General features: G+C 40.8%; 2 protein-coding genes across 2 annotated transcripts; one reads left to right on the forward strand and one right to left on the reverse strand.

The window, feature by feature from the left end:
* Nucleotides 1-5,717: 5,717 nt before the first annotated feature.
* Nucleotides 5,718-41,240, forward strand: vash1 (vasohibin 1). Its single transcript, XM_052145429.1, has 7 exons — nt 5,718-6,800; nt 8,323-8,411; nt 12,464-12,520; nt 13,281-13,355; nt 14,736-15,117; nt 37,832-37,935; nt 38,712-41,240. Exons 1-7 carry the CDS (start codon nt 6,447-6,449, stop codon nt 38,782-38,784), a joined length of 1,134 nt encoding a protein of 377 aa, XP_052001389.1. The 5' UTR covers nt 5,718-6,446; the 3' UTR covers nt 38,785-41,240.
* Nucleotides 41,241-42,027: 787 nt separating this feature from the next.
* Nucleotides 42,028-55,913, reverse strand: angel1 (angel homolog 1 (Drosophila)). Its single transcript, XM_052144962.1, has 9 exons — nt 55,717-55,913; nt 53,439-53,656; nt 53,076-53,145; nt 49,233-49,663; nt 48,127-48,259; nt 45,857-45,967; nt 45,708-45,738; nt 44,330-44,493; nt 42,028-42,164 (listed from the first exon to the last, which is right to left on the reverse strand). The coding sequence occupies exons 1-9, from the start codon at nt 55,844-55,846 to the stop codon at nt 42,028-42,030; spliced, it is 1,425 nt and encodes a 474-aa protein (XP_052000922.1). The 5' UTR covers nt 55,847-55,913.
* Between the last annotated feature and the right edge of the window lie 16,176 nt (nt 55,914-72,089).

A 72,089-nucleotide genomic window follows, 5' to 3' on the forward strand; every position in this document is an offset into this window, starting at 1 on the left:
TACATTAGTTACACAAACCCAGAGCCTCATACACACAGTCTGACACGTTAACATTATGAGTGAGTCAGTAAATAAGACCGAGAATGATAATCTTGGGATTTTTATGAGAGCTTCACGCAACAATAGGTTCATTTTGCGCATGCGCAGCTAACAGGGATTCTAGAGCGTCAAGCGCTTCTTCCGCGTCTGGGAAGCCCGAATCATTTTAACCAATCGGTTCGTTCGGACAGTTTAATGAACCGATTCACAACCGAGTCTTCAATGAAAAGTGTCCCCAGAAGTTCCCGTGAGGAATTGATTGAATACATGTAACGGGATTAGAAATATTAGTAACTGTATTCCACTACAGTAACAATTTAAATAGGTGATAATCAGAGTATAGTTACATTCAAAACGTGTTTTGAGAACTTACGAGATTGCTTTACATTTATTGTCATTTGGTATATTTAATATTTAGCCTATTCAATTGGAAAACATTTCTACATATAAATGATGCGATCTGAGCAGTGTTTAAACAGCAATGAAGGACTTCATGTGAATCTTTTTATTGTAGATCAATACACATACAAATCACAGTTAAGAGTAGGAGAGAGTGAAGAGACACCAGTTCAAATACTCATTCCCCAATTATATTCAAATGAAAAAGTATATTTAGATTTTGTATTATTAATACATTTAAGAGACTCAATAAACAAAAAGTTATAAAAACCTTAAATATTTAGGCCTTTTTTCAGAGAATGTAATTTTAATATAAATGTATTACTGACTTACTGTACTTGTAGACAGTGGCGGACTGGCCATCGGAAGCACCGGGCATTTTACCGGTGGGCCACTGGGTAATTTGGCCATATAGGCAGCCACCCTGTGCTCCAACATGCCCACGCGGACCCCTTAAACCTGCACTATGTACTTTGTGCTTTATACCAACAGTTGTGGTTAAAATTGCGAGCAATTTGCGGAAGAACACATTACGTTAGTTGTGTTTCGACACTGCTGCTTTGGCGGATGAATCTCCCAATTTGAGTTTACCTGGACATTGCCTCTGTGTGATCATAACTGGCTATTTTTATATTGATAATATGTGATATGATTAAACATTTGAAACAGAAATATTACTTGCTTTGATGAAGATAAACAACACTCTTATTCACATATTTGAATGAATTTACACTCAAAGCTCTTTTACATAGAGAACAGCAGTCTCAGTCAGTACCAGTATATCTTAACATGATTATTCAAGTGTTCTGTTTGTATTAATGTTTGCATTGGGGTACACTTGTCAATTTAAGAGGTGAAACTGGTGTTATGGATGATACATGTTCAATAGAAGACATTATTGTTCTAGTATATTGTACAGCCACAGTTGATAATGCAAGTGAACTGTAATACTACAATAGTATGTCTATGCAATGCACACAACAACACTACCATATCTGAGCATTATAGCAGATAAACAACTTCACCTAACAGATAACAGATGAACATCCTGAACTGTGTGAGTGTGACTGACTGAACTGGATGTAGTTTCTCCAGTCGGAATGCAGAAAATAAGTCATGAAAAATATTACTAAGTGGATATTTGAGTCTTTGAGGCTTTCTTTGTAAACATGCAATATAAACATTTACACATAGTTATTTGAGTAATTGTAATGACATTTTAAGTCATCAGTGTCATCAGTGTGACACTTTCTTCATCAATCTATTTTAAACATCATTTTATGATCTTTTTTAACTATATATACATAGTATTATTATACTTGTTGTTTCCACATACTCAAATTAACAAAGACTGAAAGAATGTGTTTATTTGCACTTCTAAAAGTTGAAAGGTGATTAAGATCTTTAAATACAGCACCTAAAATCATTAAAATATGTGTATTGTAAATAATATGATATATTCTTAAAATAATTGTTTAAGAAATAAAATAATACAAATGCAAATGGGGCAACAACAAAAAAAAACTTGGTGTCCCCTTCAAAAATTGCTCTTGAGAATTGTTATGTTTATTTTTTCATTACATTTTCGCCCCTGCCTAAAATACACACTTTCCCTTGTACTTTCATGTACATTTTAACCTAATATCTGAATGTTGGGAAAAAACATTTTGGGCATGTTATTTGTCTGAGCTACAAAGTGCTTATTTTAGTGCTTTCTATTAAAAATTCACTTGTAAAGGGATCAATGGAAAGGAGGAGACTAGAATATATAAATAATAGTTACACACATTATAATAAAACACACAAAGGTGTCTGACAGCTGTCTCTCTCTCTCTCTGTCCCGCTGCAGCTTCAGTCGGCCTTTATCCCTCTCTGAGGCTTGATCAGCCTGATTAGGGGACGGGTGTGCAGAATCACGACCCAGCCCCGCCCTCCACCCTGCCACACCACACCACATCACATTTACAGTGGTTTTATATGTTTTAAAGTTATGACAATTTTTGCACTTTGGGGCCTGTTGTCATAACTACCAAATATAGAAATGTATTTTTTTCAAAACAAAAATGTGAAATTGAACTGAAAAAATAAATAAATGAGCCGGTGTGTTATGGAGTGATTTGTTGCAGGCTGGGTTTAGTGGGCCGCTCTGTGCAAGAAAGTTTAGGGCCATTTTTAGTCCCAGACCACCCCTACTTGCAGATATTTTTCACTTGTTATTAACATGTTCATAGTCAAAACAAGCGAAAAGAATATGTGCTGAAGAAGAAACCCAAAGTATTTAGACTACGGAATACATTACATATTACAGTTGAAGTCAGAAGTTTACATACACTAATTTTTACCACTCCACACATTTAATATTAGCAAACTATAGTTTTGACAAGTTGTTTTGGAAATCTACTGTGTGCATGACACAAGTCATTTTCCAACAGTTGTTTACAGACAGATTGTTTCACTTTTTAATTGACTATATCACAATTCCAGTGGGTCAGATGTTTACAAACACTAAGTTAACTGTGCCTTTAAGCAGCTTGGAAAATTCCAGAAAATGATGTCAAATCTTTAGACAATTATCTTCTGATAGGAGGTGTACTGAATTGGAGGTGTGCCTGTGGATGCATTTTAAGACCTACCTGCAAACTCAGTGCCTTTTGCTTGACATCATGGGGAAATCAGAAGACCATGTATAAACACCATGTGACCACACAGCCATCACACCGCTCAGGAAGGAGACGCATTCTGTCTCCAAGAGATGAACGTAGTTTAGTGCAAAAGTGCAAATCAATCCCAGAACAACAGCAAAGAACCTTGTGAAGATGCTGGAGGAAACGGGTAGACAAGTATCTATATCTACAGCAAAATGAGTCCTGTATGAACATAACCTGGAATGCTGCTCAGCAAGGAAAAAGCCACTGCTCCAAAACCAAAAGCCCGATTACAGTTTGCAAGTGCACATGGGGACAAAGATCTTACTTTTTGGAGAAATGTACTCTGGTCTGATGAAACAAAAGTGTAACCGTTTGCCCATAATGACCATCGTTATGTTTGGAGGAAAAAGGGTGAGACTTGCAAGCTGAAGAACACCATCCCAACTGTGAAGCATGGGGGTGCAGCATCATGTTGTGGGGGTGCTTTGCTGCAGGAGGGACTGGTGCACTTCACAAAATAGATGGCATTATGAGGAAGGAAAATTATGTGGATATATTGATGCAACATCTCAAGACATCAGACAGACGGCATTCCGGGCCGCGTCATCAGAGCGTGCGCAAACCACCTGGCTGGTGTTTTTAAGGACATTTTCAACCTGTCCCTCTCCTTGTCTGTAGTCCCCACATGCTTCAAAACGTCCACCATTGTGCCTGTACAAAAGCAATCAAAAATAACTTGTTTAAATGACTGGCGTCCTGTTGCTTTGACCCCCTTCATAAGCAAATGTTTTGAGAGGCTAATCAGAGATTACATCTGCTCTGTGCTGCCCACCTCACTGGACTCATTGCAGTTTGCCTACCACAACAACCGCTCCACCGATGACACCATAGTGCCCTCCAAGCTTGATGAGAAACTCCGGGCTCTGGGCTTAAACAGCTCACTGTGCAGCTGGATCCTGGACTTCCTGTCAGGCAGACATCAGGTGGTTAGAATGGGCAGCAACATCTCCTCATCACTGACCCTCAACACTGGAGCCCTGCAGGGCTGTGTTCTCAGCCCACTCCTGTATTCCCTGTACACACATGTCTGTGTGGCAACACAGCTCCAATGCCATCATTAAGTTTGCTGACGATACGACGGTGATAGGTCTGATCACTGACAATGATGAAACAGCCTACAGAGAGGAGGTGCACACTCTGACATGCTGGTGTCAGGAGCACAACCTCTCCCTCAATGTCAGTAAGGCCAAGGAGCTTGTAGTGGACTTCTGGAAGAAAGACAGAGAACACAACCCCATCACCATTAATGGAGCACCGGTGGAGAGAGTCAGCAGTTTCAAGTTCCTCGGTGTCCACATTACTGAGGAACTCACATGGTCCGCTTCCCTCCCTCCAGGACATCTATACCAGGCGCTGTGTGAAAAAAGCTCGGAGGATCATCAGAGACTCCAGTCACCCGAGTCATGGTCTGTTCTCACTGCTACCATCAGGCAGGCGGTATCGCAGCATCAGGACCCGCACCAGCCGACTACATGACAGCTTCTGTAGCAATCAGACTTTTGAACACTTGATCTCTCACGATCAATATACATCAGCAATGCACTTTATTAATCTATTATCTCACACTGGACTGTCAAATATATTCTCCTCAATACAACTACTGTATATATATTTTTTATATACTCTTTATTTTTTATTTTTATTGTTTGTGTGTTTTGTTTACTGTACATTGTATATTATTGTGTTGTATAATTATGTGTACATTTGATATGTAAATTGTGTAAATATGTTGTTTATTGTAATTGGTATATGTCTCATCACTGTCATGACTGCTATGTTGCTCGGAACTGCACACAAGACTTTCACCTACTGTTGCACTTGTGTATATGGTCGTGTGACAATAAAGTGATTTGATTTGACAGGAAGTTAAAGCTCAGTTGCAAATGGGTCTTCCAAATGGACAATGACCCCAAGCATACCTCCAAGTTTGTGGCAAAATGGCTTAAGGACAACAAAGTCAAGATATTGGAGTGGCCATCACAAAGTCCTGACCCCGATAGATCATTTGTGGGCCGAACTGAAAAAGCATGTGCGAGCAAGGAGGCCTACAAACCTGACTCAGTTACAGCAGTTCTGTCTGGAGGAATGGGACACAATTCCAGCAACTTATTGTGAGAAGATTGTGGAAGGATCCCCAAAACATTTGACCCAAGTTAATCAATGTAAAGGCAATGCTACCAAATACTAACAAAGTGTGTGTCAACTTCTGACCCACTGGGAATGTGATGAAAGAAATAAAAGCTGAAATATTATTCTGATATTTCACATTCTATATATAGTTGTGATCCTAACTGACATAAGACAGGGAATGTTTTCTGCCATTAAATATAAGGAATTGTGAAAAACTGAGGTGTATGTAAACTTCTGACTTCAACTGTACATTTTATAGCATGTATTCTGTAATCTGTCATGGATTACATTTAAAAGTAACCCTCCCAACTCTGGATCCAGTTGACTCATTTACTAACGCCTTGCGATTCGGTTAGGCCGAATCATTCAAAGGAATCGGTTCACACAAACGATTTGTTCTCCATCCGGACAACACAATCAGCGTCATATAACGGATCTGTGAGTGTGTGATCAGACTGGGCGATGGCTCGGACCAACAACCAACACAATGGATCTGTATCTGGAAAACGAATGTATGGCGTTTTGTTGCATTTAACTACATGCGCGTAAAAGACATTAACCGGCACGTACGCGTTCGACAGCGGCATGCTGACGTCAGAGGAGCGTTCATTTGGGCGTCTTGATCCTCCCCAGATCCCTCGATTTAACGCGTCTCCGTGAGCGGATACTACATTGACATCTCTAGTGGAAGATGAAACGCTGTTTGTAATGTAGCAAGCAGAATTCGTTTGATACTGTAATGCTCCAAAGACCCTGATACTTTAGATATGCCATTTAGATTTTTGTGTTGAGTAAAAAAAGATTCGAATTTGAGAAAATACATTTTATTTTTCTGTTTTATATTTTGCATACTGTTCAATCTAGTATGGTGGTTTATATATGTTGACAGAGTTTTGGCTGGGGGCCAGTTTGTGTTTGGACACCCCAGCCACTCTCACTGTGTGTTGACATTTACATTTCATTCATTTGGAAGACACACTTTTATTTATACAGCTTATTGTACAATGATTTATTTATTTATTTTTTGCAATCAGAATGTGTTCCCTGGGAGTCCAATCCATGACCTTGGTTTGCCAGCATCATGCTGAGCTACAGGAACCCCTGTGAGAGTTTGTTTTGACCCATTGACTGTGTGTGTGTGTGTGTGTGTGTGTGTGTGTTTACGTTTCCATGCCAATGTCCTGCTGTGGGACGTCTTTCCATCATGGTTCCTCTTCTCCGAGGAGAATCATCCAGATTTCAGGCATCAGGACTTGTCTGAATCAGCCATGTGCCAGTTCATCATCTGTAGGTTTCAGGATGCTGCAGACAGCTGTGAGTTTGGAGGGAGTGGAGGAGAGAGATGAGGAACCGGAGGATGAAGGTGAAGATCTGAGGGATGGTGGGATTCCCTTCATCATTAATCGGGGTGGTCTGCCTGTGAACCAGGAGACATGGGAGCAGATGTGGAGGCATGTCGCCCGGATTCATCCAGATGGAGAGAAAGTGGGAAAGAGGATACGGGGAACCAGTGAGCTTCCCAAAGTATGACTACTGAGTTCTGCCTTTAACCCCTTTGTTTGAAGGAATAATTCACAAAAATCTTTTATAATATACTTTCATTTATTAGCCATTGCAAACCTTAAGACTTCTCAAAAAGGGGAAGGTGTGAAGCCTCTTCATGCAGCTCTTTTCCATACAATAACAATGCATAGTGACCATGTCTATCAAGCTCCAGAAAGCACAGAGTAACGCCATAAAAGTTCCATGTCATGCTCTGTTCCATGTCTTCTGTAGTCATACAACAGCTTTGTGTGAGAATCAGACCTAAATTTAACTTGTTATTCACTAAAAACGTCTTCCCGTCAAAGGTCTCGGTATCATTTATGGTCATTTTCAATACAAATATGGCTTTTAACGCATTGCACCAGCTTTGACGCCAAACGACATCAGTTTTTGTGTGTTGCAACCAAACGTGGAGTGCCTGTTCAGATATGTGGAATGGAGAATAAGATCTGAGCTGCAAATCAACTTCAATTTCTGTTCCTCACACTAAGTTATCATAGGACTTCAGGAGACTTGGGATATAGCACACGAGTTATACAGAGTACTTTAATGACACTTTTATGGGGTTTTTTGTTGTTGATGTTAGTCATCCATGATGTGTAGCATTTCATTTATTATTTTAAATAATTAAAAAGTGTTTTTAATCATTTATTGTTTATTATTATTTTTATAAAAAATATTGATTAAATTATTTGATAGATTTTTTATTCATTAGCATTTCATATATTATTTTAAATAATTACTAACGTTTATTAATAATCAGTCATATTTATTATTTATAATTTAAAAAATATATATTTATTACATTGTTTGATTGATTTTTTTATTCATTAGCATTTCATATATTATATTAAATAATTACTAATGTTTATTAATAATCAGTCATATTTATTATTTATTGTTTTTATAAAAATAATTTATCTTTACTTATTCATTAACATATTATGTATTATTTAAATAAATAAGGGGACAAGATATATTGATTTTAGTTGGGAATATATTATGAATTGCGTTGAAAATGACCATCTAACTGCTCATTATACCACTTATTACAAGACTACTTGCCAAATAAATAAATAAGGGGACATGAAATATTGATTTAAGTTGAAATGATTTTATTCACTTATTTTATGAACAAGATGCAAAGTAGGAAGGATGCCTCGCAATACCTGGATGACCAGTGAAGTATAACCATTAGATGCTTGATTGACCAATCAGAATCTAGTATTCTGAAGAGCCATGTAGTAAGAACAGTTGTTGTATAGAAAAGAGCTGGATAAAGATTATTTTTGTGTTTCAAAGAAAACATAACAGCTTACAGGTTTGGAACAGAATGAGGGTTAGTACATAATGACAGAATTTGTATTTTTGGTTGAACTATTCCTTTAAGAAAACATTTTTATATTGTGCACTGAAGAGGAACTATATGTATATAAATCTGAAAGTCTGCTGATGAATTGTCCTGGCTGTGCATCAGTCTAACTCTTCTTGAACTCCACAGATTTCAATACCAAGTGTGCCTACATTCCAGCCAAATGCCAGTATTGCCCAGCGCCTGGAAGCTATACAGAGATACATCAGGGACTTGCAGTATCCTTTTACACTGATCATGTGCTGCGGTTTCTGCACATGCTCAGTATACACACAGTTACAGTCTGATGGAAGTTGCACATTGTTATTATTGCATCCTAAGTAAACATTAAAGAGGTTAAACGAGACACAATGCAGTAGACTCACATGGACACTGCGGTCTGTGATAAAGCCTTCTAAATTCATCCCCTTAAAGGAATAGTTCATCCAAAAATGACCGCTTTGTCATTGTTTACTCATTTAATTCCACTTTGACCCACTGAAAAAACTGTCAAAACTCCATAAAAGACAGCAAGTAAAACCTGTCATCATACACAAACAACTACAACATTTGGTACATTTGGGTCTACTATTGATTTATTACCAAAATTGCTCTGGCTTATAGAAATAATGCTCACAGGGCAAGTCAACATGTAAGTGTTAACAATTGTGCCTCATCTTTGAATAGGTAGTCCCATTATATAATTACAAAATGTAAGGTATTGTTACAATAAATGAAACAGACATTTTTTAAATTTTGATTATATTTATCCTATTTTCTTAGAATTTAGAATGCCCAATTCCCACTACTTAGTAGGTCCTCGTGGTGGTGCGGTTACGCACCTCAATCGGGTGGCGGAGGACAAGTCTCAGTTGCCTCCACGTCTGAGACCGTCAATCCGCGCATCTTATCACGTGGAGACTCACAGCATGTGGAGGGTCATGCTATACTGCACAATCCACACACAACTCACCACACGCCCCATTGAGAGTGAGAACCACTAATCACCACCACGAGGAGGTTACCCCAAGTGACACTACCATCCCTAACAACCGGGCCAGTTTGGTTGCTTAGGAGACATGGCTGGAGTCACTCAGCACGCCCTGTATTCAAACTCACGACTCCAGGTGTGATAGTCAGCATCGATACTCGCTGAGATACACAGACCCTTGACTGATAAACATTTTAATCCAAACACTTATGCTTGAATAATTGAAACATGTTTTGTTGACAAATAAAAACTGTGCCTAAATTTAAAGTCATTTGTTTTAAGTAAATGTTTTTTAAATGAGTAAATTGGAACAGATAGTTAAGTAATCTAGACAAATAAGGTAAAATATAAGAGAGTTTTAATTTGTTTAGCCAGACTACCATTTGTCTTAGTTCATACTCATCATCATTGTTTTGATGACTTTAATATTATTCTAAAATGTGGACAATAGTAATAAAGAATGAGAAGGTATGTCTAAACTTCTGACTGGTAGTATATTGTTTCTGGGATTCCCCTTCTGTCACTCACTCGAAGTTGTGTCGATGTAGTGACACTAGGGGTCTCTCTTGAGAGCCTCGGTTACCTCATATCTTTGAGAAAAGGCCAGTGAGAATTGGCGAACAGAATTTGCATGCCCCTCCCCCAGACAGACAGGTATAAAAGGAGGGAAGCGTGTGTCTGTTCAGACAGATTTTTTCTTCGGAGCCGAGCGGTTGTGTTTCAGCGAGCTGAGTAAAGCCACTGCTGTTCCACTTACCTCTATAGAGCATACGCTTTTGGAGATACGGCGCATTTTCCACTGCTTTTCTGTTCTTCTGCACGCTAGTGCAAACAATGCCCCTGGGCACTTCGACAGCCCTTCTAAAAGAGTTTATACATCTGAAAGAATATATTTCTCTAAAAGAGTACACACATTGACGTTGAAAGTCTTTTTAAAGACGCATCTTTCTCAAGATGCCCTTCCGTCTTTGATGGCCCTTCCGTCTTTGACGGCCTCTTCTGACGGCCATGGCCGCTGCCTCACATGTCTGGGCAGCGATCACACTGAGGCAGCATTTGTGCATAGTTCATGTCATCACTGCGAGAACATGATTATGGCAACATTGCTGTCGCGTTTTCCTTTTTCCAGGGGAAAGCCACTCTAGCCACCCCCCATGTAGGTGGGTCCACCAGGCCAAGTTGTTAAAAGATCTGCACCTGGGTAGTCCTGATCCTGATGTTATTTATAAAAAATGTTTTGTGCAATTGGCAGACGCTTTTATCCAAAGCGACTTACAGTGCACTTATTGCAGGGACAATTCCCCCGGAGCAACCTGGAGTTAAGTGCCTTACTCAAGGACACAATGGTGGTGGCTGTGGGGATCGAACCAACAACCTTCTGCTTACCAGTTCAGTGCTTCAGCCCACTACACCACCACCACTCCTATCGTAATGTGCTGCAGGAATGCGCTCAGTGACCGACCTCACCCTCCATGCACTCGGAGAGGCGATGGCCACCCTAGTGGTCCAGGAACGCCACCTGTGGCTGAATCTGGTCGAGATGGGGGACTTCGACAAGGCTTGCTTTCTCAAAGCCCCCATCTCCCAGATCGGCCTATTCGGCGACACCGTTGAGGACTTTGCTCAACAGTTCTTGGCGGTGAAGAAACAGACTGAGGCCATCCAACACATCTTGCCCAGCCACGGCTCAAGATACCGCACCCCGTCTGCTCGAGGCGGGCATCCCCCTGTGGCGGTGAAACCACAGGCAGCTCTGCCCCAGCCCGGACCAAAACGGCTGAGGTGCCTGAGCACCAGGTCCCTGTGTGCACAAAGCAACTGTCGAGAGTGTGCTAGGATTAGCAAGTCATCGAGGTATTTGAGTATGCAAATGCCCACTTCCCTTAATGGGGCAAGATCTGCCTCTGCGACTAGTGAACCTGCAAGCGCTGCCCCAGGAGGAGGTAGACCCAGCCTTAGCGGATTGCATGCAGAGCTTTAGACGCTCTGAGCAGCACGTTTTGCCTGCCAGACCCAGGCCGTGCCCGCCCCCTTGCGGGTTCGAGCACACTCTACGAGGAGTGTGGCATCCTCGTGGGCACTGGCCAATTTTACAATCTACAGGTTGAGCTGGTCTCGTCCCATGTTTTGTCAGGTCCGAACAAGTAGAATTCGGTAATACGGAACAGCTGGCCAGGTTTATCACTTGCACATAGCGCCTTTTCCCTCTTCTGTGGCGAAGACGTGTGCTCTACTCCCCCAGTCAAGTTCACAAGTCATGGACCCTGGATGTCTTCCTCCCTAGCCCTCTGGTTCCGAATTCAGCAGAGTTCGCAGCCAGACCCACTGCAGGCTGTGCCCTGTAATGGAACAGGTGCTCCACAGGTAATGATTACTCCAGTAACCCCCTGTGATGTATTTTCTATGGTACGGTCCCCCTGCCGGTGGACCCGTGTCTCCCTTGAGTTCCCTCTGCCCCATATTGTAAGCCCATATTTGCCACATTTTAACCTCCCCTGCTTGGCAGGATGTGGTCTACGCCAGGTCTTTTCCCCCTGAAAGAATAGAATAGGAAAAGAACACCTTCCCTGATGCGTGTTATAGCGTTAGATGGTCCAAGCCGCATCTAACACTCTATAGAGAGAAAACAAAGAGAGAGAAAAGGCAGCGCCCATGCTAGTTATGTCGCTTCCCCCCCTCAGGGATGTGGGAAATTACATGATGTCTTTTGGGGTGTTGAGGAAGGTTACATGCGGTCTGATGCACCTGATATTTTTGCACGCAGCAGCTTGCTTGCACCTGCATCGGCAGTCCACGTAACACGGTTCAATTTTGTGGCGTTTTTAGATAGGGACACCTAGTGTCACTACATCAACACAACTTTGAGTGAGTGACAGAAGGAGAATGTCTTGGTTACTGTCGTAACCTCCGTTCCCTGAATAAAGGGAATGAGACATTGTGTCCCTCTTGCCACAACACTGTACTAGCCGCTGAAATGGCCGGGACCTCACTCTCGGCTCCTCAGCTCAAAACCTGTCTGAACAGATGCACGCTTCCCTCCTTTTATAACCGCATGTCCGGGGGAGGGGCATGCAAATTCTGTTCGCCAATTCTCATTGGCCTTTTCTCAAAGATAAGAGGTAACCGAGTCTCTCAAGAGAGTCCCCTAGTGTCACTACATCGACAAAACGTCTCGTTCCCTCCATCAGGGAATGGAGGTTACGACTGTAACCAAGACGTTTTTTTTCATTCATAGTTTAGTGTAGTTATTGATGTTGTGTTGTACATTATTTGTGTTGTGTACTTAACAGTATTTCTCAGATACAATCACACTGGAACACAGTTTTTTGAGATAAAGAAAACCAGGCCACTCACAGCGTAAGACCAAGTTTATCTTAAACTTTCACACTTGCATCAAAAGCTAAGCAATGTCACTGGCCAGTCGCAGAATGATGCTGTTTCCTGTGAATGGTATTTGGAAACAAAAGAAAACACTGAGCAGATGACACAGGAGACAGCAGAGGATGATGTCAATTTAATCATGACATCATATTTCATCTCAAGCATGCTCTTCACTCACACTTATGTCCACTTGATTAACAAGTACACTAACTTTTGAACAAACTTTATTAGGGGTGAAATTGTTTGGTGAGGTGGAAATGATGCTACAACTGCAATTATTGAAAAATGTATAAAATAATTTTCTCTCAATAAATATTGAAATATTTTTTTTATTTCTCTCTTTGTTTAGATGATCACAGTTCTAAAAATGTAATGTGTATATTTATAATGTATTTTCATAGTTTAATATTGAAAGTCTGGGTCTTAGACTAAAACAGTCAAATCTACATAAAACACATCTGAAAAGTGCCAAAAAATAAATGATGAAGGCCTGCTGAAAATTTTCCAAGTCAGTTTCAATGAAACCTTCTTATAACAAAAAGTAACATATTTAAAATCTGTTAATAAATAAATCAACCCCTTGGACATGAAAGTGCCTGAAGTTGAAGAACCCCCCATAAATGTTCTGCTGAAATGATTACAAATCTGTGAGAACAGTTATATAATTATCAGCACATACAGTATTCCATATACTATATTTCTTCACTCAATTCATTTCCTCCAATTTGTTCTTCAGATTAATGGACATTGCCAAGGAAATGACGAGAGAATCTCTACCAATCAAATGTTTGGAAGCTGTAATCCTCGGAATGTATCCTTCACTTCAGAGATCCTGATTTTAAAGTGTTAATCTTGAATAATGGATTTGTCACGAATGTAAGTTTTGTGTATGTTGTTGATGGTGCTCAAATCAAATTCAGAATCCATTTCAGTTTCAGGAATATTCTAGTGATGTTTGTGTAACTGTGGATGTCCTGGTGAAGTCCAGTATAAAGGGCTCAGACAGATCTGTGAAGCGTATTGACTGTTGTGTTCAGAGTTTCTCTGTGGTTGACTAGACATCAATCTGGTGTAGTCACCATTAATGTCCTGTGTCCCGACAGACTTAAAGTGAAGATGACTTATTCTGATAATTAGTCATATGTTTAGATTGATTCCTGTAAATGAAGGAACTGTCATCATTTTGATGCAGACACATTGTAGCTCTCACAGACCCATTAATAGAACAGAAAGAACTGTACCTAATTGTACAAATGCATTGAAAATGTACATAATTGTACAAATGACAGAACAAAGAGTGTTTTGTTGTTGTTGTTCTAATAAATATATGCTCTTATTTTATTGACTGCATCTGACAAAGTGATTTAAATGAATAGCTTACAAAAATAAATCTACTCACTTTTTTGGTGAAATCTGACAAATGGATTTCAAATTTCAGAATCATTCACTCATGATTTTCATTCTGTAATCTGACATATTTCCAAGGATATTAAGCGAAGAAATGTAGTAAAGGACATTTTATCCATTAGGAATTGTTTAGCTGGTCTCATGAAGACAGCACCTTACAAACGTGAGTTGAATGCTTTACCATCACCCAAAGCTGTGTGAATATGTATGTTGTTTGTGATACAAGTGTTGAACTGAGGTTGGCTAATGTGCTAAAGCTAATGGCAACACATCGCATGTGTTTGAAACGTCACTTCCATCAGCTGTTAAATGGCAAACACTTCTGTGTAAAAACATTTCGTGTTCCATTTAGGACGATATTACTCTTTGAAAATTCGTACTCTATGACTGAGTGCATATATTATAATTGACTATAGACTCTAGTGCATCATTTAGGACTCATCTCTGGTGCGGTAGGTAGTGAAAAGTGGAGTTGAAATAAAAGAGGTATTCGTGACATCAGCTAAAAAGGAAAGTTGTCTCCGAGGTGGAGCAAGTTAATACAGTACACAAAGATTATGTAACTATTTTTTCTTTAGAACAGAGAGCATATACTATGAAAGAAAATAGGGTAAATGTTGTTGACTTTGTAGGTGAAAAGTGCCATTTTTGTTTTCAAACTGTTTTCAGAACACTCCCCCATTATTCAATGGTTGGACAACTAGATGGACATACCGGTTGTCCTCCACCAAACACATATCACTGACAATATGACTGTTGACCCTTAACCCCATTAACTGGTCAGTTACCTCACCAACAGCATGCCGACTGTGGAGCGTTTTCCTCTCAGCTTTAAGACGCAGTTCTCAGGGAGTCATTTCCGTCACATTGTGCTGGGCGTTCACAGCGGCGGGCGCTTCGGCGCTCTCGGAATCAGTCGCCGTGAGGACCTGATGTTCAAACCGCCGGAGTACAAAACGCTGTCTGACCTCTTGCAGGAGTTCCACGTGGCCTATCAGGGCTACTGGCACACACTGAGCAAGGTGAAGATCGGTCATTATGTGTCACATGACCCTCACAGTGTGGAGCAGATCGAGTGGAAGCATTCAGTGCTGGACGTGGACAAACTGTCCAGAGAACAGCTGAAGAAAGAGCTGGAGAGACACACTCGCGATATGAGACTGAAGGTAACGCATGAGATGCTTACAATAACAAAACATGCTTTGTTTTGTCAAGTGTTGGGTGTCATTTCATTCCAAAGTAATTTGTTACTGTAATCTAATTTCATTTTTAGTCAAAAGTTAAACACATTACATTTTAAATTCTTGAAATCAGATTACAGTTACTGAATATCACTTTTTTTTACCAACCTGGTCTCATAGAATCTCTCATAGACATCAGTGATGTCTGGCTAGCACCGGCTGTAGTTTGTTGTCATCCCTCTGTGACATGTAGCAGTGGAGTCCGACACCAAGAAGGAACAGAGCTGGATCTGGCCGGCTCTGGTAACCTCAGGATATGAATCTGGATGAGACAGGGACACAAATAGAATAATATTAGCGTAGATGCCATTCAATTTATTGCAAAGTTACAGATTATGTGAAATGTTTCTGAGAAATGTTTCTGGTTCCGGCACACCTAACTAAAGCAGCCTAATTGTGCTTTAAATATTTTTGAGGAAATAATGTTTATGAATGGTTTTTGAAAAAACTAAATTTTTAAGTCATTGAAATAAGGTAATATAACACATAATAAATATTTGTCCACAAGACTTTTTAGAACTGGATCTTGTAGCCTAGAGTTTTTGCTACAAAATGATGTGAAAACATCCTGATCACAAAACAATATAGTAATTGAACTTTTGTAAGACACGTTTAGTGTTGAAAGGTCATATGCGAGGAGGTGTGAACGATCATGAATATTGAGGTAATTTTCACCTGAAGAGACAAAAGACGCCTCCCCTGGGCCTATCAATGAGGAATGTGACAGAAAGAGAATGAATGTGAGGAGACTTAATGATCAAAATCAAGTTTTAAGTTAAAATAAGTAATCTGACTATATATTTTCTTTACATAAAGACTTTACTTAATTTTATACCTACCCTACCATTTAAAAGAAGTCTCTTCTGCTCACCAAGACTGGATTTATTTGATTCAAAATACAGTAAAAACATTGATATTCTGATGCTTTTTACAATTTAAAAGAACCGTTTTCAAATGTAACTAAAACTTGCTTATTAGGATATATTTCAAATGTCAATACTCTGAATCCTGGCTGGCAAGTCTGGAAACAGTCCCACTAGTAAAATATGTACATGTTTATATAAAATAGCATGTCAACTAATGAAAACGTCTCGGGTTATGACTATAACCCTTGTTCCCTGAGAAGGGAACGAGACACTGCGTCGTTGAAAACGACTCTTTGGGGAACGCTCCTTAGCGTGCGCCTCTGAAGTATGAATGAAACTATTCCAATCTTGATTGGTGTTGCGTCATGACGTAACATGTGACGGCATAACCGGATGCATAAAAGTGACGCCGCACACATACACATTAGCCTAGCGATGAAGCAAGCCGCTCTCAGGCCTTGAGGGCGTGGCAGGACGACGCAGTGTCTCGCTCCCTTCAGGGAACAAGGGTTATAGTCATAACCCGAGACGCTCCTTCCGAGGAACTCGCGACTGCGCCGTTGAAAACGACTCTTTGGGGAACGAATGCCCACTAGGCCACGCACCGAAAAAAGGCCTGCCCTAGAGTGAAACTGAACTCAGGCACTCAGCTAGGACGAGAGCACACGTGTGCCAGGCGTACTAGGGAGGTGCAGACTGTAAAACCTGATGAAAGTGTGCGGGGTAGCCCAACCGGCTGCCTCACAGATCTCCTGGAGGGGTACTCCCGATAAGAGAGCCCTAGAGGACGCCATGCCTCTAGTTGAATGAGCCCTCACGGCCAAAGGTGAAGGCAAATTGTGCACCTTGTAGGCCGAGATAATAGCCTGAACAATCCAATTACTAATGGTTTGTTTCGAGGCAGGGAGCCCCTTCTTAGGTGACCCAAAACACACTAACAGTTGGTCCGACCTCCTCCAAGAAGAGGACCTCTCGAGGTAAGCGCCAAAGCTCTGACAGGGCAGAGCAAATGGAGCCTCTCTTCTTCTGCCGACACATGAGGTGGAGGATGAAAAGCCTGCAGGACCGTAGACCGTGCCGTGTTAGACGGCACCTTAGGCACATAGCCAGGTCTCGGGTGTAAAATGGCTTTAACTCCACCAGGGGCAAACTCCAAGCAAGCTGGCGTCACTGCCAGGGCTTGAAGATCACCCACCCTCTTTAGAGAGGTAATAGCTAAGAGAAAAGCCATCTTGAACGTCAGGTCCTTGGGTGAAGCCGACTGAAGGGGTTCGAAGGAGGCCAGGGATAACCCTTCGAGAACCACCGCCAGGTCCCAGGCAGGAACCCTGGACCTGGTTGTCGGTCTCATCCTCCATGTACCACGGAGAAAACGAATGACCAGCTGGTGCCTCCCCAGAGGCCCATCACTCAGTGGTGCATGGAACGTCGAAATGGCAGCCACGTACACCTTAAGTGTGGAAGGGAGAGACCCACAGAGAAACGATCTTGAAGAAACTCCAGAACTGAAGCCACCGGGCAGTTAACTGGATCTACTTCATGTTCTCTACACCAAGTGGAGAACACATTCCACTTGAGGCCATATAATCTCCTAGTAGACGGAGCCCTAGAGCTAAGTATGGTTTCAACCACCCCGCTGATAGACCAGCATTTAGGTACTGAACCCCCTCAGGGGCCAGACCCACAGTTTCCACAACTCTGGACGAGGGTGGAAGACTGTGCCCCCGCCTGAGACAACAGATCCCTCCTCAGAGGAATCTGCCATGGCGGAGCTATCAGGAGTGAAATTATGTCTGAGAACCATACTGGGCCGGCCACATGGGGGCAACCAGAAGTAGACTGATGCCCTCTTGGCGGACCCTTTCCAGGACTCCCGGAGCAGAGCGATCAGGGGAAACGCATACAGGCGAAGCCTCGGCCAAGCCTGTACCATGGCGCCCAACCCCAGTGGGGCTGGATGTGAGAGGGAGAACCAAAGTGGACAGTGGGACGCCTCGAGACGCTAACAGATCCACTTCTGATGGTCCAAATTTGTCCCATATCAACTTCACCACCTCTGGATGAAGTCTCCATTCCCCGGCCTCAGCCCCTGCCTCGACAGGATGTCTGCTCCCTGATTCTGAACCCCGGAATATACATTGCTCTGATAGACAGTATTTTCCCTTGGGACCAAAGAATTATCTGATGCGCCAGTCTGCACAGAGGGCGCGATCTGAGTCCTCCTTGTCGGTTCAGATAAGCTACCACTGATGTATTGTCCGAACGCACTAGGACATGGTAACCTTTGATGTCTGGAAGGAAGCTCCTCAGAGCCCTGAACACAGCCAACATCTCTAGACAGTTTATGTGCCAAGAATGATGATGGTCCTGCCACAGACCCCTGGCAAAGCTGCCGTCCATGACCAGGCTCCAGCCAGTGAGGGAGGCGTCTGTCGAAACGGTTTTCCGGCGACATGACGCTCCCAACACTGGCCCTTGGGACAGGAACCAAGGTTTCTTCCATATTAGCAGAGAACGAAGGCACCTGCGCGCTACTCTGATTATACTGAAATGGATTCCCGCTGGGGAAAACCCCTTGGCTTTCAGCCACCACTGGAGGGGCCTCATGTGTAGAAGGCCCAACGGTACAATGTTGGATGCCGCTGCCATGAGGCCCAGCAGTCTTTGAAATTGCTTTACAGTGATGGCCTGGCCTAGCTTTAACCCGGACACCATCGCAATAAGGGACTCGATACGTGCAGGAGACATGCGTGCCTGCATCGTAACAGAGTTCCACACAACGCCCAGAAACGTTGTGCACTGGGATGGTTGTAACACACTCTTTTTTGTGTTGAGTCTCAACCCCAAACTTCGAATGTGGCCAAGAACGACATCTCGATGCTGAACCGCCATTTCTCGAGACTGGGCCAGAATGAGCCAGTCGTCGATAAAATTCAGTATGCGGATGCCCTGAAGTCTCAGAGGAGCAGGAGCTGCATCCATACATTTGGTGAATGTGCGGGAGAGAGTGCTAGGCCGAACGGAAGAACCCGATATTGGTAAGCTTCACCAAAGCTGAACCTCAGGAACCTCCTGTGACATGGAAGGATGGGTACATAAAAATAGGCGTCTTTTAGATCTATCGTGACAAACCAGTCCTCAGATCTGATCTGACTCACGATGACAGGAATGGTAAGCATTTTGAACCTGAACCTCCTCAAAGGCCGGTTCAAAACTCTGAGATCTAAAATCGGCCTCAACCCCCCATCCTTTTTTTTTTTTTTTTTTGGAACTATAATGTACCGGCTGTAAAGACCGGACTCCCTGTCTGAATGAGGAACACGCTCTATGGCCTCCTTCAACAGCAGAGATTGCACTTCTTGTTCCATCACCTGAGCCTGCTCCGAACCACTGTAGTCTGCACCACCCCAGAGAATTTGGGGGCGGTGCCCGAACTGCAGTTTGTACCCTGATTTTATTATATGCAGGACCCATGCAGATATGTTGGGAAGATGATTCCATGCCTCTACAAAATCTACTACGGGAACCAGCCTCTCGAGGCTGGTCTCGGTGTTTTTCGAGCACTGTTCTCGACTTCCTGAAGCGAGATACCGGCAGGATTTAGTCGATACAGTCCTTGTGACCACAATTGATGTGTGTTTTTATTTTTTGACGCGAACGGCACGGTATGCGTTCGCTGGAAATTGATGTGGCCCGAGCGTCAGAGACGGCGGAACCGACACCGATTTCCTGAGGACTCCGCTGCAGAGCAACCTCGGTTGCTCTGCAGCGGGGACAGCCCTCCGAGGTTCTACCACCTCGGTAGGACCTCTTCCCCGAAGCTTCCACTAAGGGAACCAGCCTCTCGAGGCTGGTCTCGGGTGTTTTTCAAGCACTGTTCTCGACTTCCTGAAGCGAAAGACCGGCAGGATTTAGTCGATACGGTTTCTGTGACCACCATTGATGCTTGTTTTTTATTTTTTGACAAGAACGGCACGGTGTGCGTTCGCTGGAAATTGATGTGGCCCGAAGCGTCAGAGACGGCGGGAACCGACACCGATTGTGTGCGGCCATGTAAGCCCTACTTATTAAAGCAGATGTATCTCTGCAGGGCTTACTAGGCAGCGCCGGGGTTTTAGCCCATATACCGTGCCCCCAAAACGTAATCAAACACTGGGGCTGGAGATACGGGACGAATGCGGTTTACCCCACGATCTCGTTTTAGATATCTTTGTGGAGATCGGGAAAAAACGGCAAACCCCGGCGCTGAGTTTGTGATCTGTGCCGCAGGAAACGCACGTCTAATTTGCTTTCAACTTGCGTTCCCTGCTCATTTTGTGGCCAGCTGATATTCAGTCTGGCCACGGCACGCCACAACCTCAATCAGCTCCTCATAAGCTTGGCCAAAAACTGGCGTGCTTGGCTCACGGTCGTCCGCGATCGATGCTGAGCATATCCACTTCCTCGGAAGCAGTGAGCTCAAGCAAGGGGACCTGATCATGGGCAGAAGAAGCCGCGATGCGGGCTTCTGCACCACTCACAGTAGGCTCGGGATCCTCAAACGAAGAATGAGAACGTGCCGCAGCAGTCTCATTCTCATCTGCAAAATCCGCTGCGAACCCCGCGATTTCAATCGCCGCTGCCTCAACAGACGCGGGACCAAAACCGTGGGGAACGCGAGCCTGACCGTGCTCATCGAAGCACGCCAACCGGAGCGCAGCACTCTCATGGGTAGTGCTTCACAACTTTCACAGGCAGATCCCTCGAGAGCTGCCTGTGCGTGCTGTGCTCCCAAACAGTTCACACATAAAGCGTGCGTGTCCCTACCCGTAATGAAACGAGGGCAGGGGTGCACGCACTTCTTGAACTGTTCGGTGGCCATAATATTTTTAAATCAGACAAACAACACCAAATAAGACAAACAATTTCAACATAGAGCTTTGCTGAAGAGCGAAAGCTAATGTGTATGTGTGCCGGCGTCACTTTTATGCATCCGGTTATGCCGTCACATGTTACGTCATGACGCAACACCAATCAAGATTGGAATAGTTTCATTCATACTTCAGAGGCGCACGCTAAGGAGCGTTCCCCAAAGAGTCGTTTTCAACGACGCAGTGCGAGTTCCCTCGGAAGGGAACTAAATGACTTACTCGTCCGAAATTTTATCCTCGGCTGGATCAAGTCTCTCTTCAAAATACAAACGTTCATCAGAGTCCCGCTCATCTTCTGAGGAAAATGTTAAATCTTCCATAATATCCAGGAGATTCCTCGAATGTATATCGTTACAAACACGCAGAAAAGTTGAATTGTGTTGTGTTTACATTAAACCTCACAGTCAGGGGCGTGTACATTTGCATTGATTGTCTCAGCACATTAGCGTATGAATGGCACACTCTGCTGGTGGGTGTGATCACATTACCTATAGTGAGCTGATCCTGTTAAAAATGTACATCGCTTTGTTTCATACAGATTACATTGCAGGAGAATATTTGTTTTAAATTTGAATTGTTTTATTTAAAAGTAGACATTTTAAGCTTTCTTTAGACATATGTTTCATGTTTGTGTGATAAGTATTCGTGGAGTTTAAGTTCATTTTTGTGACGTGTTTCTGAAATATGCTTGTGAACCCAGAGACTGCTGAAAGCTCACCCTCTTTATTTCCTTTATTTTACAAAAGCACAATGTTTTGTTGTTATTGTGAGTGTACACAAATAAAAGTAGACCCTTTATAGTCTCTAATGATGTCTTACACTTATCTGTATACCCAAAAATGATGGAGTATTTTAAATTGTTTCTGCTGTAATGACGAAAATATCCAGCAGGATGCGCCAGTGCGTCCGTCGACCCCAGAGGGTTAAACGGAGTGTGTATGCGTCCGGAACAGTGTTAGGGAAACTATTCCATAGTTTAGGAGCCAAATATGAAAAGGATCTTCCTCCTTTTGTGGATTTTGATATTCTAGGAACTATTAACAGGCCAGAATTTTGCGATCGTAATAAACGTGATGGAATATAGCATGGTAGAAGATCACTTAAGTACTGCGGAGACCATTCAAAGCTTTGTATGTAATTAACAGAATTTTACAATTAATAAGAAATTTAACAGGTAGCCAATGTAACGATGATAAAATGGGACTAGTATGATCATATTTCTTGGTTCTCGTCAGCACTCTGGCTGCTGCATTTTGAACCATTTGAAGTTTATTTATTGATCTTGCTGGACATCCTCCCAGTAATGCATTACAATAATCTAGTCTTGAGGTCATGAACGCATTAATTAGTTTTTCAGCATCAGCAACAGAGTGCATGTTTCGTAACTTAGCAATATTTCTGAGGTTGAAGAATGCTGTTCTACAAACATTGGTAATTTGATTTTCAAAGGACAGATTGGTATCAAATATAACACCAGAGTTCTTCACTGTTGAAGATGATGTAACAGTACATCCATCGAGAGTCAAATTATATTTTAGTGGCTTATTTTTAGAGTTTTTTGGTCCAATAATTAGTACCTCTGTTTTGTCAGAACTCTGGCCAGCCAATCTTTGATTTCATTAATATACTCTGCTAATTTGGAGAATTGTGAAATTTCGTCAGGTTTAGAAGAGTTTAAGAAAAAGTTGTGTATTGTCGGCATAACAGTGGAAACTTATTCCTCGATTCCTTATATTTCCCAGAGAAAGCATATATAAGGAGAAAAGCAGAGGCCCTAAAACTGATCCCTGTGGCACTCCATATTTTACTTTTATTTGGTTTGACACTTACTCATTTACAAGTCCACTAATGCCCAACATAATTCTGTAGCCTTTTCAAGAGAATGTCATGATCTGTGGTATCAAAGGCAGCACTAAGATCTAAAAGCACTAGAATTGCAGCCGCAATGAGTTGATAAGAGCAAGTCATTTGTAACTGTTCAGTCTCTGTACTGAGCTGGGGCCTATATCCTGATTGAAATTGTTCATATATATACGATTTCACTGTAGAAATGAAAATATTTGGGAGGACACTACATTTCTAGTATTTTCAACATTAATGGGAGATTTGAAATCGGTCTATTATTAGCCCTCATGATCAATCTGTGGGTTCTCAGTTATCAAATAAGCGATTTGATAACTGCCATTTTGAAGTTTCTTGGGACATGTCCTAAGGATATTGAGGAGTTAAAAATATTAAGAAGAGGTTCTGAGATTACAGGGGATACCTCTTTTAAGCTAAGTTGGTATTGGATATAACAAACATGTTGTGGCTTTTGATTTTTCGATAAGTTTTGTTAGTTCTTCATGACCTATGACAGCAAAGGATTGAAGTTACTTGTGAGGAAAATTATGAGAAACTGTTTTCTGAAGTGCTGTAACAGACAATTGCATTATTCCAATTTTATATCTGATGATTTCTATTTTATCAGTAAAGAAATTCATGAAGTCATTACAATTGTGCTGTGACGGAATATCTGGAATATCGAGGCTTTATTCCTAACCTATTTATCCACAGTACTGAATAAACTCCTAGGATTATTGTGGTTCTTTTCTATAAGTTTGCTCAAATATGCTGGCCTGTCAGTTTTTAGTGCCTTTCTGTAGCTACAGACACTATCTTTCCATACACTGCAAAATACTTCTAATTTTGTATTCCTCAACTTGTGCTCCAGAGATGTTTTCTATAATTTGTTTTAATCGAAGGTGGGTGACACTATCAAGAGTGCTAGAGAAGACTGTATTTATATTTTCTGTTATTATATCAAGTTCTTCTAGATTTTTTGGCTTATGTGAGACAATTCTAGAAAAGCTATTTATAGTAATCAAAAGAATAGATCTACCTGAATGGGATTAAATGCTAATCCCAATGTGTAATTTTCATTATCTATGTGAATGTTGAAGTCACCAACAATTAAAGCTCCATCTACAGTAACTACTAGATCTGATTTTTTACAGTATTTGCAAATTCATCAAGGAAATCAGAATACAGCCTGGGTTATGTATATACTGTAGCAAGGGCAAGAGATGACAGAGATTTTTACTTATATCTGATGGTGTCATATTAAGCATTATTACTTCAAAATACTTAAACTTATATCCTGTCCTCTGAGTAAAATCAAAAACTTCACTGTAAATTGTAGCAACACCTCCTCCTCGACCCTTTATGAAGATGGTACCATGTATGGCAGCCACGGTGTGGAGTCCTCCAATTCTTTTGTTGTTTTTGCTTGTTTGTCCTGTGTTTAGCAATCTTTTTCCAATCAGTTTTACCAGGGACGAACTGCTGAACATTTGGCAGCACATACAAGACAAACTTTTCCCAGATTTTGACTATTCGGACACTTTGCTGGACATTTTCAGAGGCGCAGCTGTGTTGTTTAAGAGACATAGACGAGGGGGGTGGCTGGGTAGCTAATTGGTAAAGATGCTGGCTACCACCCCTGCAGTTCGCTAGTTGGAATCCCAGGGCGTGCTTAGTGACTCCAGCTGGGTCTCCTAAGTAACCAAATTGGCCCAGTTGCTTGGGAGGGTAGAGTCTCATGGGGTTCATCCTCATGATCACCATAATGTGGTTCACTCTCGGTGGGGCGCATGGTGAGTTGTGGGTTGATGCTGCGGTGGATGGCGTGAAGCCTCCACATGCGCTATGTCTTCACGGTTACGCGCTCAACAAGCCATGTGTTAAGATGTGCGGGTTGACGTCTCAGACACAGAGGCAGCTGAGATTCGTCCTCCACCACCCAGACTGAGGCGAGTCACTATGCCACCACAAGGACTTAGAGCACATTGGGAATTGGGCATTCTAAATTGGGAGAAAAAGGGGAGAACATTTTAAATAGAGCTGCTGAGTATTCATATAGCGAATCTCTGCTCTCTTCCTAACAAAACGGACAAACTACATCTCCTCGCCCATACAAACAAGGACTTTTTAACCTCTGCTGCCTTGTACTTAATAGAAACCTGGCTGAGTGAAGCCATTCCGGGCAGTGTGTTACATCTGCCGGGCTTTCAGCTGTTCATAGTGGATTGTATTACGGATTTAACAGGGAAAACGAGAGGTGGTGGAACATGCTTTCACATTATTGAAAGTTGGTGTACAGATGTAACAACATTAAAGAAGGTGTGCTATCCTAATTTGGAATCGATCTTTATTAACTGTAAGTCTTTGTACTTTCCTTGTTTATTCTGGCGAGTGTTTTATTCCACCACACATGTGCGTAAATGCAGCGTTGCAACAGACTCAGTTATTATTATTCTTGGGGACTTTAACCAAGCAAACCTCACACGTGAACTGCCCAAATAAAAACAGCACATTACATGCCCCACCAGAGACAGAAATATACTGGATCATTGCTACACAACAATAAAGGATGCATATCGCTCTGTCCCTAGAGCAGTTTTGGGACTCTCTTGGCACTTTTCCACTGCACGTTACAGTTAGATTCGACTCTGCTCACTTTACTTTTCTGAGCTTGCTTTTCCACTGAAGTTAGTGCCTCCTCAACGTGGGTGGGATAATAGGCTGATCGTCATAGTTGCCCGCCTCTAATGCCGTGACATAATCTTAAACGTGACACAAACATTATTGACCATAAACAATAACACGACTGCTAGCTGTTAGCTACTAGCTCATTGTGCTGCATAAAGCAGTTGTTGCATGGTGATTTTACACAAGTGTAACAGTTAAATTGGCCTGGTTGTTTTTGAAGCAAGCTTTCCAGTAATTGGTCAATTAAATAAAGTGAAGCTTTCAACTTTTCAAGCAAGTACCATCCTCCATCGTGGACTCCAACAACACTCTCCCTCCTATTGCTCGCCGGTCTATTGCTATAGATATCATCAATTTGGTCGATCCACTTCCACTTTCTTCTGTTGTGGTCCTTGATGGTTCTGTAGTCAAATTTCTTTTTTTTACTTTTCCCTACACTGTTGGTAGGTCCGGATTGTAGCCGTGTGTAGCCAACAGCTGAGACACTTCCTGAAAGACTTTTTCGTTTTGTGTCATTTCATTCGTTGCTAACGAGAGGAACGTCTGCACCTTGTTTATTGACCACGGCGTGGTTTTGCGCACAGCCATTTCTTTTTAAAAGTCACGTGAACAAATTATATTGCTATTGCTAATTTTAAAACTAGCGGGTTGATGTCCCGTGTCACAAATCCAGTGATACTGGTAGTGAAAATTCTCTCTGACCAATCAGTGATCTGCATGATTTTGATGTCACATTTAGTATCGGCTCGCTTGGAACCTCGACCGAGATGGTACTAAAAAAGTACCAGGTACCAGGTACTATCCACAGTGGAAAACCCCCAAAAAGCAGAGTTGAGTCAAACTGTACCGTGCAGTGGAAAATTCCCATCTGATCACTGTCTGTACATAGACTGTAAAGAGGTGGACCAATGAAGCAGAGCTGGAACTACAAGCCTACTTTGACTGCACTGATTGGAGTGTTTTTGAGGCTGCAGACACCAATCTGGGTGATGGTCACAGATAATGTGACATCAAATATCAGTTTCTGTGAGGATATGAGCATTCCTACTAGGACTTATTTAACATACAACAATGACAAACCATGGTTTATAGCAGAATACAGGCAGCTTTGTAAAATAGGATCCTTACAGAAGTGGGGATAAAGTCTTGTACAATAAGGCCAGGAACGCACTGAACCTTCACTTCACACAAACACCCAATACCTCCTGCAATCCCCCTCCTCCCCACTCCTGCAACTCAACCTGCACTTAAGATCTGCGAAGAAGCCATGTCTTCCGAAAACAAAAGACAAGGAAATCACTGGGCCCAGATAGTGTTTCACCCACTTGTATAAAATCCTGTGCTAAACAGCTGGCCCCCATCTTCACACGGATCTTCAATAGATCACTGATGCAGTGTGAAGTCCCATGCTGCTTCAAACACTCAATCATCATTCTTGTCCCAAAGAAACCCAAAATAGCAGGACTTAATGACAACAGACCAGTCGCTCTGACATCAGTGGTCATGAAATCATGTGAGAGACTGGTGTTGGCCCACCTGAAGGACATTACTGGACCATTTCTAGACCCCCTTCAATTTGCTTTTTGAGCAAACAGGTCTGTGGATGATGCAGTCAACATGGGATTGCATCATATCCTGCAACATCTGGACAGACCAGGAAATATGCAAGGATTCTTTTTGTGGACATCAGTTCGGCTTTCAACACCATCATCCCAGCTATTCTCCAGACTAAATTACACCAACTCTCTGTTCCCGCGTCTATCTGTCAATGGATTACCAGCTTTCTGACAGGCAGCAGCTATTGAGACAGGGGAAATTCACTTCCACCACATGTACAATCAGCACTTGTGCCCCCCAGGGATATGTGCTCTCCCCACCACTATACAAATGACTTCACTGCCAAGGACCCCTCTGTCAAGCTTCTGAAGTTTGCAGATGACACTACTGTCATCAGCCTCATCCAAGATGACGATGAGTCTGTATACAGAAGGGAGGTTGAATGGCTGGCTCACTGGTGTAGTCATAACAACCTGGAGCTGAACATGCTCAAAATGGTGGAGATGATTGTGGACTTTAAAAGGAACACCCCAACATTGACCCCCCTCACCATTCTAAACAGCACTGTGGCACCATTGGAGTCATTCAGGTTCTTGGGCACCACCATCTCACAGGACCTGAAGTGGGAGACCCACATTGACTCCATTGTGAAAAAGGTCCAGCAGAGGTTGTACTTCCTTCACCATTTGTGGAAGTTCAACCTGCCACAGGCGCTGCTGATGCAGTTCTACTCAGCAGTCATCGAGTCTGTCTTCTGTACTTCAATAACTGTCTGGTTTGATGCCACTAAGACTTTTCGGACTGCTGAGAGGATTATTGGTTGCCCCCTGCCCTCCCTTCAAGAACTGTACACTTCCAGAGTGAGGAAAAAGCCTGGAAAAATCACTCTGGACCCCACTCACCCGGCCCACTACATTTTTGAACTGTTGCCTTCTGGCAGGCGCTACAGAGTACTAAGTACCAGAACTGTCAGGCACAGGAACAGTTTTTCCCCCCTCAGGCTATCCATGTCATGAACAGTTAAAACTGACCCATTGAGCAATAACTGTACATAACAGATTTGTATTTCTATACTGTACATACGTGTGTGTGTGTGTGTATATATATATATATATATATATATATATATATATATATATATATATATATATAAACGTCCTCTCACTTTCAACTGCATTCATTTTCAGCAAACCTAGCATGTGTAAATATTTGTATGAACATAAAAAGATTCAACAACTAAGACATAAACAGAACAAGTTTCACAGACATGTGACTAACAGGTGGTTAAAAGACAAAAGTAACAGTGGCCACCAGCTGTATTACAGTTTTTTACGATTGCTATGACAGATTTTTCAATACTTTTAACAATTTTCCGAAACTCTTAACACAGTTAGCACTACATCCGTCTGTGTAAGCTATACTATTAACACATTTCTTGTTGCTTTAACACAAAATGCATACAATTAACACAAATTTAAAATGCTTGAACTTCTTTTACACACAAGCTCAACCAAGACCAAAACAATGGATTTTTACTGTCAAATTTACCAATGTTTTAACACTGTATGTCAGAACAGATAACACCATGTTCTAAACCTAACCTTACAGGCTAAAGTCAAGGTAAACAGGTTCTTTCAATCGCATGACCATATGGTATAATGTAAAAGAGGACCTTTTGGGCTGATGTTTTGTGGAAAGGGAACAATATAGAGTAACAAAAGAAAGAAAGAAAAATGTCTGCACTAAGTAGAGGAAGACGTATACCAGGACAAGGGAGAGGAGTGGGACAAGGGCAAGGGAGAGGCGTGGGACAAGGACAAAGGAGAGGCGTGGGACAAGGACAAGGGAGAGGAGTGGGACAAGGACAAGGGAGAGGAGTGGGACAAGGGCAAGGGAGAGGAGTGGGACAAGGACAAGGGAGAGGCGTGGGACAAGGACAAGGGAGAGGAGTGGGACAAGGACAAGGGAGAGGAGTGGGACAAGGGCAAGGGAGAGGAGTGGGACAAGGGCAAGGGAGAGGCGTGGGACAAGGGCAAGGGAGAGGCGTGGGACAAGGACAAGGGAGAGGAGTGGGACAAGGACAAGGGAGAGGCGTGGGACAAGGGCAAGGGAGAGGAGTGGGACAAGGGCAAGGGCATTTATCGGACTCTAGCTAAACACAGAGTCCAAATGAATCAATTATACAAAGTTCCTTTTGAAAGGAATGGTGAGCGCATCAAAGAACTCTGTCACAATACGTCTTTTTTTATTGAATTTCTGCAGCAAAAGACCTAAACCCAACAAAACAAAAATGTAGAGAGGCTTCAAAAGAAACTGCAGAGCAAAACACAATCTATGATCAATACAATATACTGTCTATTGTATAAGCCCTGACACATATAAAATAATGCAGTTTCTGTAATTCCATCTGATGTTAGTGTTTTTATGACATTGTGATTGACTAAATCTTCCTGTTGGACGAGAACATATGTTAGTGTTTTGAATAATTATTTGATTTTGAGACAAGTTTGCAGTGTTTTGGTAGACATAGTGTATTGTTGCTAGTGTATTATTGTATTTTGAAAATTAGTGTTGGAGTTTAGTTTACAATGTGTGATTTTGAGCATGAAATTAAATGTTTTGCCAATTGTGTGTTGTAGGTGTGTTGGTGCGTTAAGAGTTTAGGAAATTTGTTAAAAGTACTGAAAGAATTGTCATAGCGATTGTAAAAAACTATAAGTACTGCAGTGCAGCTCCTCCTCATGGACTGCACCAGATTTGCCTGTTCTTGCTGTGAGATGTTACCCCACACTTTCACCAAGGCACTTGCAAGTTCCTGGACTTTTCTGGGGGGAATGGCACTAGCCCTCACACTCTGATCCAACAGGTCCCAGACATGCTTAATGGGATTGAAATCCGGCCTCGTCGCTGGCCATGGCAGAACACTGACATTCCTGTCTTGCAGGAAATCACGCACAGAACGAGCAGTATGGCTGGTGGAATTGTCCTGCTGGAGGGTCATGGCAGGATGAGCCTGCAGGAAGGGTACCAGATGATTGAGGAGGATGTCTTCCCTTGTAACGCACAGTGTTGAGATTTCCTGCAATGACAACAAGTTCAGTCCAATGATGCTGTCACACAATGCCCCAGACCACGATGGACCCTCCAAATTGATCCCGCTCCAGAGTACAGGCCTTGGTGTAACGCTCATTCCTTCGACGATAAACGATCATCACCCCTGGTGAGACAAAACTCAGACTCGTCAGTGAAGAGCACTTTTTGCCAGTCCTGTCTGGTCCAGCGAAGGTGGGTTAGGCAGCTTTGTTGTCAGTGATGTCTGGTAAGGACCTGCCTTACAACAGGCCTACAAGCCCTCAGTCCACCCTCTCTCAGCCTATTGCGGACAGTTTGAGCACTGATGGAGGGATTGGGTAACTTGATGTAACTTGGGCAGTTGTTGTTGCCATCCTGTACCTGTCCTGCAGGTGTGATTTTCGGATGTACCGATCCCGTGCAGGTGTTGTTACACGTGGTCTGCCACTGCGAGGACGATCAGCTGTTCTTCCTGTCTTCCTGTAGCGCTGTCTTAGGTGTCTTACAGTACGGACATTGCAATTTATTGCCCTGGCCACATCTGCAGTCCTCATGCCTCCATTAAGCATGCCTAAAGCACGTTCACTCAAATGAGCAGGGACCCTGGGCATCTTTCTTTTGGTATTTTTCAGAATCAGTAGAAAGGTCTCTTTAGTGTCCTAAGTTTTTATTACTGTGATCTTAATTGCCGTCTGTAAGCTGTTAGAATGTTAACGACCGTTCCACAGGTGCATGTCAATTAATTGTTTATGCTTCATTGAACAAGCATGTAAACATTGTTTTATACAATATAGATCTGTAAAGTTATTTGGATTTTTACAAAATTATCTTTAAAATACAGTGTCCTGAAAAAGTGTCCTGTTCCTGAGTTTATATATATATATATATATATATATATATACACACTACCAGTCAAAACCTTTGAAACACTAGGTTTTTGTCTTGATTTTGCACATTTCCAGCCCAGAGACTTCTGTAGCCATACTTTTTACAGTTCGTCCAAAGATAAAAATGTAAAAATTTTGAGCAATCCAGTCTTTAACCACCTTCAAACAGCTCATCAGCAGATCACTAGAGCTTTTATTACCTGGTCTTAAAGGCAGAGAGAGCTGTGTATTGTCTGCATATATATGATGCAAAATTCCATATTTACTGAGAATTGAACCCAAGGGGAGCAAATACAATAAAAATAGAACTGGGCCTAAAATTGATCCCTGCGGGACTCTAGAAGTTACGGGTGCAGGAGATGACGAATAGTCTCCAACCATCACTGTAAAAGATCTGTTCTCCAAATATGAAGAAAAACATTTTATAGCAGTTTCCTACATACCAACAAACTCCATTATGCTGCTAATTAAAATACCATGGTCAATAGTATCAAAAGCCATGGTAACATCCAATAAAACTAAAGCAGCATGATCTTCAGAGTCTCCAATTAACAGAAGGTAATTTACAACCCTTAATAATGCCGATTCTGTGCTGTGGCCCACTCTAAATCCAGATTGAAATTTGTCCAAAATATCCTTATTTGTTTAAACAGAATTCACCTGGTCAAGAACTACCTTCTCTAAATAAATTTACAGAAAAAGCCATTTGAAAGCTGACATTTCTTTAGATCCAATGGGTCCAAATTGTTTTTTTTTTAGAAGTGGCTGCACAATCGCTTGCTTAAGACATGAAGGGACAATCCCATTTTGCTAAATACTATTCACAATCGCAAGGACACTTGGACTAACAGTCTTTATGTGTTGTAGTTTATGTGACCTGTGTGACGTCTCAAGGCAGCTAGCAGCCATTCAGATTAACCAGTTTTTCTGCTTCTTGACCTGGGCCCCAGTTCTACTAATAAGACTATGAGCCAAATTACTACAGAGGAGAGTGGCACCTTACCTGGAGGGTGTCTTTAGCAGGTCAGGTCTACCCCAAAATCTGATCCAATTGTCTATAAATCCTATTTTATTCTGCAGACACCACTCAGACATCCAGCCATTCAGTGACACTAATCTACTATAAACCTCGTCATCACAATGAGCAGGGAGGGGACCAGAGCATATTACAGTGTCTGACATCGTTTTTGCAAATTCACGCACCTCTTTAACATTATCTTTAGTGATCTCCGACTGGCGAAGCCAGACATCGTTAGTGCCAACAAAAAAGATCTAAAAATCTACTTTTAGCATTAGCCAGCACTTGTAAATTTGATCAGATGTCAGACACCCGAGCTCCCAAAATGCATTTAACAATAGTGGCTTAAGTCTCTTTTCCACATACCTTACAATAGAATCTCCTAATTACTAAGACTCCTTCAACAGTGGGTGCATCACTGAGTGGGGAGAATCGCTTGGAAACTCTAACAAGAATGGGAGAGTGGTGTCGCTTTGCTGAATGAGTATGCCTTCCCGATGTTACCCAAATGCCCTTCTGCGGGGGATCTATAGCCGGAACCAAAGTGTGTGTGTTGCTCGCTGTACTACCTGCATCCGATACAGTATCTACTAGTGTTGTCACGGTAACAAAATTTCAGTAGTCGGTACCAATACCAGTGAAAATTCACGGTACTCGATACCATTTTCGGTACCAAAGCAAAACACAAAAACAGGTTACTAAACAACAATCTTTTAAAGAGCACCTATTATGGCATTTAAAATGTTCCTAATATTGTTTTGGGAGTCCCCAACAACAGTTTTACATGCATGCAATGACAAAAAACACTTTTGTTGTCTTATAATATGCATTTATGTTTACCTGATTTGCTCACCGACTCCCAAATGATTCGTTCAATGACTCATTTTTCCAAACCCCTCCTTTGCGTGACGCTAATCTGCGGTGATTGGTCAGATGACCCAGTCAGTTGTGATTGGTATACTCTGTGCAGAGATTGTCGGAAACGGAACGCCCATCACCGCTTTGTAGTAAAAAAATCAAAATCAGAGAAGGAATTTGAGTTGATTTATGTTCGGTGGTAAACACCCAATCAGTTATTGTTTGCGTTAGCCCAACGCATAAACATATTGATAAAGCACTGCATTACTACAAGTTATTGCTCTATACTTTATGACAACTCCAATAACATCGACAAACATTTCACATATTTCAAAATAATTGACATTGGAGACCTAGAAGCTGCGCTGAGCGTAACGTACACAACACACACAAATACTTATTAAGCATGCTAAAAAACACATAAAAGCAACAATTATTAATAATACTTACAGGTTGTGATTCGGAGGAGGAAGCTGATCCAAATAAACTTGGTACTGAACCTTCCTTCAGTATCAACCGCTCACTGAATCCACACTTGAAAGCATTCATGTTCGTAAAGCAATCGTCATTAAAATGATGCGAACACAGCACAAGTTTCGGGCTATACTTGTGTGGTATAGTTGTACATATAAACTCTAGCCACTGATTCTTCACATGCTCGTCCCTGGGCAGTGGAAAAAAGGTCGCTTTTGATATGCACTTCAGAACACAGCGTCTTGCTGTCGACATGATGTTTTCAAGTTTTCCCTGGTGTCTGCGCGTGCAATGAGTGGGCGTGGACAATTTGATAATTTTTCGTCTTGACGTCACAACGAAAAGGAAAATGACTCGTTGGAAAATCGATTCATTACATTGACTCAGAGTCGACTCCTACTTTTGAGAGACAATAACTTTTTTTACGGTGAACTTTCATATATAAAACTTTGCAGGATGTTTTTGTTCACTTAAATCTATGTTACACACTACATGAAAGGTCATTTTCAAAATTCCATAATAGGTGCCCTTTAATAACAAATTCTACAAAACATTAGCAGCAGAACTAAGAACAAAAATATGCCATTGAGCAACACTTTAATTTAAATATATAATTTTTTAATTATAACAAAACACTTACATAAGATATTTGAACACTTATATAAGATTTGCTTCAACTTTTGCAACTTTTAATTTAAGTTTTTACCAAGTACTAAAAAACAAATCCTAAATAAACAAGCATAAAATAGAATGAATAAAAAACAATTTCCAAACTAATGTGCAAAGTGCTCTCTTATTAATAAAGCTGCAATTTGACATTTTTCTTCACGATAAGAAATGCATAGTGACATATATATAGATATTATGATGAAATAAGTCTCGAGCAATCACGTTCTAATCTAGCTTCATTAAGTGTGCGCGCGCGAGGGATGAGTTCCCCGAGGCAGAGTCTCTCTCAGCTGGGTGCAGTTTCAATCTCTCCCCATTAGATCGGGACATTCGCGCAACTCATAGAAGAGGCACCGACCACACAGAGAAATACCAGTTTCTGAGTTTATAGTTATTAACATGAGCTGCTTCTGTATTATTTGAACTGTAATAAAGCTATAACACATTAAATATAACTGCATTTAAGATGTAACGCCGGGATGTTTCCTTTAAAGAGCTCCGCCTATTCCACAACGGTACATGCTTCTGAATGTACTTTTTTTTAATCATTCCCTAATACTTTGGGATCTACATAAAATAAACTGTGAAAGTTTCAAGTGCATCTGGACTGATCTGTGTAATTCTTCCTCCATCAGACGTGAACTGCTGCTGTCACGCGTTACCATTACAGTTTATTGTGATTTCATGTTACGTTAAATGAGATCAAACAACAATTCAACAACAAACGTTTTTCTCATCAATTTTGTATTTTCAACGATGTCGATAATGTCGACTAAACGTTTCAGCCCTAATGCAAATTATAATATGCTTTTAAACTCACCTGCTTTATTTGCTTGAATAAATCCAGGTGTCTGTCTTTCATGTGCTTTATTAAGTTTGATGTGTTTCATCCTTTCATCAGAAAATTGCAAAAGCAGCGTTTACAATTAGGTTTTTGCTGATCTATGATGTTTCCCTTTTCATCAGCCTCAAATACAAATCATTTCCACATTTTTCCACTTTTCATTTCGACATGATTCAGTTGAGGCTCCGCAGCAGCTTTGCTTGTCATCATCGTTTGCTTGTTGTGAGCGTTCGAAAGTTCCCGGCTTTGCATGGGTACCGGGTAGACCCGGTACTTGGTAGCCCGGTACCTTCAGAAATTCTGGTATCGTAAATAATTTTTAGTTTGAGTACCGACTTGGTACCGGTATTTTTGACAACACTAGTATCTACCGGCTTCTCTTTCTTACTGACCATTACTAGCGTTCAGATGCGTGTCCCTAACTCATTAACCTTCTCCGTCATTCTTTACATTTATCATATGTAAACCCATCACTGCTGCCAGAAGAAGCTATAGTAAACATGTGGCATGCAATGCAGGAAGAAATAACATAAGCGGATTCCATGTCTTACCGAAATTGTTTGTTGTTGTTGCTGTTATGGTTGTTCTTGAGCAGTGAGGGTTTGAGATCGATGTGGTTCAATGTGGTTCCTGATCAGCAGATGTTTGAGATTGATGCTATAATCTGTGTAAAACACAGAGTAAACAAATGCATGCAGTCTAGATGTAAAATGTAGACAATCAGAAAAAAAGAAAAGAAAAAAGAGAGAAACAGGTGCGTGCATTAAAATACACGCAGTTGAAAGACTGGAAAAGCAGAAGAGTGGAAAAAAACTGAAACTCACGGTAAAATGGCAAAGGATAAAATGATGAACATATAAGAATAAGCAGTGCTAAGCAGGCTACAAGTACAGACTCATGCAGCATGCCATCAGCAACCAGAACAGTGTTTTCAAACTATCAATGAAGGCTTACAATACAGAATGGTTAAAAAAAAAAAGAAAATCCATCTTTTGGAGTGTCCCAGTCAGAGTCCAGACATTAATCTAATAGAGATGCTGTGGAATGACCTCAGGAGAGCCATTCACACCAGACATCATAAGAATATGTCTGAACTGAAGCAGTTCTGTAAGGAAGAATGATCCAGAATTCCTTCTGAATGTTGTGCAGGTCTAATCCACAGATACCAGAAACACTTGATTGAGGTTATTGCTGCCAAAGGAGGATCGACCAGTTATTTAATCCAAGGGTTCACTTACTTTTTCCACAGCACTGTTTATGTTTAATGGTTTGTGTTGAAAAAAATACATTAAATATTATAATTGTACGAAATACACTTTATTGGTGGCATTATCACCTTTTGCCCAATAGACCGTCCTGGGTGGACATGGAGATAAATGCTTACAAGCAAATTTCCCTTCCAGCACTTCTTGCATCTAAACTACAGTCTACCTCTTATATTCCGGTCGATTGCCCAGTGGTGAAACACTCGTTGAGGATTTGGATCCAATTCAGGAAGTCATTTGGTTTTAGGGACCCCTCTCTTCTTAGCCCTGTGTTCCGTAATCATTTTTTTTCGCCCTCAATGCAGGATGGTTCATTCAAGAGTTTGTCTCAAAAGGGGATAAAATGTTTCAAAGACTTATTTTTGGATAATGTATTTGCTTCCTTTGAGCAATTGGTATCACGTTTTGGTCTTACCAAGTCAGATTTCTTTAGAGTCTTGCAAGTAAGACATTACGTTAAGTCACTTATACCAGACTTCCCAGCGATGCCCTCCAAAAATCCTTTGGATAAGTTCCTTTCATGTAATACATTGGCCAAGGGCTCAATTGCTACTATTTACAATTTAATGATCAATCTGGCATCTTCATCCCTGGATAACATTAAGAGAGCTTGGGAGGAAGACCTTGAAAGACCACTCTCCGAAGACACCTGGAACTGTGTCCTTAAACTGGTCCACTCATCGTCAATGTGTGCTCGGCATTCACTTATACAGTTTAAAGTTGTACACAGAGCCCATATATCCAAAGTTAAACTAGCTCAAATGTTTCCTGGTACTAGCCCTATGTGCAATAGATGTCAATGTACCGAGGAACGTTAACTCACATGTTCTGGACATGCCCCAAATTAGAGCGTTACTGGCGATCGATATTTCACACCCTTTCTGTGGTTCTTCAGCATAGATTAGAGCCAGAACCTCTGGTGGCATTATTTGGAGTTGCCCCAGAGGACGTATGGTTGTCAGCATCAACGTGTAAAGTCCTTGCTTTCTCTTCCCTACTTGCACGTAGAGCAATATTATTAAAGTGGAAAGATCCCTTGCCACCCACTCATACTCAATGGACTAGAGATATGATATCCTGTCTCTGCCTCGAAAAAAATTAGGTATTCACTAAGAGGATCGGAAAAACAATTTTTTAAGATGTGGCGTTCTTTTCTTGACTATGTTGATAAGTCTGTTTGAATAATGCCACTACTATTGTTTTTTTTCTTTTTTCTTTCTTTCTTTCATTTATTTATTTTTCTTTTTTTTATTATTATTTTATTTTTATTTATTTTTTTTTTTTTTGTATTTGGTTGGAGGTTTATGTTTGTTAGCATGTTTGTAAATATTGTATGCATGCTCGGTTCTTACAATTCCATTTTGAATTAATGGATAGTATGGGCGTCATTCTTAAATTGGATGGTGAGGGGTGGGGGATTGTGAATGTGATGTATATTGTAAAAATCAATAAAAACAAACTTTGAACAAAAAAAAAATAGTATAATTGTTTGTGTGTTGTTAGCTTAAGAACATTGTGTTTGTCTGTACTTGTGACTTTGATGAAGATGAGATCACATTTTATGAGCAATTAATGCAGAAAACCAGCAAATTCCAAAGGGTTCACATACTTTTACTTACCACTGTATATATAACACATTTATTGTGTTTAATAATTGACAGTGGACTAAATGAGCTGTTAATGTTTCAGATTGGTAAAACTGCTCCTCCATCTCCCACTAAAGACAGGAGAAAAGATGTCGGTTCTCCTCTTAGGAACCCCGGCAGCCCCATGCGCAAGAACAGTGACAGACGGTACGTACAGACATTTGGTGATGTCCTCAAATAAATGCAACGGATTTATTCATAACTCTAATATTTACATTTGGCAGATGCTTTTATCCAAAGCAACTTACAGTGCAATTATTACAGGGACAATCCCCCCAGAGCAACCTGGAGTTAAGAGCCTTGCTCAAGGGCCCAATGGTGGTGGCCATGGGGTTAGAAACTGTGACCTTCTGATTAACAGCCCTGTGCTTTTGCCACTACGCCACCACCACTCCAGATATCTTGTCATATTCCCTGTTGTCTTTTGTTTTTGTACTTTTATGTTGAAATTCTTGTTTAGTTCCTGTTTCCTGTTAGTTTTGTAGTCCTTTGTAGTTTTATTCCTTGATTGGTTCTCCCTGATTAGTTCTCATTCCCTGATTGTTTCCCCAGGTGTTCCTCATTCCCTTGTTTGTTCTCTTGTGTATTTTAGCTCTTGGTTTCCCCGTTTCCTGTGTCAGTTCTTGCATGTTTAGTTTTCACGTTCTGTGCTTGGTTCCCAGTTTTTGGTTTTCTTTACATCCTGAGTTAGTTTGCTTTGTCTTTGTTAATAAAGCTGTGTACTAGATCCACATTCCTCAACTGCCTCGTCAAATATCTATTCTGTAATGCAGAATTTAACACCATTTGCATTACTGAATGTATTTCTGTAGTCTGTGCCTTGAATTCTCTGTTATAACTTCAAAGTTGAAAGGTTTTGAAACTAATAAATGTCTCATTTATTTAAACTTTTTTATTCATTCAGTGTTTGTGTATTTTCACAGACCGTCAGTAGAGAAGAAACCGGTGCAGACCGGACCAGCTGCTGATGTGAATGGATACCAGATCAGAGTGTGATGTCATTTGTAAAGATGGACAACATACAGAAGTGTGGACTTAAGCTCAATAGGAGTATTGTTCACCTCTAATGAAAAGTATCATGCTTCACAGGGAATGTGGTCACTTATAAGGGGTTTCATTTAAGAAAGTTCAATATAAACCTCAAATGAGTCAGTCAGTAGAATTGCCACACTATGAACAATAACCATATTTCTATTAACTTTTTTAATTCACTTTTCACAATAATCTGTAAATACGGTGCAATTATCCCATAACTTTACTAGACACTAACCCTGCTTTTGTAGAGGATAGTTTGCAATCCATTTATTGGGGCCTTTTTATGAACTTTGTTTTTACAGACACATGCATGTTTACTTGTCTTTATGGGGACATACCATATTGTTTTTATATAAAACTAATTATAATGATTAGACTAATCCAAACTCCACACCTAAAAAAACCTTAATAACAGAATACTAAAAGACATAATTTTGTTTATTTATGATTCATTTTTCTATTGAGGATGTCCCTAAATAATCCCAAAGGAAAGTTGTCATAATGTACTCTGTCCACAAATAAGAGTATAGACAAATACATGATTTTTGCACTTAGTAAAGCATACTGCATCTATTTACGTTGCAATCACTGTTGATTTGGACATTTAATATTTAGTCCAAATATATTTGGTATGAATGAGTAAAAAGCTTGTATCAGACTGTACTGTAGTTTGTGTTTTACTCTTTTAGGTGAAAATGGTAATGTTTGGTTGTGTGTTTCTGTAACATGCAAGCAGCAGGGTATAAAGGCACTGAAATAGGGTCATGTTTTCAAGAAACGATTCAAATGGGCACCTTTAAAAAATATTAGTGTTTCTGATTAGTGTTGCAAATAAATATATACAGGGTTTGGTCATTAGACGTAGTGAATGCAGCCCTAGTCCTCATTTGATTTTTTAATTTATTGGCAGTAGTATTTTTTTTTTAGATGTCACATGTTGCTCTACACATTATACATATTTAATATTTTTAAGTCAACATGAAATTAAAATCGACCCAGTTTACTTTCCTTATACATGTTCTTGGTCTTATTGTGCATGATTCATTGGTGCGTGTTATTCCAAGGGAAAAAAAAGAGTATCTAATAGGGCTGTCGATTTAACATGTTAATTCACTGCAAATAATTATATTTAAAAAATAACGTGTTAAAAAAATTATAAAATACCCAGGCCATAATAAGAAAAAAATCCTACCATAGGAGCAATTTAAGTTTGAAGTACCACCTGTTTTAAGCAGGGGGCAGGAAGCGTAACTCAAACAGACAGAACAAGATGAGAACACATATTAGTGTTCAAACACAGCTGAACAGAGCGCAATTCCCAACACAGGGATCCAAAATTGTGTTTTTCTACATTTTAAACTACGTTTAACTTGACACAGCGATCTAAAAACAGTATGATTATGATGCAACAAACAAAGACACTCCAAATGTGTCCAGCAGACGCAGGTGTACACTGACACGTCTTTAGAAAAGCCCTTATAATCAATCTATCTTGGACTGAGTGACGAATTCAACTGAAGGCCAATGATTGGCTTATGTTTAATAATATGGAAACAAACAATAAATTGCAATCTATAGCCACTTTTTCAACACTTTACTCATCTGCAAACATTTCATGCATTTTAATTACCTAAATGATTATTTTTAAAATATATATTTTAATTGTAAAATATAACTATATATACTTCTTTAATAATTATATATTGAATTATTGTCATTTGAAGGGCATCCCCAGCATATATTTGCATATGCAAATAATTTGATCTGATTCATTTGAATTGGCATATCATGTTATTAATCCATCATTGAGCCCTCTTATTTTTCATCCTCATCTAGAGACAATTTACACCATCCAATCAATTCCTCACAGATTAAATCCCACCCTCCATTTTTTCTTCATTAATAATCCCGTTTCACTGAAATACGACACATTACAGAAGTAAAATGAGTTGCACACGCCGTTTCATGTTGACTTTAAGATGTTTTGTTAGCAGTTTCCTTAACTACTTTTTCTGTACTTTTTAATTACATCCTAAATATTATATTTTTTATAAAGAATACACTAAACACTGAAATGTAGTAGATTGTAGACATGTTTACACACTGGTCTTGCATTTAGCCAAACATACTTGGTGTGAGACACTATGATGTACACTACTGTGTACTAGTGTGAATCACTGCCGAAGTGAACGTTATTAAATGCTCTTGTTTGTTTTTCACCTCTGTGTTGTCGTGGCGTGCTGCTGTCCTACATAAATCACTCAATACTGTTTTTGTCCATTTCTGAGAACAAATGAAATGTAGTTAATCTGTGATGTCACAGCACTGTATTGTATGTCATTGTTACACTTACTGGCCACTTTGAAACTTGAAATGTATGATTCTTGCCTTGTATAAAGTTTTTTTTGTCAAAAAATAAAAACATTTGGATTCTTTCATGTGTGATGTACAGTCTGTTAAGTTTTTACAATACTCTTGATATAATAAGAGAAAACACTTCCTATATCTTCTGTTGTTGATGTTGAAGGCGGCCGTGTGTCCAGTCAAATTGTGGTATTTTAACACAAATTCATCAGTTACTTAGAAGTTGGACTGCACAATTCACTGAAAAAAAGAATCGAGGTTACATTTAATTAACGCAATGAACTGATCGTGAACAGTGTCCGTTATAGCATTCCCTTTAGGTTAACTCCAGACTCGGATTCACTTTCACTGAACTGCATTTGAATCAGAGACTTCTTGACACATTTACTGGCATCTTTATTTCTATTTTTTTAATACTGTGTCAAAATGTTCAATTAGCAAAGCAACAACAAATCTAATTATTTTCCATTCCAAATAAAAATTCTTAACCAAAACACAAATATTGAATACAAAAATTAGGTGTATCATCAATGCATATAATTGCATTTAAATAAAACTTCTGTCAACCAAAAACAATGAAGCTTATTTTCCTGAATTAAACGACATACTGCAGAATATTTTGTCTCCACTTAAGTCAACTTCACAGTTCACTCAAGAGTCAAACACCTTTTTTATTATTAAACCTAAAACAAAATATTCACCTGACCAGAAATGTCATGTGTCTTTATCTAATAAATGCACCAATAGTTAAAATGAAAAACAATCCTAACCCTCAATAATGCAGCACATCTCAGTTCTAAAGGAAGATATCTGTAAAATGAGTTTTCTACCATGAAAAACTCAACAGAACTGAAATCGGGCCAGCAGACTGAGGTGATCAGAGGGAAATGTTTCGTTTGGAAGTCCTTTCAGTGACCAGAGATCTGACTCAGACATCAAAGACAAACGACCAATCAGCTTCAAACCGCCATCAGACTCTGTAAAGACAAAACCCACAGAGAGTCATGAAATATCACATTGGTGATAAATATCACATCAACCACACATCTGGGTATTGCGAGTCATCGTTCCTACTCTCTACAAATAAGCTTAAATATTTGATGTATATTTATTTATTTATTTGGCAAGGAGTAATAAGCTGGATAATGAGCAGTCAGATGGTCATTAATTACAAAATAAACACCAACAGAACTCTGAATTTAGCTTTTCTGCGATTGATTTCTTTTCACATAATTACATAATTTCAACGCAAATCAATATTTCATGTCCATGTTTTATTTATTTGGTAAGTGTCAGTGTAATAAGCGGGATAATGTACAGTCAGACGGTTGGTATGTAAGCGATAATCCGTGGCTAGGTATGCGTTAAACTTTTTCAAAGAACCTGTTGCCTTTGCAAAGTGCATTCAAATCGTTTAACACACACCTAGTAGTGGATTATCCTGCTTATACCACTTGCCAGCATTGATAAGTTACAGTTGTCATTGATTTTTAAAGTGCAAATTTTTAACTTTATCTACAGGTTGTTCGATCTACAGTTCTGCCTGTCCTAAGTCAGACTCAGAGATAACGTACTGTGATAATATCGTTTTTTGGAGACCAAACACTCTTTAAAAACAATGAATTAAAATACTTTGGGTTGGCACTCCTGAGAACATATATTATTCAATTCCTATTCTTTGTCATTTTCATATTAATGAGGAAAAAAACGGCATTGCAAAAGTAGCACTTACTGTTCATGATTAGAAGAATAAACCCTCTAATCTTGCAGACTTTGACCTCTGTGACATCCATATGTTATCCATTAGGGCTGCACCATTGATTGAATTAAGAATAAAATCGCGATGTGGCGTTGCTCGATTTTAAAACAGCAAAAGGCTGCATGTTTTCAAACAGTCTCCATTCAGAGCTTCAGTCAGTGATGTGTGATCGCGCGGTGCCCTCTAGAGGGTATAGGCAAACATGTTGAGCAGGGCAACCTTTTTAGATGAATATCACATCACAATAGAAATCGTCTTGCCAGACAGCGAAAGATGCATTTGATGGGTTCCGGTTACCTTCTCTCCTCCTCCGTGCAAAACAGCTGAATGTCAAACTATTCTCTCCTTACAAGCACTTTGGGTTAGTAATACGGGCTGATGAACACCGTTGGCTTTTCCGTGTTTCCTGTAGAGCTTCACAGTTGATTTAAAGATGGCACTGAATGACTTGCATGTTGTTTTGTGATGAGATGGTTAATCCCAGCTCTGACACATTATTCATGTCTGGAGGTTGTTCGAACAGGCATAAAACTCTTGCAATGTGTCATTACAGAGAACAGGAGAGTAGGTGCATGTGGCAAGGAGAAGGCGAGAAGTGGACGAAGCATCAAATTAATATTTAATAAAAAGCTGCCTGTAGCTCTCTCTATTCCTCTCGTCAGCTTGATTAGCCTGATTAGTGATAACGCACACCCGGCCCCAGCCTCCTCATTGCCACAGTGCATTAATATAGAACGGTGATTGAAACTGACTGGAAGTACCTGTGTATTAAACCGTTTTAATGCACACATTCCAGCCAATCAGAAACGGGTATTCGAACTGACCATGGTATAACGCAAAATAAACCCCTTCAGAGTGATTCAAGACCCCTAATCGTCGGTGTTTATTTTGCAATAAAAACCAGCTGACTGTACATTATTCCATATGACAATATTGTTCGTTCACCTCAGCAGATCATATTAAATATTATATGAGCTGTTTTATACTTATTTTATATGTGGTTTGCCACTTTTGCACCCCGGTTATTAAGATTTGGGACATAGTAAATGCAGTTTTAAACGCTGATTTGAGCACATTTTCTAGCAAAACATCACAATTAAGATAAATGTTTAAAAAAAACTGCCAGAATGAGAAACATGGCTGCAGGTAACAGAGTTTCTGATTTAGCCTTGTTTAATCAGAACTGTTGATAAACTTCTATTTCCCATAAATTAAGGAAAAAACATCTGTTTGATCATTTTTTTTTTCAATACTTTTGAAAACAGGTTTGAATGGTTGAGTCAACACTCCATTTTGTGTAAAAATTATATCTGACAATTTCTATTGAACCTGGTTAATTTAGTTCCATCTTGAGCAACGAAAGAATCAAACTCTGTGCATTACCTGTACATCCACCACAGCAGTTTGTCCGTGTGGAGTAAAAGATGTAGTCGACCATGGCTCCCCCTTCTGAGTTCAGAGTCGTCACGGTACTGCTCTGAATGTCGGGGTGGATGTGACTGTACGCTGACGTCAGATGCAGAGAGTGATATAAACTATGTCTGAACCTGACAAAACAAATTCCATTACATTTAACAGCCACTTCTCTGATCTCTTGTTAGGATTATGGGTAGTGTAGTTCTTCAACTGTATTTGGTCATTAAACACTGACTTGTGGATTCAGATGAAATACAGATCATAAGTGAACAACCTCAGAGCTCACGGTAGGTACGTCTTCAAAGGTTTCTCTATGGAGACACATTTTTTTCCTCCTGAAACCTGACTGTTGCACTTTATTGTCATCCTAGGCCCTTTCTCACTGGCTGTACTAAAGCCCATTTTAGGTACTTTTCCCTGGGTCTAGTACTTTTTGTCGCTTTCGCACCTGAGGAACTACAGTTCCTCTGAACCTTTCTGGGGGGATTTTTAGCTCCTACTCTGGAGTATGTACTTTGGGGGCGTATAGGGACTATAGGAGACGTGGGAGGTGCTGAAGCCTGTGATTGGTCAAAAACATATGACACACAAAGCATTGAGAAAGGAGGAGTCCACAGACACCGTTTGTAAACGGCTGCTAGCATCATCAGGAGATGCTTTGAGTATTTATCGCATCTGTACGGTTTGTTCTGTGTGACTATACAGAATATAAAGTGATGTTTATGGAGAATGGGTAATTCAACTGAAATCTAGTTTACATGAGGGAAGTTACTGTGTGGTAACTTGCATCAAGACGTCTTTAAGTTAATGAGTATTTCAGTCCAGTAATTTATGTTGAGTCATAAAAGCCTTTATTGTAAAAGATTGTGTTTATAAATTAGTTTGGAGAATTTTCACACAGACTGCATCTGAAAATGCTGCCTTCAGGGGAGAGTATAAAGAATGAAATAAGGTGCTTTTTAAACTGTTCAGAGACCAGTTTCCTTTAGTTCCATTCATCCAAAAACACTGTCGTTTAAACTGATTAGGCAGCTGCCTACATTTTCAGATGCAGCGAAAGTTTGTGTAAAACAGCCCTAACAAAAGTGTAACTCTGATCCAGGCATCCTCCATCAGTGTTGTTAATGTCATTGTTGTTGCTGCTATTGAATTTCACGTTCCAACCACGCCAGAAGGAAAATGGTCAATACTAGATTGCGTCACTACAGTGGTAAAGTTTGGGAATGAGGAAAAGACTCCTTGGGTGTCCTCATCTAGAAAGTTACTAAAGGAAAAGTACCAGGACTGTAAGTTGGAAAGGACCTTGTTTGTCTAATCAAATATGTCAATAGTGAACAATACTCACTTTGGACTGAACATCTGGATTTCTTCAGCATCTGTAATGAAGAGCATGCATTTAAAGACCTAAACATGACTGAGAATTCCTCAGGCTCAAGTAGAGATCTTTAGCAGTTACACACAGTAACTATAGGTTAATGAGAGTAAATCTGTCACCTGGTGTATTGTCAGTAACTCCAGGTATGAACTCCAGGTCTGGAGGACGCACACACGCCGCCTGACAGTAACGCAACTGACGGAGAAAATCATGACTGTACTGCAGTTTACCTACAGGAGAAATACAGTTGTGGCCAAAAATATTTAAGACTGAATGTTGCCAAAATGAGTCCAGATACTTACCTCTATCTGTGTGATTTTCTAGTAAAGATCCTGGAGAAGAAACTTTATTAATAATGAGTTGTTCTGTTCATTTCTAAACAAGCAAACTCTGTGTTTGTGTACAAAAAGGACATTAAACACTCAGAAGAGGAGTGACAACTGTATTTAGCTGCGATGTGTACATGGCTAGTGGGATTTTGAGTGTCACCATCATTGTGCTTTGTGTGTGGAATATTATAGGGACAGTTTAACCACAAATGACAATAAATGAAAGTTAATGAGGACTCGACAAAAACATTTCAGTCTGTTCCTCACAAAAATCATGTGGCTTCAAAAGAATCGCAATGTGAAGCAGAAGTCATTTGGGACACTTTTATGTTTATGGTCATTTTGAAGTCTGACAGCACCTCATTACATGGAAAATGTTGGTCAGGAAAAAAAAAAAAAAAAATATCGATCTTTTCTGTTACATGGAAGAATGAAAGTAATACAAATGTGAGAAAATAATGAAATATTTGTTTATTTTTGGGTGAACTATCCCTTTAAAAGGAATATCCCAGGTTCAGCAAGTTAATCTCAATCGACAGCATTTGTGGAATAATATTGATTACCACGAACATTTATTATTCTTAAAAAAAGCACAAATGTGTGTTCCAGTGAGACACTTACAATGGAAGTCAATGGGGTCAATTATTGGAGGGTTTAAAAGCAGAAATGTGAAGTTTATAATTTTAATAAAGCACTTTTATTAATTATGTTAAAACTCATGTATTATTTCACCTGTAAAGTTGTTTAAATTGTCCTTGTTACAGTCATTTCAGGGTTTTAGGGTACAGGCTGTACTGTACAGTATGGTAATATTATGGTAATAAAGCTGTAAAATTGTCAATAAGTTTCCACAGATGCAGTAAGTAAATCATTTAATCACAATACAATCATGTTAACACACATAATTGTTTATGTCTTTTGAAACAGTATTTTAATGTTTACAGATTAAACCCCATTGACTTCCACTGGAAGTGTCCCACTGGATATTTACTTTTTTTTTTTTATAAAGAAAATTGAGCTTATCTTGAAAATTGAACATCTCATTTATACAAAGTATTTCTGAGTATAAAAGCAACCGAACTACATCGGCAGAAAGAGCTCAAGTGCATGACTCACAGAATAGTGCAGAGCAGAGGGTTTACTTGCGCAACAGTTTACTTGTTCAGTGGGTCATGTTAATAACTGGGGTGCACTGTTTGTTAGGGGTCCCCCTCATCAAAAATCCCAATTTAACCCCTGTGTACAGCTCATAATAACCGAATTAAACTGAATGAGGTCATTTGGCATGCAAGTGTGAGGGACTTCCAACATTTATAACATAAAGATCTAATTAAAACAAATAAATAAAAAACAGAATTATAATAAATAACAATATGTATTTGTAATAAAGAATTTTTTTTTTACCCTTTTCTCCCCAAGTTGTAACAGCCAATTCCCAATGCATTCTAAGTCCTCATGGTGGCATAGTCTCAGTTGCCTCCGCGTCTGAGACCATCAATTCCTGCATCTTATCACATGGCTTGTTGAGAGCGTTACCGTGGAAGCTTCACGCGCATGTGACTCTACCCTCCATAGCAACCGGGCCAATTTGGTTGCTTAGGAGACCTGACTGGAGTCACTCGGCACGCCCTGAATTCAAACTTGCGACTCCAGGTGTGATAGTCAGCGTCAATACTCGCTGAGATACCCAGACCCCATAAAGACATGTTTTTTATCCCATGCGTGCCTAATTTTACTGACCCCTGCCCGAAGTAATTACATCTGTGGAATTACAGATTTTTAAACTCTAATTAAACTAATTATTTTTTAGACTGCCAACATTTAACATTTATTTTTGCATAAAATTGACTTATTTCCAAGGTGACAACTGCACACCACGACACAAAGAGGTCAATAACGTAGCATACTACACTACTTTCTAAACGTTTTACTAACTTTATTTTGGTTTTATGTTGCACTGACAGTATGAAGTGTATACTATACAGTATTCTAAACACAGCCATTATAGTTTCCCACCTCACATGAACATGTCCTGTGGATTCACATTTATTTCCACTGACCTGACCCTTTGACCGGTGTGTCAGACTGAGTCCTGTACTGACAGTTCTCAGTGATGCCGAGGCTGACAGGCCACAAGGGGGCGAAAAGTCTTCTGTGATGGAACTTATTAGACAAATCAATCTGACCAGAAACCTGCACATGAAAATAACAAATGCACAGTGAGTCCTACGGTCAGTCAGCTGTATGTCATATTAGGTGTGGGCAGACAAAATGTTTAAAGCTTAATATGCAGAGACTACTGGATAAGTGAGCCAGTCACAGATTCATTTTCTTGAAAACTACAATGGACTCTGTGGCACTATAAAATTCCTCTGTTTGTTTTGAGTGACCCATTCAGCCCGTCACAATAACATTAGCTCAACTAAACGGGGCTATCTGTTTGTCAGCTGTTTATTTTTGCAATTCCATTTGGTGGTGCAGAAGTTTCACACTTCGGCTTTAAATCATAATAGGAGTCATTTTATATCATGATACAGGTACATATCACAATTGAGTAATACATGGTTTATTTATTAAATAGCCATGCAGTTATATCTGTTTTTGGATAAGCAAGTGAATACTGAAATAAATAAGTACATTTAAAATAAAATGATTTTCTCTTCTTGGAAGTTTATGGATAAATCTTCACTGATACTTTTGTCCATTTGGTTAACAAGTTCAATAAATTTAAAAGAAAATGTATTAAGGCAAAATAGTTTGGTGTGGTGGTAATTTTTGAAAAATGTATATAAATAATTTCTTACAATAAATATTGAAATGGTTAATGTTTATTTCACTCTTTGTTTAGATCAACAGTTTTAAACGTGTTATAATTAGTATTTTTATCATGCATTTTCATAGTTTAATATTGTAAGTCTGGGTCTGAGATTAAACAGTCACATCTAACATAAAACACATTTGAAAAGTATCAAAAATCAATGATGAAGTCCTGATGAAAAGTTTCCAAGTCAGTTTTAATGAGATCTTAATTTAACAAAAATAAAAAAGTTCAAATCTGTTAGTTTTAATAAAAGTCAACTCCTGGGACATGAAAGTGCTCAAAGTTGAAGAAACCCATATCCCGTCATGCTGTATGTCATATATGAACATTTAAAGTGTCACTCACCATCCAGGCAGGTAAGCCGTGATAGTAGAGCTGTCCACTGGTGATGAACTGCCACAGAGGTGTGTTGGGTAAACAGTTCAAATCTCCACATAAAATCACCTCACAGCTTCGTCCTTCACTCTTATACTGCTTCATCATCATGTCAATTTCAGCCAATAGGATGGCCAGCTGTGCGAGCTTCACGTCGCCTCTCCGGGGGTTGAACAGCAGGTGTGTGTTGGCCACACATATGGGGCAGAGTGCTGCGTCCTGTTCTGTGATTGGCTGAAGCAGCAGCACAATTGCCACGTTGTCTCGATCGAGCAGCTCACAGTCAGATCGGTGAAATTCAAGCAAACTGACAGACAGCTGGGTGAAGCGGTCGCTGTGGTAACACACTGCACAGCCATCAGTTTTAGTGCCTGTGCGTCGTTTGTAGATGCAGGTGTAACCTGGGGAAAAAAAAGCATCAATTTGTTTCTAAGGGTGATCACACTGGCACAGTTTACTTCCATGCATGATGTGAAGGTCAGTTTTGACCCATTTAAGAGTTAGAAACAGTGAAAAAATTATTTTAAATCAAAACACCTTTTGATTCTCCACAACAATGAATACATGAAAATAAAAGATTATATTTTTATGGCATTTGTTTATGTTTAAGCAATGTCAAGAGTTTATTGGGTGAAAAACCATGAATTTGTATTTGTTTAAAACTGTACAAATTGTAAGTGTTCTAAATATCATCTCTTTGCTCAAAATGAAGGGTTTACTGTATATCTTAAGTTTGTGTTTAGTGTGAAAAACAAGTCTGTTAATGTTCATATTTACAATCAGAAGGAGGTGTGTTGTTTATCTACTGAACTCTACCGGGTCTTTTTTGACCCGTACAAAACAGTCTTTAGGAATCCTCAACAAAACGGAAGAAAAATGAGGGACTAGTCAAAATTATTTTCTGTGGTAACAAACATTATGAACCTTAAACATTCCTTAAATCGAGACATGTTGCAAAACAGTAGCTCTTCAGATTAATCCACAGATTTCAAAAGGAAAGTGTGAGTAACAGTTCACCCTAAATGAAAATGATATCATTATTTGCTCACCCTCCTGTGGTTCCAAAACCATATGCTGTACCACGTGACTCTCAAAGTGACCACGACTGTCAAAAACACCATAAGTACTATTAAATAGTTCAGTCATGACAACATTTGGCATGTTGCTGCACAATTAGACATACACTGGAAAGAAAAAGAATGTGAACCCTTTGGAATTACCTGCATTTATGTATACATTTTGTCTTAAAATCTGGGGAGAAAGGGGGAGAAAAAAAGTTACAATAATGAACAAACACAATCTGTTTTAACTAATAACACACAAATGATTGTATTGTTCTTGTACACATTTAATCATTCAAACATCACAGGCCGTTTACAACACCAGATCAGGAAACACTTCACGGACTGTGTCCAGTCCGTGCCTTTCAGGCTTGCGTCCACCGCACTAGCCAGTGCCGTAAGTCAGGGCAACTATTCGTTTGCCATGGGCGCCGCAACGGGGCGCCACCAAACAGACTATGTCACATTGGGTGAGGGATGCTGTTGTCCTGGCCTACGAGGCACGCGGTCAAGTTTCGCCAGTAGGAATCAGGGTTCACTCTACCAGAGGGGTCGCCTCCTCTAAAGTCGTGGCTAGAGGTGTCCCTATGCAGAATGTTTGTAATGCGGTGGGCTGGTTTTCTCCGCATACATTCATAAGATTTTATAGTTTGAATTTTCATGCCACTCCGGGCTCTTATATCCTTTAGTCAACATCTGAAGCTCATGTCTGAGACCTCTCGCATTCTTGTGAGCACAAACAACACAACTGTAAGGGGTCCAGACATCTGCAGTGCGGCGGTGTGGTTATTCTCGTTCCCAAACTCAGCACAGCATCAAAGTGAAGCCTTTGATAGGGAACGTCTCGGGTTACTTAACTGTAACCCCTGTTCCCTGAAAAAGTGGAACGAGGTGCTGCGCTTCATTTCCACACTGAGGATGCCCCATTTTGTCTGCTCTTCAGACAAAATACCTGACGATGCACCTGTGGTGCATCTATTTAAAGCCCCTGTACCGGCGCATCCTGATGATGTCACCAGCAGAGGCGATAAATTCCAGTCAATTTCATTGACGTGTTGCACACATATTCACAGCTGGTCACTCTAAAGATGTTCCCAAAGCGCTAAATCAAGTGCAGCATCAAAGTGTAGCTTTTTCAGGGAACAGGGGTTACGGTCAAGTAACCCAAGACGTTCCTTAGCTTAATGCTGGAAAGGGTTACAAAGTTATCTGTAAGAGTTTAGATATTCATTTGTCCAGAGTTAGAAAAACTGTCTGTAAACAAAGACAATTTAGTACTGTGGATACTCTCACTAGAAGTGGCCGTCCAGCCAGATGACTCAAAGGACACACCGCAGAATGTTCAATGAGGTAAAAAAGATCCCTTGAGTGACAGATAAAGACTTGAAGGAATCATTGGGACTGGTTAACATCTCTGTTCATGAGTCTACTATACAGAAAACATTAAACAGACATGTGTTCATGGCAAGACACCACGAAGGAAGCCACTGCTTTCCAAAAAAAACTTTGCTGCGCACCAGAAGTTCAAAGTGTCAAAGACCACCTTGACACTCCACAACGCTACTGGGAAAGTGTTTTGTGGACTGATGAAAGTAAGGTTTAATTATTTGGGAAGAACTTGCAGCACAACTTATGGTGTAAAAATGGCATCGCATACAAACATGAAAACATCATCCCTACAGTGGTGATTTGAGGCTGCTTTGCTGCTACAGGGCTGGGCCGCTTGCCATCATCATGGGAAAGTTTATCAAGATCTCCTACAGGATAATGTCGGGTGTCTGTGCACCAGCTGAAACTCAATAGAAGTTGATCAATGCAGCAGGACAATGACCCTAAACATCAAATAAATCAACTACAGAATGACTTCAAAAAACAAATCCACTAGAGTTTTGGGGTTCTGGGTATATCAGTGAGCATTGACGCTGACTATCACCGCTGGAGTCATGAGTTTGAATCCAGGGTGTGCTGAGTGACTCCAGTCAGGTGTCCTAAGCAACCAAATTGGCCCGGTTGCTAGGGAGTGTAGAGTTACATGGGGTAACCTCCTCGTAGTCGTGATTAGTGGTTCTCGAACTCAATGGGGCGTGTGGTGAGTTGTGTATGGATCGTGGAGAGTAGCATGAGCCTCCACATGCTGTGAGTCTCCACAGTGTCATGCACAATGAGTCACGTGATAAAATGTGCGGATTGACAGTCTCAGAAGCGGATGTAACTCCTGGATTAAGGTAACCGCACCACCACGAGGACCTACTAAGTAGTGGGAATTGGGCATTCCAAATTGGGAGAAAACAGGATAAAAATCATTTTAAAACCTCAAGAGAGCCATTCACACCAGACATCATAAGAATATGTCTGAACTGAAGCAGTTCTGTAAGGAAGAATGATCCAGAATTCCTTCTGAATGTTGTGCAGGTCTAATCCACAGATACCAGAAACACTTGATTGAGGTTATTGCTGCCAAAGGAGGATTGACTAGTTATTAAATCCAAGGATTCACTTACAGCACTGTGAATGTTTAATGGGATGTGTTCAATAAAGACATGAAATATTATTATTGTGTGTTGTTAGTTTAACCACATTGTGTTTGTCTGTACTTGTGACTTTGATGTTATTTCTGTGCTTTTGGGGACTTGACATTTGTGGTCAATGTGAACTGTTGCTGTATAGAGCTCTGTAAAGATTATATTCTCCTTTCTCCTTTTGTATTCCATGGAAATTAAACCAGCACTGGGAAAAGATGATTTGAACTCACCCATTTGAGTCAGGACAGGAAACATCTGCTCAAGGAAATGATCTTCTTGAACTTCTTGAAGACAAATAACCTACAGTATACACATGCAGAGAAGATAATATTAATGACAATCAATCATCTGGTGCATTTAATGCATGTCCCAAGGTCTTGCAGCTTTACAAAGAGGCCATTATTGAAGAATGACACAGTTAAAAACTAGATCTGACCCGAAAGCTGACCCGAAAGCTAACCCGCAGCTAATGTGGAAGCGTAATCTTACTTAGAAATCAACCTAGCACTTTCTGCACATTCCCCACTCTATGAAGACAACACGTATCATTTCATATTCTTTGTGTTTACTGAAAAGACTCCTTGTTGTCTTACGTCAGGCTCCCAGGTCTTTAGCTCCTCCAGTATGGTCTGGAGGCGGTTTCCCCACACTAACACGTCCTCTGTGCAGTGTGTGTACAGCTCTCCGTTCATCTCCAGCAGATCCTGAGACAGGATGTTGTAAGACATCACACTGAACTCAAACACAGGAGCAGGATCTGCACAGGTGTCAGTGTGGGTTGTACTAAGGTCCTCCCATACTCTCCACATCACTTGAAAAAAGAAAATATTTGTATGGTTTACAAAGGACATCACATGGAAGACATCGGTTTAAAGATGACATCTACAAGTTGTTGAGGTTGACCCATTTTGTATTTATATATTGCTTTCATTTTTTACTTAAAGACTTGCCAGTCTCTACACTGCCACGTCGAAACGTACAGTCTCAAAAGATGCTATGCATGAATAATCAGCTGCAGCACCAAGCACGTCAGTAATCGAATGAACTGTCGGCGATGACGCGACACATGATGGTCGCATCTAGTGTAGACAGCATTCTTGATTTCAATGGGAATGATTTGCTATTGATGGGACTCATCGTGCTGCTCGCATCCGATGTAGATAGGGAGTTACAGTTAGAGTCCATTTACTATCATTAATAAATCTAAGGATTTATTGAAAATTGGTGTCATGAACCAAACCAACCAGCACTGAGGGGAATCACAACATTGCAAACTTTAAAGTGAAATTGTATTAGAAAATCAAACAAAAAGACAAAAGATTCAATAACGAGGAAATAAACTACAATCACATTGCGAATAACGTAATACATTTATAAACGTTGATTGATGATTATAATTATAGAAACGATATATTTTGTTTTCATTGTAAAATCATGTGGCATGGGGACGTGTTCATGTGTCGGTCTGCGGGAGAGAGAGAGAGATCGTTTACGGACATGTCCGTCGTGTGTGTTTATCGTTTGCTTCAGTTTTATATTAAACTATTATTTATATTATAAGCCGGTTCTCGGATACACCGTCGCATGGTCCTCGATCACTTCTCCACCCTCTCAGATGGATGACAGCCGCTTCTCCCCGGGCGGACCGGAGTCAGACTCACGACCCCCGGTGGTCAAAACGCCCCTCCACGTTCTCTCGACTCATGGGGACACTCCTCCGCCCCTGGCAGCGGCCCTACCGCTCCAGGCGGTCGGGGAACACTTCCCTCCTCCCTCGCAGACGCCGGTCTTCCTTCGACCCCTCTGCATTTCTGGGGGATGGCAGGGCTCTCCTCCACCCATGGCAGCGGCTCCATTGCTCCAGGTGGTCGGGGAACACTTCCCTCCTCCCCTCGCAGACGCCGGTCTTCCTTCGACCCCTCTGCATTTCTGGGGGATGGCAGGGCTCTCCTCCACCCATGGCAGCGGCTCCATTGTTCCAGGCAGTCGGGGAGTCCAGTCCCCACTCGCCTCGCGGACGCCGGCTGTTCACCGCGTTTGGGTGGTCTGTATACTCCCTCCCCCGGTGGATGGCAGCGGCGCTCCCCTGGGTGGACGGCAGTGTCAAGGACTCCGCGACGGGCATCCCTCCTCCTTCCCAGATTTCGGCACTAGTGTAATCAGTTCAACAGAAAGGAGGAGGCGAGAACCGGCTTGATAATATAAATAATAGTTTAATATAAAACTGAAGCAAATGACAAACACACACATGACGGACATGTCCGTAAATGATATCTCTCTCACGCAGACCGACACATGACCACGTCCCCACGCCACAAATATTCAGCGACTAGATTGTGTCATTCACAGTGCATCATGGGAGTGGGTGGAGCTGCAGAGCTCTTTTGATGCAGTTCTTTGATTGGTGGATCTCTCTTCAGATTATGGGTAGTGTAGTCTTCTTCAGCAGGAACTCTCCATTAAATATGATTTTTGGAATAGGAAGTTGAAATAACACAGACTTCAACAGAAGCATTTACCATCGATTAACTACCGTGTGTCTTTAAGTTATCGTTTATAATCAATTCCCCTTTGGAGAAAATGAATGGGATTTTTAATAACAATAATAAATATTGTTAAATTGTTGCACTCTGTTCTTTCATTGGACCACAAATTGGATACGCCCATAAGCAAGGTCATCACTATTTTTGGTCAATTTTTCTGAAAGAGAAAAGACTGTGTGTATCTGGTAAAAGTAAATGTTTTCAACGTTTAGGTGTACATTAGCATATAGATGACCTCAATTCCAATTCTGATTTCATGGGGTATCATGGGCTTCATGGTGAAATACAGAGAGATTTGTGCTATGTGAGATTAATTTAAGAGTTGCACCTTCAATATTGTTATTGTCTTGAAATGCAGGATAGTAACTGATGCCAGGAAACGGCAAATAAGGGCAGCAACACATCTGTGACAGCCCGGCGCCCACTGGAAAATGCCACCCGATGGGCTCCACGGGCATCTGTACACGCTCAGCATCTGCAAGCAAAGCCGGTAAATGGAACACAGGGCAGCGGTTTGAGAATGAAGCTGCATTTCCTGCGTCACAATCAAACCCGAGCAAGACATCAAATGAACATGCGCTGGGATGTGCGTCTCCTTCAGACACGGATGAATCGTTTTCACCATCGTCATATACAAGGAAGCCTGTTTCAACACATGAATCAATCGCTTCAACACTTGATTGATCATCAGCTGTTGGATCCAGACAGAGGTTGCTTACGTCAGCGCAGACGTCAAGAGGGCTATTGTGAGCACCTTCGGTGAAGCCAGCGAACATGTCGTCAGAGTTTGAGTGACTTTCAAACTCATTTATCACCTGAGCGCAATCTTGGCTGGATTCTGCTAGACACCTGACCACTGATGCTGCAAGCTCTACTTCCTGTATCACCAGAGGCAATCCGTTGTCGTTCAGGCTTTCTGTCTTCTCTGACTGGTGATACTCGTCCTCGCTCTGTCCAACCACACCGCCGTTCTCCTCTTCCTTTACAGGTGTTACAGGTGGTTCGAACTCATGATCATGTGTGTCTTCATGTATCAGCTCCTCCTGTGGCCTCCACTCCGGTTCATCTAGCATCTCACTGCCACCCAGGAGAGCCTCCTCCTGCACCACTCCCTGTGTGATCCCGCTCTCTGTGCGCTCTGGATTGGGAATGACAGCAGTGTTTTGTGTGCTGTCCCACTGCAGTGACACACTCGTCTGCTGCTCTGTAAGTGGTCTGTATGGAGCTCCGCCAGCATCACACAATTTGCCATTAATGTACACACACGTTGCCTGCCGCCACAACTCTGTGGAAAGAAGAGAAAAATGTGGCACATAAAAAGTATTGAAACAAACTAGATTTGCTTTTCACTGAAGAGAAGCAGCAGCAGTAGAATTGTGTCATACTTCTACGTAGAGGCTGGATTTCACTACACATCTTTTAAAATCCGGATAAGACATCACACACTTACAAAACACCAAAACAGCCAGCACACCTGAGACTGAATTATCTAGAAAAAAAAGTTCAAATGGAGTCTGTAAGTAAAGCGGTTCAATTGAGTTAAAGCAATAGTTCACCCAAAAATTAAAATGCATCTCATCATTTACTCGCCGTCATGCCATCTGTTTCTCACCCACTCTTATCATATCACTTCAGAAAACATGGATTAAACCACTGCCGTCTTATGGATTACTTTTATGCTGCCTTTATGTGCTTTTTGGAGCTTCAAATTTCTGGTCACTATTCACTTTCATTGTATGGACCTACAGAGCTGAAATATTCTTCTAAAAATCTTCATTTGTGTTCTGCAGAAGTCAGAAAGTCATACACATCTGGGATGTCGTGAGGCTGAGTAAATGATCAGAGAATTTACATTTTTGGGTGAACTGTCCCTTTAAAAATGCCAGTTGACCGTTAACTCGTGGGAGCAACCAATGAACATTTATCTCAGTTATAAGACACACCCCCTCTCACACATGCCACTCAAAGTAGATATTAGTAAACTGTCACGTACCATGGCAACATTGTGTTTTTCAGACATGGTACTGTATTACATGTACCTTGGAGTGTACATACTTGTACATTAATATGGTAATCATTGAGCATCATGATATAGGAGAGTGGGGCTTGTTGTCAAACCTTTACTCAAGTGAATATTTCAGAGAATAGGTTTATTTTTAAATGATAACTTCCATATAGACACAAACCTTAAAGTCTTGACTGCAAAAAAACTATATCATTTTTACTGTTATTCACACGGGAATAAAAATATTTCATTTCGTGCTATCACTCTATATGGCATAAGTTGCCACAATGAGAAACGGTCTTTGAACATCCTTAACCCTTGAATGCACTTACGGGTCATTTTGACCCATTTGAACTTTTAAAACTTAATTTGAACTTTTCAGCCTAAAACATGTGATTTGGTGAATCATTTAAAATGATTAATATGCATTTATAAACACACACACAAACACACACACATTAGTTGTCACAATATTATTAGCTCAAAAACAATGGGAGTCAATGGAGATGAAAACACACACAAACATAAATACATACATACAATGGTGCATTCACGTCATGTTGGAATTACTGTAATTATGAGACGGCAACTCGGAGGTTCAACACAGAGCCGTTTGCATCCTCAGACCTCGTGAGTTATTCGTGTCTTCAAAACAGCTGTTGTTGATAACAGTAAAATTTTTATAACTTCATTAATTCACCTCTTTATGTTTTTGCTAAATGTTTAAGAACAAAAAGAAATACTCCAGGCATCAATGGCATGATACAATACCATATCATACAGAAATAAGTTACAATATTGGCCGCTGCCATATTGGTTCTTTTCACATGATGTCACGACTGTCAAGTTGGAGCTTTCATAGAATTCAGAGTTTACTACGTGTAATTACGAGTACTATGAAGACGTGAATGCACCAGTAGAGCATTTTCTGTACATAAAATTGGTCAATATACATTTGTAAATTAGTGAGAGGTTAGTTATTGATGATACAATTTGCAAATTGTTACAGTTGAACTGTGAATTAATGAGCCGGGTCAGTTTGACCCTCTACGTGGTACTTGAACCGTTAAAAAAGCTTTTCAGAAATATTTAAACTATTATGAAATACAAAAACAAAAAGTAACACAAAAAAAATATTGAAACATTGTTTTGGCTTACAAACGTGAGAACTTGCCCTAATAAATTGAATGTCACAGTGTGGTACTGTTTTTACCCAACCCAACACATTTAGTCTCATATAATAAAAATATGCTTATATTGCATCTGAGATACAAACCACTTACTGAGATATAGCCTCTCCCCAATCGGACACAATCACTGTACCATGGTACTGCTACAGTACTTGTTTGCCAGGCACAGATGAACTCTCTTATGAATTTATCACTTGATTTTGTCACAAAAACACTGTAGCAGTACCATGATCAGTGGTAAAAAGTAATTGATTACTCTTAATTTTTTGGAATTAAATTAGTTACTCCTGATGTAATTGTGATAAATACTTTATAGACTACAGAACAATTCTATATAAAATAATTGTGAATTTAATACCTAAATTTAACATCTAACTTTAAAATGTATGTTTTCTAATCTAACACTGCCCCTTAAATTCTTTGACCAGTTCATGAATAATGTATTTGATCTGGTCGAGGTTAATAAAGGTTTTAGAAAGTAATTAGCAATGCAATTACTTTTCAGACAGAGTAATTAATACAGTAATCTAATTACAGTGTAGAAGATGTAATTCGTAGTTAGTAATTAATTACTTTTTATAGAGTAACTCACCCAACACTAACCATGGTATAATGATGGTATCATATGGTAATACTTTTAGACATGTACCATAAGGGTACTCTATGATTAATATTTATATTTACTGTGGTATTCACATCCAAGGAACATCAACAGATCCCGTCTGAACATGTCCATTACAACATGGCAGTAAATTGCAGTAGTGTTGTGTGGATTCATTATTAAAGGCCTTCAGACTTCAAGTAAATATCAACTTTGTGTTGTTTAAGTGTACATCTGTGCTCTGTGACTGTTGCTATGGTTACCATCGACATTCCGACACATTTGACTGATAAATGCGAAATGTTTAAGCGATCGTTTTAATGTTTGGTGGCTTTCTGTCACATTAAATTCAGTTCATGTGCACGCTTATTTTGGTGCACACATGCGCGTGCTCGTGCTGCCAGTGGAGAGTCTCTGAACAGAAACCGCAAAATAAACAAACAAACAAACAAACAAATAAACAAATAAACAAACAATGTATCAAAGCACTTTAAACTTAACATGACATCAGTATCATTACCTGAGACACGGCTGATAAATCTCGTGAGCGGATACAGCGCGTAAATCATCACAGTCACGATCATGATCAACATCAGAGTGCGAGCACACTTTATTCATTACGCTGAACTCGAGGTGACGTAACCAGCATGACGACAAACGCGGAATGACGTCACGCAGACCCTCACAAAGGAAAATGATTTTTTTTTTCTGTTAGTAGAAAATATAATATTAATATTAATTAATATTAATCAGACAAAACTGTTTAAAACACAAAGTTTTATTGTTATGGACCATGAGCGACACAGATAGGTTAAGCCGCTGCGCACCATCTCCTGGACCTTCTGGCCCCACCCCAGCTCAAAAGACAGCCTTTTGTATCAGTTAATTGTAGGTAAATTTCCACTGTATTCGGCGCTGTTTGTTCTCTGTGTTCGTAAATATCCCAATACTGTTTGAGAAACAGCTCCAAATGATTCAGTGAGAGTGCGGTCCGAACTAATTGTACTGAATGACGAATCGATTCAGACCATTTTGAAATCCCGTTTGGTCAATTCACTGAAAAGAACCGACTAAAAAGAATTATTGATTCAAAAATTGGTCATCGCTAGTTCTTTTAAACAGCCAACAGAAATACGGGACACACTTCATGATTGGTGAAATATTCTGAGAGTAAGTGTTTCTTAGGTCAATCAGAGCGCTCATGGTACAAACAGGGCGTAAGGACGTACAGCTTGCAGGTGCCACTGGTGAAGCTCCAAAGAGCACATAAAAGAAACATAAAAAGAATCTGTGATGAGGAGGTGGGTGGGGCCGGGCCGTGACTACACACACCTCCCCAATCGGGCTAATCAGCTTAGTGGGTTAAGTGCATCTGGATGCAGCAGTTCCGGAGACAGAGAGCCACACGCAGCTGAAGAGTCTACAAAGAGTGTTGAAGGCAGAGAAATGAAGCTAATATAAATAATATAAATAAATAATAAATCATATAATAATAATAATAATAATAAATAAATCACTGACTCACTCTATCCTCATCACTTCTCACCGGAGCTTACATTACGCCTACGTCATATGCCGGAACTCGACTGTCTCGTAAATGCGTGGACTGCCGTTAACGTAAGCCAGTAATTATAGTTTATAAAATTATAAATATGGATATTTTTCTTACAAAAACGCATCGCTTCACTTCAGAAGACCTTTATTAACCCCCTGGAGCTGTATGGATTACTTTTTTGATGGATTCATTTTTTGGGCTTCAAAATCTAAGGTACCATTCACTCTCATTATAAAGCTTGGAAGAGCTGGATATTTTTAAATAACTCTGATTGTGTTTGGCTGAAAGAAGAAAGTCATATACACCTAGGATGGCTTGAGGGTGATCAAATTATGGGATAATTTAAATTTATGGGTGAACCAATTTTAAATTCACTATTGTTTTATAAAGAATTGTTCTGTAGTCTATAAAGTATTTAACATAATTACATCAGAAGTAACTGTAATTAAATTCCGAAGAATTAAGAGTGATCCTTTACTTTCAATGAAATGTAATGTAATTACAGTAATTAATTACTTAATAATGCATTACACCCAACACTGATCATGACATCAGCCATGCAGTCTCTCGCGATCATGATTTCTAGCTTGATTACACTCCCTAGTGCTTGACACATGCAGAGAGATGGTGCTAGAAAGTGTAAACGAGCTTGAAATCATGATTGCACAGGAGACTACAGTCAAGATTTGTTGTTTTACATAATATCTACAGTACATGTATTTATCTTTAACTTGCTAATTTATTTAATTTGTAATGTTAATTTGTATGTATTATATTCACACATTTGTGTGTTTATTGACTGGATATGATTGTTGTTAGCAATGTTATGAGTTTTCGATAAATAATATTTATCAATATTTGCCAATATTACAATATTTAAAAATAATATTTTTATTATATTTGTAAACTTACAAATCCTAAAAATCTTTATTAAAATGGCAAGATTGTATTTATTAATTTGCTTGTTTTTATTTAGCATGTGTGTTTGCTGCTGGTTTTCTACAGTATACGTCTAGGTTACGGATGTAACCTCCGTTCCCTGATGGAGGGAACGAGACGTTGTGTCGAAGAAGCGACACTAGGGGTCTCTCTTGAGCGCCGAATATGCCTCTGAGCTATGAAAAAAGGCCAATGGGAATTAGGCAGACTGTATTTGCATACCCCGCCCCGGACATACGGGTATAAAAGCGGGAAAATACGTCAAGTTCATTCAGGAATTTTCTGAGGAGCCGGAATGGTCCGGCCACTGCAGTGGCTCGGCCCAGTGACGTGGTCGGGAGGACACAACGTCTCGTTCCCTCCATCAGGGAGCGGAGTTTACATCCAGAACATCCGGAGTTTACATACATAACCTAGACGTTCCCTGTCTGTCGCTCACTTCAACGTTGTGTCGAAGAAGCGACACTAGGGGTCCAGTTCAAATCACACCATGCGCTGAGCCATGTACGTGTACTGCTGACACAAGAGCGGGCAGTTATATTTACGTGCAAAGGTGACCAGTTGTGTCAGACTGCACGTACCCTTCCCCAATGCCCCATTAAAGATGTCGGAACCCTTTTGGATACTCTAAACAGGGGAACAAGGCGACGCTTGCCAATCTGGGAATGGGCCAAGCCTAGCCGGGCCTCTTTTCTCTCTATGTTTCTCGCATAGAGCCAAAGTGGCTGGGGCCCTTACACGCATCGTGGGAAGGGGGTCTTACCCAGTTTCCCAGCGGAGACCACACCTGCCCAGGAATGGGGAGGTAAGTGGCGAGATACATCACATGGGCCCCTCAGGTCACATGTGGAAAAAATGGCGCTGTGGTAGATCCAGCCTCAAGTAGGGGGGAGTTGCTACAGCACGGCGACCGGAGGGCAGCTGGAACTGCCTAAGGGAGACGCGGGTCCACTCGCAAGGGGAACGTACCGCAGAATATATACACAGGCGGAGTCCGTGCAGGAGTCTGCAAATTCCTCTGCCGAATTGCGGACCCATAGGGCTAGGGAGGAATCATCCAGGAATCCGAATATATGGAATCTCCTGGGAGAGAAAGCGCACAGTTTTACCTCGACCGAGGGAAAGGGCGCTAGGTGCAAGTGATCCACCCGGTCAATTCATCAAGGTTGCCTGGTAGAGGGGGCTCTGGCTTGGCTGATTGTGTCTATGACGGCAGGTGGTAGACCAGCTAGATCTTCCGCATCCCGTCCAGGGGCCAGACGTGGAGGTTCCAGAGGTCTGGATGCGGGTGCCAGAGTGTGCCCCATCCCTGAGAAAGAAGGTCCTTCCTCAGGGGAATTTGCCATGGAGGGGCTGTTGCAATTAGTACGAGGGTCTTGCCGAATCGTTCCCAAATCAGCTGAACCGACTGGGGGTGGAGCCTCCACTCTCCACCGGGCCAACGTTGTTGGGACAGCACGTCCGCCATCGCATTGAGGTTGCCGGGGATGTGAGTGGCGCAGCGACTTGAGTCGCGGGTGCTCCAAAGGAGGAGACGACGGGCGAGTCGTGACATGTGGCGGGAGCATACGCCGCCTATGTATGCTACCGTGGTGGTGCTGTCTGACCTGACTAGGACATGTTTGTCTCGAACTAAAGGGAGAAACTACCGCAGGGCAAAAAATAGAGTCAGCAATACTAAGCAGTTGATGTGCCAGCGCAGCTGGGTCCCTTTCCAACGGTCCGCTGCTGCTTACCCATTGCACACGGCACCCCAACCCGATCTGGAGGCATCGGTTGTGACCAGGATGCTTCGGGACACCTACTGCAGGGGCACTCCTGCCCGTAAAAAGCAGAGGTCTGTCCAGGGTTTGAACATTTGGCGGCAGGCGGGGGTGATTGTTACCCGGTGTGTGCCGTGGCGCCATGCTCTAGTTTCTGGACTTGAGTCTGAAGCCAGTGCAGAAGCAGTCTCATATGCATCAAGGTGGCTGAGCACCTGGTCTCTGTGAGTGCATAATAACTCTCGGGAGTGGGCCAGTATGAGCCAGTCGTCGAGGTAATTGAGTATGCGGATAACGGCTTCTTGGAGTGGGGCAAGAGCTGCCTCTGTGACTTTCGTGAAGACGCGAGGGGACAGAGACATGCCGAAGGGGAGGACTTTGTACTGATACGCCTGGCCGTCGAACACGAACCATAGGAAGGGTCAGTGTTGAGGCAGAACTGATTGAAAGTACGCGTCCTTCAGGTCTACCGCTGCGAACCAATCTAGATGCCGGACGCAAGTTAGGATGTGTTTTTGCGTGAGCATTTTTAACGGGAGTTAGTACAAGGCCCTTTTGAAAACTCACAGGTCCAAGATTGGTCGTAAGCCGCCGCCTTTCTTGGTTACGATGAAGTAAGGGCTGTAGAAACCCTTCTTCATCTCGGTTGGAGGGACAGGCTCTATCGCGTCTTTGAGTAGAAGATTAGCGATTTCCACGCTCAGGGATGTGGCATGTTCACCGTGTACTGCGGAGAAGCAGACGCCCGTGAATGGGGGCGGGGTCCTGGCAAACTGAATTGCGTAACCGAGTCGGATGGTCCGGTCCAGACAGCGTGACAGGTTGGGAAGTGAAAGCCACGCATCCAAGCTCCGTGCTAGGGGCACCAAGGGGACGATTATTTTTGACGTACCCGGCGGGGCTTTGCAGTGGGTTGGAGCAGGTAATATGGCGTCGGGAGGCGCGAACGCGTCCCGAGGCTCTAGTGCTGAGAAAAGACTTGAAGCACTTACCTTGCTCCGCACTCCCAGCAGGGGGTGGGTTCGTGATTGAGGAGGAGGTCCTGTAGCGGCGTCGTCAGGACTCGTCAGAACCGGCCGGCTGGGGAACAGTCGTGGGGCTGAGGGCGGATGGTCCGCGTCCAGCATGCCGGGACTGTTGAGGCGTGGCGGCAGAGTGCCGTGAGAACGGCATTTGTGACCTTCGTGGCTCTAAGGGCGAGGTCGGTCGCTGAGCTCAGTTCCTTCAACACGTCGGGATCAGGGCTACCCCCATGCAGACCGTTAAGTGCCTTGGCCTGGTGGACTTGCAGGAGGGCCATGGCATGCAGGGCGGAAGCTGCGTGTCCGGCGGCGCTGTAGGCTTTGGCCGTCAGTGACGATGTTGTCCAGGTGGTAGGGTTTTCGGGGCATAGGTGAAGCGCAACAGCCCTATCCACCGAGAATCGCCGTGTACCTGACAGCGGATGAGCGAATGGCTTTGTGACATGTGGAGAGGGGTGTTCCCCATGCAGACGTCAGCTCATCATGCACCTCCGGGAAAAACGGGATCGGGGGGCGGGGGCGGGTGCACAGCTGTGAGCAGAGCCTCCAGGAACCAGTCATCCAACTGCGATGGCTGTGGAGAGGACGGAGGGTTCTAGTCCAGCCCCACACTGGCGGCGGCCCAGGCAAGCATATCAGACATCTGCGCGTCGGCTTCAGCCTGGGCATGCACAACGAGCTCATCCACCTCGAGCTCTAGAGGATATGCAGACTGGCTGTGAGGCGAGCAGCTGTTGCCTCGAGCAGGGACAGGAGTCAATGAGCGTGCCGGGGGACGGGTGGTCCGAGGGGGTGTACCCGGCGGAACTGCACTCGCTGCCGTCCCCAGATCGCCTCCATCCCCAGCCGCACCGTCCTCAATCCCGTGGGAAGAAGCAGCAATGCGGGGGGCGGCTGGAGTGGCGTGCTTTCTGTTGAACCATCCACAAACGCTGCCTCGGTGTGATTGCAACCCAGACACACGAGACAACGCCTGTGGCCGTCTGAAGCGGAGAGCACTCTACCACATCCAGGAACTACACTGGGGCAGAAGGGCATCTTTATAAAGACGCATCCCGAAAAGGACGTTCAACGCCAGCTGCGTATTAGCTCTTTTAGAGGAAATAACTCTTTCAGAGAAAATCAACACAAGTTTCTTGCGCTGTCGAAGCGCCCAGGGGCAAACTGCACTGCCGTGCAGAGAAGGAGAAAGCCGCTGTAATGCGCCATTGAATCCAACAGGCAAGCGTCAGAGGAAAACAGGAACAGGTGTGTGACTCGCAGCTGACTGCAACACGACCATCGGCTCCGAAGAAGATTTCTGAATGAACTTGATGTATTTGCCCGCTTTTATACCCGTATGTCCGGGGCGGGGTATGCAAATATTGTCTGCCTAATTCCCATTGGCCTTTTTTCATAGATCAGAGGCATATTCGGCACTCAAGAGAGTGTCGCTTCTTCGACACAACGTGCAGTATGTGTGGTTTGATGGGGAATGTGTGGTTATTAAAAAGTTCAGTTGTTTCCCCCTCAGCCTGCAGGAATTTGAGTATCTACATGAGTGTGTGTAAAATCCATTTTAATGTCTCAGCACAGCACAGACAGATACCAGCAGTAGTGCAGGGATCACATGCACAACTGTTTCTAAGACAGAAACCTGCAGCTTCACACCAGACAACACTAGAGAACTGATGCACATCCATATCAACACGAAAGATGATATACTGTAGAAGATGAGCTTTGATGAGATGAATGTTTACAGTGTCTCTCTGGCAGAGCAGGATAATCCACATGATGTCACTCTGAATGAGGAATTTGACACAGATCTGCAAGCTCAGACTGGATTTTCATGATCTACTTTAAATCAGAATGAACACTTTCTGTTACATTTATGAAGCGTTCAGCCTGCGTTCCTTATTTATGTATTTAGAATTTGTTTTATTTCTTAACATGTATCCACATTCATATTTTTCCTTTGTGACTTTCTCTGTAATGAAGGGGTGCTGTGGGACAGTCGTAATTTTTTATCAAATGTACAGAAATCATTTTCACACAATTAATATTGAAATATTTATGTTCTTTTCACTCTTTTTTTAGATGATCATAGTTTTAAAATTATAATTATTTGTATATTTATAATGTATTTTCATAGTTTAATATTGAAAGTCTGGGTCTGAGACTAAAAGAGTCACATCTACATAAAACACATTTGAAAAGTATCAAAAATAAATGATGAAGTCCTGATGAAATGTTTCCAAGTCAGATTTAATGAGACCTTCTTATAATAACAATAATAATAAAGTTCAAATCTGTTTGTTTTAATAAAAATCAACCCCTGGAACATGAAAGTGCCCAAATTTAAAGAAACACACACATCTCCTACATAAAGACATCTTTACACAGCTGAGTTAAGCCTGCTCTACCCATAGAAACACATATATATATATATATATATATATATATATATATATATATATATATATATATATATATATATCATAATATTTATTAAATTACATTTTATAGACCCAGAATGCTCTAATTGACTTGCTTGGATATATCAATAGATTCAAATATTTATTTTGTGGACATTTTGTTGTGCTGTTGGACAAAATTAACATCTGTTTTGATGTCTGTGTTTATTTTTTTGACAGTATTAGACTTTGTTTAGAGAAATATTTCTAATCAATTGAAGTATTTTCATATTATGGAATCAGGCATAATTAGACCAAATTAATAATGCCATTATTTTAGTTGTGTTGGAAAAATAAAACTTCTCAATTCAGGAAATTCCTCTTTCTGTCATAACAATTCAAATTTCGATTCAACACCATGTGATTCGAGGTCAATTCAATTCAAATTCACACTTATGAATTAAAAGGGAACCAATTCTGATCTTCTGAAGTGTTTAAAGCACATGTGTTCTGCTGAATTATACATGCAGGCCTGTAAACTGTGTTCTGTCCTTCCAGTCAGCTATTTCATCAGATATCTGAGCTGTGAAAGCATGAACCATCACAGACTCTGTGTTTTGGGAGGAAAAGCCCTGGCAAACGCCCTGGTGGTAAGAGATGTTTTTTGTCCATCGAGTCAAATGTGCATTACTGTGTAAAAGTTTTAGACACATCAGATGTTTCACAAAAGCATGTGTCTTAAGATGGTTATTTATATCTTCATAGTGTGTCAGTAGGAAATATAAACGTTAGACTCACAAACATTACTTCTGCCGCATCTTTAGACAGACACGCACACCACAACACTGGAGTGGGCAGATAATTGTTTGTTGGCTGAGGGGCCGGACACTGTATCTCATGCAGATGCTGAGGGCCAATTTCACCATTCAAAATCTTGTATGTTTAAGTGTTTTTACATTTAGAAAAAATTATTAATCAATAATCAATGTTTTGACAAAGTCCACTAGAGGGAAGCAAAACATTGAAAAGGGAAGTGTTGCCTCATGCAGGATCTGTCCAATAATAATCTTCATTCTTTGGGTGCGAAATGTGTTGCTTAAATGCGGCTGGAAAACATTTTGTATTCCTGCAGCAAACAACGAGGGATTAGAAGTTAATCTGAGTAGGAATCATATGCGGTTGAAAGGAGCTGTAGCGTTCTGTGCTGGACTGAATGTACAAGCACACAAATACACTACTACACAACAGAGGAAAGTGATTACAACAAAAGATTCATATAGGCCTATACTTAATATGTTTGTCAGACAACCACACTTACAAAGCAAGTGACACATACTGCACAGTTTGTAGGCCACACTTCTATCACCAGCATCCAAACTCTGATTCTCTGGTTTTTCTTCCTCACTAACAGGATGGCTCTGATCCAAAACATAGTGAGCAGCCTTCCTTTCTACCCTCTACACAGGAGGTTACCTTCTGAGGCAGCTTTTAATTTACTCTCTCGATCAAGTCCCGTGCAAAGCATGCTGGGAAATAGAAATCCCCTGCCCAGTTTCATCAATGCTACACTAACAACACAAACACTTCATATTATTTTTCCTGTATGAAATCATGATTACACAGTATGTGTAAGAAAGAATAATAACTTTATGAAATTACTTTGTGTTATGTTATAATCTACATGTATGCTGTATTTATTATAACTAGATTTTGAATTATAATGTGTTCATTTATCTTTATAACATTATAGAACATGAATTCTCTCATGCAACAGCTAAATATTTATTTTACAGTTTACACCACAGTGTCTGTCTGGTTCATTGAAATTAGCTGCCTCTCAAAAATGTCTATATTAGTTATTTAATGCATTTAAATATATATATTTCTCTGTATGTATCTGAGCAGTCAAGTCCAAGTTTAGACACATTATTTTGCACATTTTAGAAAAGAAAATGCAGTGGTGGCTCAGTGGTTGAGGTTCAGGGTTACTGACCAGAAGGTCGGGGGTTCAAGCCCCAGCACCACCAAGATGCCACTGTTGGGCCCTTGAGCAAGGCTCTTAACTCCAGGTTGCTCCGGGGGGATTGTTCCTGTAATAACTGCACTGTAAGTTGCTCTGGATAAAAGCATCTGCCAAATGCATAAATGTAAAATCATCAAAACTGTGAAATAATGGAAATACATCATTTTTATTCATATGTCGGTGCGATTTATACTTGATACAAAACTCATTTGAAGGTTTTAAGATCATGAGAAATTCTGTCATTATTTACTCAGCCTCATGTTGTTCCAAACCAATATGACTTTCTTTATTCTGTGGAACACAAAAGAGGTGTGTTAGTCTGAGTCACCACATAATGGTTTAAAATGAAACACGGTTCAGTCAATAATGAAATCATTTGAATTTTAAGGTGAACTATTGCTATACAGTACATGTCTTATTATTTTTTGATCGCACCATACAAAAAACCAGCATCCAGATAGAGGAACTGATTCAGAGACTGGACAGAGACAGAACAGGTATAGTGGACTACAGGTGAGATCTGTTTTACTGCTTTATGAAGTTATTAAATATGAAATACTACATAACAGAGTTGATAACAATGTAAGTATACGTATGGACCTGTGCACCTGGACATTTCTCACCAACGTAATGATTATTATACTCCACACACTTGAGGATGATATGTCATAAATCATGAGCTCTGCTCCAAATCCTGGTGAGCTGTCTTGCCACCTTCTGTATATATAAGCAGCTGCCTTTTTAAGACCTATTTTCTGGACATACAGAATGTCTGTAAAGTTGTTGTTACAGATATCTGTAATGTTTACTGTCAATTCATACAAGATAAGTGATGTCTGTAGAAATTGCTCAGATGGTTGTGTCTTTATCATGTCGAAACAGCACTGTGCATTGCACATAATAGATTCCTGACACCATTCATTAACCCTTTAAGCTCAGAAGGTGTTTTTAAAGATCTCATGTTTCAGTGGCATAACCTGAATTAAAGTCTTAAAGTCGACAAGAGAAAAAAAAAAGGGGGTCAAGTGTTTGGTGTCATTGTAAAGAAAACTTTTCAACATTTTTAATGATATAGATTATGATACAGTCAGAGAATCTCTGAATGAGTTTCATTCTGTGTCATTTGAGTCATCATTAAGTCTGTATCATGTATTTGGCACCATCTCCTGGTGGCCATATGTAACATTGTGCTTCATGTGGATTATCTAATGATCTATACATATGATTACCTTGTGTGTGTGTGCTCGTTTGAAAGATAATCACCTCCTTGTAAGTAATGGTATGTGACATTTTATGTTCCAAAATATAAAAACGTATCATATAAGCAACACCATCAAAATTGTCTAAGACATCATGCAAACTTCATCTCCTTAAATGGAAGTCTCCTTTCTTCAAAAGCCAGCTTTGCCTTCTTGAGGTCAATGAACAGCTGGTGAAATCTGTTATCTCTATCATAGGCATCTACAAGAGTTTCTTTGATGTCTTTTAGTAGATTCTCTTTCTCCAGCAGCACTAAAACAGATCCTGACTACAACCACAGACATTCTCAAACTGCTGAGGTGTTGTGGCTGCAGACTGAACAACTGAAGAGGGAGGCTGGTGGATGGGCGAGCTGTTTGGAGGACTGGGAGATGGTAGATACCTGATAACATTGTTGTGAGCATGAAGGCCCAAACTGAGGTTCATTTTGAGACCCCAGTCCTCCATGAAGTTCAATACCTCCACAAAAGCTATCTGTGGCGAGTGGTGACAATGCCCTTTCTACTTCTGGCATGAGGAAAGGGTCCCGCCACCTGATTTTTTAACACTTGTCCTCTGCAGTGCCTTCTTTCTCTTTGTGAGGCTTGCAAAATCCTGTGACTTCTTCCGGCCCTCCTTCCAGAACTTCTCACGCCCCTCATGGCTGTTAGTTTTGTGCCAGTATCCTCCCAAATTACTTTATTTTCATGGCAGCCTTTAAACCTGCTAAAAATGAGGTCTTATTTTGGTCCACCTCCTCTAAAATAACATTAATTTCCTTCTGATGGAAGCTATATTTTGATTTTCCTTGCCATTTCACTGGTGTTTACGATTCATTCTGAATTGTGTTCCACTCTTAGGTATGTGTTTTAAATAGGTAATTGCTTTGATTGCAAATGCACATCTGGTGAACAAAGCAGTGAATGTGTAAAAGTGACAATTCATTTTGCACAAAATATTTAAATATATATATATATATATATATATATATATATATATATATATATATATATATATATATATATACCAATACAGTTTATATTTTATAATGTTGATCATGTGGTTAAACGTTTAAGAATATAACCGTTAGGTATATTACAAGTTTTTACTTTGCCTGCAAGGCTTTGATGAAGTTACAATGATGAGCAATTCTCTTAGGTGACATTGCAGCACTTGATAAATGGACAGTGACTTTTAAGTAGCACATAAAGCATGTTGCCATGTTCATGCTAAGTGCATTTTTGGCAAATGCTCGTAGGAAAAATCTGAATGTTAGTAAACTTGTGCATAGAAAGCTTAGACCCTATGTTACGGAGAGCCATCCATCTGGAAATAAAGCACACACAGCTTGTCTGTGGTAAGTACAGAGAGAAGAACTTTAGCAGAAGAACTTGGTTAACTGTCGCTGAATCCGTATTGAGATCAGTCTCCCCTAAAATGCTAAAATAATGACTACTTTTAAAACTGAAAACACTATCTGCCATTGGTCGGTGAAAAGAAAGTACCTCCCCAAACTCACATCATTGTTGGATTCATTGTGGCTGTGTCTGGCTGGTTGGGATGCTTAACGGACAGATCAATATTTTGAAAGCATCAACGTTTACACTCGTCAGGAAGTCCTACTAATGGCTAAATTATATTTGACTAAGCATTAAACTGAAATACGAGAAAGCATTTAAATATCCAAAAAATTACACACTTCAACTTTAAAATGCTCACTACGTTTTGAACACAGCTTATGGTCTACGTTTTGCCACTTTCAAAAGAGATTTTATTTGTTTATACACATGTAGCTTTTTTTGCAGATAATACGATTTTCACACTCTAAAGCCTATAAATGATTGTAACACGAGGAAACAGATAATGCGCGACCCCCGGCGTCAGCTGCGGAAAGTGGAATCTCGCCAGAAGAAGGAGAAGCAAAAAAGCGACAGGATCCTGAAATCAGTGGGGCCTAAGAGGACTAGAGCG

The sequence above is a fragment of the Xyrauchen texanus genome, chromosome 16, assembly GCF_025860055.1.
Source record: "Xyrauchen texanus isolate HMW12.3.18 chromosome 16, RBS_HiC_50CHRs, whole genome shotgun sequence".
Classification (NCBI taxonomy): Eukaryota; Metazoa; Chordata; class Actinopteri; order Cypriniformes; family Catostomidae; genus Xyrauchen; species Xyrauchen texanus.

What these genes read in the sequence shown, in the direction of transcription:
- vash1 (XM_052145429.1), top strand. Translation starts at nt 6,447, where the DNA reads ATGCCAATGTCCTGCTGTGGGACGTCTTTCCATCATGGTTCCTCTTCT. An exon ending in GAACCAGTGAGCTTCCCAAA is followed by an intron (nt 6,801 to 8,322) that starts GTATGACTACTG and finishes TGAACTCCACAG; the next exon opens with ATTTCAATACCAAGTGTGCC. An exon ending in AAAACCAGGCCACTCACAGC is followed by an intron (nt 12,521 to 13,280) that starts GTAAGACCAAGT and finishes TTTGTTCTTCAG; the next exon opens with ATTAATGGACATTGCCAAGG.
- angel1 (XM_052144962.1), bottom strand. Translation starts at nt 55,846, where the DNA reads ATGCCCGTGGAGCCCATCGGGTGGCATTTTCCAGTGGGCGCCGGGCTG. An exon ending in TAAAGACCTGGGAGCCTGAC is followed by an intron (nt 53,146 to 53,438) that starts GTAAGACAACAA and finishes TGTATACTGTAG; the next exon opens with GTTATTTGTCTTCAAGAAGT. An exon ending in CACACCGGTCAAAGGGTCAG is followed by an intron (nt 45,968 to 48,126) that starts GTCAGTGGAAAT and finishes TTTCTCCTGTAG; the next exon opens with GTAAACTGCAGTACAGTCAT.